At 43.9% G+C, this 72089-nt stretch overlaps 1 long non-coding RNA gene across 2 annotated transcripts; it reads right to left on the reverse strand.

The window, feature by feature from the left end:
- Positions 1 to 8282: 8282 nt before the first annotated feature.
- LOC114704473 lies at positions 8283 to 50510 on the reverse strand. Of its 2 annotated transcripts, XR_005091346.1 has the most exons (4): positions 50327 to 50510; positions 47110 to 47228; positions 8875 to 8967; positions 8283 to 8603 (listed from the first exon to the last, which is right to left on the reverse strand). It is a non-coding gene; the product is annotated as an uncharacterized LOC114704473 (long non-coding RNA). The 2 variants fall into 2 exon arrangements; XR_003736271.2 differs by lacking the exon at positions 47110 to 47228 and having other exon boundaries at positions 50327 to 50503.
- Positions 50511 to 72089: the final 21579 nt, after the last annotated feature.

The raw sequence follows: 72089 nt of genomic DNA on the forward strand, positions 1-72089 counted from the left end.
CCTCTACCTACATACCCACACACACACACACAGACCCTCTACCTACATACCCACACACACACACACACAGACCCTCTACCTACATACCCACACACACACAGACCCTCTACCTACATACCCACACACACACAGACCCTCTACCTACATACCCACACACACAGACCCTCTACCTACATACCCACACACACAGACCCTCTATCTACATACCCACACACAGACCCTCTACCTACATACCCACACTCACACAGACCCTCTACCTACATACCCACACACACAGACCCTCTACCTACATACCCACACACACAGACCCTCTATCTACATACCCACACACAGACCCTCTACCTACATACCCACACTCACACAGACCCTCTACCTACATACCCACACACAGAGACCCTCTATCTACATACTCACACTCACAGACCCTCTACTTAAACCTAAAACTTCCTGCAACACAATCTCTGGGTCTATACAGATAGAGAGTAAGTACATTGATGGTTACTTAGAGCTAAGAAAAAAATGAAAGAACAGGAGGTAATAAAAATGCTCTAAAACCAATTGTGATGATTGAACACATCTGTGAATATGTTGGAAACCATTGACTTCCATACATCAAATCAGTGAGTTACATATTTGAATTATGAAATGATTTGCATACATATAATAATATATGTATCAGGATTAAGTATGAATATTCACTTTTGAGGTCCTTGAACATCAACAGGTATGAAAGGGTATGAAAACAGATCTGAAGCCATAACTTGGAAGCTCACATTGGTAATAAGGAACTAATGAGTTTGGCCATTGAGTATCAGGATCCCCACCTGAAGCAGAATAAGCCCGAGTCCAGGTAACTGAGTGCTTTACCCAAGCTTCTGCAGAGTAGGTTTGATTAGGGAGAAGGCTCCACGCAGGTGAAGGTGGAAGGGAAGGGAGCCTTAGTTGGGTAGAGACAAACTGCAGGATCCTGTGCTAGCCTCTCCAGCATCAAGACGTCATTAACATGCCGCTCCGGCAGAACAGTCGCCCTAGTCCTTACCACACACCTCCTGCCTGATTCCTATCCAAAATTCTAATTAATAGCAATCTATATTTCCACACAGCTCTGGCGGTTTGAATATGCAAGTGCCTATTCAATGCTCCAGAGACCCCAAGCACCCTTTCCAAACACAAGGCTCTTTACAAGGGCTCCCGCATCTGAAATGCAGGCAGCGCCTCGGCGGCGTCACTCTCCTAACAGCGTGGCAGCTGTGCTTCCCAAAGCCAACAAAGTGGGTCCTGTGTGCAGAAGACATGCCTCAGCTACCAGTCACCATCTGCCTGGTTCGTGGGCGCAGAGCATCCACACAGAGAGACAGCTGCCCCTGACAATGCGTGGAAAAGCAGCGCTTCCTCGGGGCCGCTGGCAACAAGGGGGGGAAATGTCTGCAGAAAGAAAATGTGAAATTGCTGGAAATTTCAGATGCAGCTCCCATTGTGCCGCCTCACAGCTAAATGAGCACACTCGAGGGATGGGTTCTGTTTAGCAACTGTAACAATTAGGCGCATTTATATAGAATACGACACTAACAAGGCTAAAAGACTATTGTCCAGGACAAAGAGTCCCTCTCGCAAGCGCCACCGTAATAAATGACACCTTTTTTACAAAGCTCCCCAAACCCATCCTTTACACAAAACAACTATCACTAATTACTTTGTCATGAGTACAAATAAAAATTACTTTCCTTAAAAAATTCTAATTTGAAATAAATTTCCCTAGTCACAACGATGTACTCAATTAATTCTTTATTAAGGTTGTTATAAATTCTAAGTGACTGTCCTTAGGGAAGTTAACAGAAAAGCATTTACCACTTAGCTTAGCCATGGCAGCATTTACTCACAAAGTTTGAAGGGCTTAAAAAAAAAAAAAAGGATTATTTATACAAATCAATTTTCAAAAGACCAGGAAAAGCACGCGTGAGCATAACTATGAAGAATATGTGATGACCGGAAGCCATAGCCCCACCTGGGGCGGTCAGAGCAGAGTCTCATCGAAGTGTGCCTTCTAGCCTGGTCTGGGGTGATCCCCGGCACATGTTACATGGGGCATTGCTGATCCCAGAGAGTCAGAAAACGTTCAACTCTCCATTGTTATCAACTATAGCTTTTTGTCTTGTCTTTTTCTGAAAATAGAGTCTTCCTGTGCAGCCCACTCTAGCCCAGAACTAACAATCCTCCTGCCTCTGCTTCCCCAGTGCTGGACCACAGGTGTGTGTCAATACACCTGGCTTTTTTTTTCTATATCATATACACAAGTATATGTTTCTATATCATATACACAAGTATTTGTTTGTTTCTGTTGATTGGGGGTACAGGGATTGAGCTTCTTCCTACCAGGTGAATACTGCACCACTGATTTACATTCCCAGCCTGGACAACTAGGTTTTCACAGACAATGAGAGGTCTGAAGAAGTGGTTAGAGTCTAGGTGGTTCCCAAGCTGTGGGTCATGACCCCTGGGGGGGGTGTCAAAAGACCCTTTCATGGGGGTCAGTCACCTAACATCATCAGAAAATGCAGATATGGATGTTACGATCCATAACAGCAGCAAAATGACAGTTATGAAGTAGCAACAAAATAATTTTATGGTTGGGGGTCACCACAACATGAGGAACTGGATTAAAGGGTTGCAGCAGCATTAGGAAGGCTGAGAAGCACTGGAGACCAAGGAGAGAAGGCGTGGGCCTCTAAGTGCTCCTTTGGAGAACAGGCAGTCTCTCAGCAGAGCCAAGGTTCTCCAAACACTGGCTGCCAGGCCTGTTTCAGAGGCATCATTTTCCCCTGGGACCTACAACTGAAGCCACTCTACTTGTCGAAGAATTAAGAAATGAACCTTATTGCGTTGCCCCAGCTGGTCATGGCTTTGTGACTCTGGGGGTTCACTTCTCCCTTCTCTAGAAGGTCACCCTTGGCCATGTGGGTCTGGGTGTGCTCTCATTGCTTCGAGCCAGAGGACCAGGGACTGCTGGGTCACACATGCCGACTTCTGCAAGTGATTTTCAATACCCCAGTTGTTCCTGGGCTAAATTTAGATCACTCTCCACTGGTGAGAGGGTGAGAAGCGATGGCCCAGACAGCCACCCCCTGAAGTGGAAGCCAGCCTGGAAGGCAGGCCAAGGCCACAACCTTGGACTGTCGGGTCCTGCCAGCCACCTGGAGGGCCTCACGGAGAGATTTAGGGCCCTACACCGTGTCAAAGGAAGGAAGGGCCTTTGCCAGCAGGTGAGCAAATATTTCAGGATTCCAACACCCTGCGCGGCCACCTGGTTGTGCGCATCCAGACAAAGAGGGGTCCTAAACAGACAGGACAGTCGGCTGTCCTGTTATTTCCCTGCTTTCCTCTCTGTTCTTGTATGCGATGGAGTGTCCAGGACCCCAGGCCACTGTGGTGTGTTTTTCCACTAGAAAGATGGTTAGAGAAATGAAACAGAGCACACAGGTAACCACAGACCCTTCCTCTGAGCCACTACATCAGCCAAAACTCGAGCGATCTTGAAAACCACAATGTACACCCCAGACTCCCGAGTCTCCAGCTGGCACTGAATAAATGTACATTTTTCCATCCTAATTCTTTTCAGACCACTGACTAGAATTACAGCACAGAAAGATTGCTGTCAGGTTCAGTATACATTTTTAATAGACATCTTTAAACATTTAGACAAAATATTATTTTTAAATGCCAATTCTTTAACTAGTAAATGTAATTATCTAACTTTAAAGGGGGGGAAAAAACCTGACAATCAAAATATTCTGTTACTGCTTTACTGAAGCACCTAAAATATATTTTCAGCAAATGAAATGATTCTTTATTTTATGCTTTTAAAAATGCATTAGGGTAATTGCTGTGCAACAAGAGCCCCTTTCTCTGCTCCAAGCGTGGCTGCCACATCCCTCACGTGTCCATCAATTGTGCACATTGTCATGATAGCCTGATGATCACCAGGGGTGAGTCCCCCTAACAGCGTGTGTGTGTGTAAGAGTATTCAGTTGAGCGATCTGTAAAATAATTATATTTCAATGGAGATATTATGCTGTGAAAAAAAAAGTCCATTATATGTCAAGTGCTAAATGAAGCAGTTATACAGCCACGACACATTTTATTGGTGCTTTTAATCAGAGCAAATAACTTTTTTGCAATCTGACCACTCCATTGTCTTCTGGTGGTTCCCATTTGCTTCTTTAATAGCAACACAGACATGTATAGATATAGATATAAAATACACACACATACTTTTCAACCAGCAGCCGATGGAGAAAACACCAGAACTGTTTGCACATTCTGGGTTTACCATGTCCATATGGCTGGATTCTTTCCCCAAAGCCCTCAGGCAAAAACATATGGAGGAGTCTCCTCACAAAGGTTGTCCAAAAGTCCACGTCTTCCAAAGAGAAACCAGCAGACCTTCGACCCCATCTGTTGGTGGCAGGAAAGCTGAGGAACTTTTGCTCTGGCGTGTTTCATTGTTCCTCTGTAAAGTTGAAAGTTCAAGCGAAGGCGGCTCTTTGTGAGCTCGGCATTAAAGGCCAACACGGTCTCTTTCAACACGCGGGTCATCAGCACCGCCACAGCAGGACACCTCAGCTACCTGTCAGGACTGAGTTTCTAAAGGTCCATTTGTATTTCCAGGAAATTTCGAGTCTATAAAGAAGTCATTCTTTTAAACCTCAAAAATGTAATAGAAAGCCATGAACTTGTGCGAGCCAGACCACAAACATTTGACCTGTAGTATTGATGGAGTCCTCGGGAGAATTGTAGTCTAGGCTTCCTGGAGGCTAGCAACAGGTCAGGCCCTGGTCTGGGTCCTCTCTAGGCATATGCTCCCACATTACAATGATCCTGTGAAATAAATCCTGTGATCATCCCAATCTACACAGGGAGAAACCAAGACTAGTGTGACAAAGGTGGTGACCCAACTCATTTCCCTGGCTCTCTCCGTGGAGGGGCAGCTGATGCTGATTCACGGTGGCAAAACTGAAGTCTCCTTCCTCCGAAGCCCTTTCAAGTCTTTACCCACAACTCAATGGTCACCATTTGAGAGTGTTAGTCAAGGTCATCGAATAAGGGAGCCAGGGCCCTAGGGTCTCCCAGCATCCTCTCCTCTAAGACTCAACAAGACCTAGTCTACGGAGGTAGCTCTGCCTGGTTTGCCTTCCCCTTCTACTTTTAATCTTATTTGCAGAAAAGACCTATTTGAAATCCCATCCAAACCTCACGGTAGGATTTCCCTTTCTAATGTCTGCCTGTTTTCCAAGCAGGAAGTGTGACTAATCACAACATTGTGATTGGAAGAGCCCGTGGAGGGCTCTCCGTGCCTGCCTCTGATTACACTCCATGCTTCTTCAGACTTGAGGATGCTTCATCCCCACCTCACCCCCAAACCCAGCACCACAGGCCACAGTGAGGAAAGAGGGGGTGTTCCAGCTCTGGCCAACCCAGCATAAAGACACTGACAATTTCGTCTCTACCGTCCACTCCCACTCTGCTCACTTACTTGTCACTGTTAAAACTGCACCATCCAGAAGGGACTAAATGCTGGCTAACTGCTTGAATTTAGTAGATCTGGGGAGAGAGTGTGAATGCACAGCTTGTCCAGAACAAAGAGCGTCCTACCATGCCAAGCACTATGGGAAAACCTGCTTGGGAGTTGCAGACAGATATGAGGATATGGATTTGAATGCAAGAGTGTGAGAGTCAGTGTGAGTGTGTGTGTGTGTGCGTGCGCGCGCGCGCGTGTGTGCGTATGTATGCCTACATGGGCATCATACATGAGCATGTGTGTATTAAGTATGGGGGTTCGGAGCTCCAGGAATGTAAGCAGCAATCTGAACTTGCCATTCTCAGGAAGAACTACAGAAGATAGCAGGGTGTGGACCTGCAGACACTCTCTTTCGCTGGAGAAATCATGAAAGTTAGATTAAAAATTTTCTTCTTGCCGGGCGGTGGTGGCGCACGCCTTTAATCCCAGCACTCGGGAGGCAGAGCCAGGCGGATTTCTGTGAGTTCGAGGCTAGCCTGGGCTACCAAGTGAGCTCCAGGAAAGGCACAAAGCTACGCAGAGAAACCCTGTCTCGAAAAACCAAAAAAAAAAAAAAAAAAATTTTCTTCTTGAGATCATAAGAGTTGAGTCTCTTTATAGCTGTGATATTGGGTAGTGACCATGTGCCAGACTGTGTACACATTTCACATGGATCCCAACACACATCCTATGCAATGTATGTTGCTATCACTGTTTTAAAATAGGGAAATCAGAGCTCAAGGACACTGGACTATTAATTACATCAATGTCATATAGCTAATAAAGGATCAATCTGTAAGCCAAATTGATCTAAATTTAGTGCTGCTTCATTTTATTCCTAATATAAGGGAACCCCTGAATCCAGATAATCACACTCCACAGAGCATGGGCTAGAGAGTCCCAGGTGTTGGTGAGTAAAGTCTCACCCAGGGATCTTACTATAATGCTGAGTCCTTTGGGGGCTGGAGGTGAAGCCCAGGGACTGAGTCGGTGCTCAGCCAGGCATCTCCAAAAGCAAGAAAGCCGCAGTAGGGTGTCCTTCGCCTCCTAGAGACATGGCTTCCTCTCAGCTGCACGGAGCTTAGGAGCCTCTGTCTACACCTGGGATTCTACCTGCTTCAGGAACAGAGACACAGAGACCTTGGCCTTCCACGGGGCCCAGGATCTCACATACAGCTAACTTTGAGGTTCCTGTCCTTTTGTGAAACTTCGACATCATCCTGCCTCACACCACGGGGACACTGGCGAGGGCTACTGGTGTGACAATCAAGACTCACATGTAGCAAAGCTTGCAGAGGTCATGTTTTAATGCTAAGAACTTTGTGCAATTCTAAATCTGCACGGGGATATATTACATTTTGTAGAATCTCTACATGAATCAAAACTAAAAAGCAACCTCAATAATTTCAATGTCTGAGAGAGCAGGTATGATACCTAGAACACCCAGGCATTCTATATGTATGGAGAATGGAGAGTGGAATGCAAAAGGAAACCGACCTCATGATTTGGGGCATTTGTACTAACAAAGGAATTTGAAATCTTTAAAGCAGGATTTCTTAGTCACCACTCTGTTGACATTTTAGATCTGATATTTGTTGGCTGCAGAAGGGTCTCCTATGCATCACGGGATTTTTTTTTTTTTTTTTTTTTTTTTTTTTTGAGACAGGATCTTGCTATGTGGTCCAGGCTGGCCTCGAACTCCAAGCAATCCTCCTGCCTCAGCTGCCTGTATACTGGTTCTAGGTGTGTGCCACCATGCCCAGCATATATCAAGAGGCTTTCTAGCAGCGTTCCCAGTTGGATAGCTTTTCACTGCTACAACAAAACACCCGAGAACACAAGGCAGTGGAAGAAGCTCTGTGTGGGCTCACAGCTTGTGAGGTTCTCATCCGCGATCATGTGACCCTGCTGCTGTAAGCCTGTGGTGAGGCAGGGCAGGGCAGCAGGGCCGACTGTGAGAGGAGCAAAGTTGCTGACTGCAAGGTGGCCTGGAAGCAGGGCGAACAAGGGAACTACAGGCAAAGGGGCGTCCTTCAAAGGCACACTCCCTGTGACGCCCCGGGGCTGCTCCAACCAGCCCGGTCTCCCAATCCCATCACCTCCCAACCATGACGACTCCAACAGTAGAATAATCCACGGATAAAGTCGTCACAGACCCCACTAGCTGGCCACCAAGCCTTTAACACATGAGCCTTGTGGGGGACATGGCATGTCCAAACATGACTCCTGATCTCTACCTGCCAGATGCCAGAGTCTCCCTCCCTGTTCAGTCATGACGACCACAGACATCTCCAGGTGCTGACAGAGATTCCTTCCTGGCGAAACAGCCCTTGGCTCTGAAGGAACCAAAGTATCTTGAGGATTTTTTAACACATTTAAAAGTTTTATGTTGTTTTTGAATACTTTTTCCATGAGCACCCTTCCTTCCTTCCCCCCAAAGAATATTTCTTTTCTCTCTCTCACTCTTTCTTTAGTGTGTATGTGTGTGTGTGTGTGTGTGTGTGTGTGTGTGTGTGTGTGTGTGTGTGTGTAAGGGGTAGGGGTTGGGGGACGAGCGGTAATGTGCACATGAGTGCAGATGCCTTCAGAGGCCAGAAGAGGGAGCTGGAGTCATCAATGCTTGTGAGCTACTGCTGGGGACTGAGGTCGGGTTCTCTGGAAGACCAACAAGTGATCTTACCTGCCGAGCTGTCTCTCCAGCCACAGAATCACATATATATAATATAAATAATATAATATATATATTTATTTATATATATACACATGCCTCAGAAGTTCTGGAAACTTTGTGCCATTTTCAGGACACTTTAACAGGCATAATGATTTTAAGTCTTAGAACATCAGAAAACCAATGACTATAAGTCACCACTGCGTCTAAGCCTAGTCATCACTGTGACAAGTCTGAGACACGGTCATTTAAGGACTTCTTTTGGGTCATGATTTTAAAGGTTTCCGTCTCTTGGCCTCAGAGCTCCGGGCCTGCCGCAATGCAGAAACATCCTAGTGACGGGCAGGGTGGAACAAAGCTGCATCCCTTGTGACAGAGATTCTAGAAAGGGAAAAAAGTACACATAACAAGTGAGACTAAGCAAAATGTAAAATTCCTTCTAGATGCGAGGAGACACGGACAAATACTGTCAGAGTTCACCAGAACAGTCATCCACCATTTAGAAGTCCATACTTCACCCAGTATTCAATCAAATATGGGGCTGACACAAATTTTTTAAGTATACAAGTCATCTGAAAATAGTTGTTTCCCATGTACCCTTCCTTAGGTGCCTGTTTACGGAAGATATTCTCAACAGACTAAGGTAACCAACCTCAAGAGGTAGTGAATTCCACAAAGAAGAATCCTCACACCCAGAGAGCACCCGGTCCATCCTGGATGGAAGATGGAGGCCAGCGACAGGAGTCTGTGCAAAGAAACAGGAAGGAGCGTTTGGGAACTGGACAGATTATTTATTGACACCGATTGACAGCTCTGTTAGCGGAGTCGGAGAACTAGTGATGGTATGTCCTTAGAATTAAACAAGTAAAAAATAAGGATGATTATTTAATTAAAAACAAGTAGGCCAAGTGTCCTATGCGTTCTGTGACTGTGATAAACACCACAACCAAAGACAACTAGCCGACGAAAGGATTTGTTTCAGCTTACTGTTGTGATCCATCGTGAAAGGAAGTCAGGGCAGGAACCTGAAGGCAGGAACTGAAACAGAGGGCCCGGAGGGAGGCTTGCTCAGCACGCTTTCTTATACTATCCACACTACCTGTCCAAGGCCCCAGTGGGTGGGGGCCTCTCACACCAATCATTAATAATAAAAAAAAAATGCCATGCAGACTTGCATGTGGGCCAATCTGATGGAGGCAGTTCCTCAGTAGACAGCCCCTCTTCTCCCATGACGTTAGCTTGTGCCAAATTGACAAAAACTCCCTGAGAAAAATTAGTTATGGGACATTAGTATATATTATTTTAAAATGTTTGGTGTGTGAGTGTGTCTATGTGCACGTGTGTATGTGTGCAAGTATGGGGTATCTGTGCACACTGTATGCACGTACTGTGCACACTCACAAAAGACGTCAAGAGTCCTGCTCTTTAATCCCCCGTGAGATAGGGTCTTCCAATGAACCTGGAGCTAGGCTCACAGCCAGCAAGTCCCAGCAAAGCTCCTGCTCCCGCCCACGGGACAGAGGTGGCAGGCACACAAAGCCACGCCTAGCTTTTCAGGTGAGTGTTAGGGATTTAAGCTCAGGTCCTCATTCTGATGCAGCAAGCACTCTTAACCCACTGAGCCACCTCTCTGGCTCCTGTTACATCTTCTTGATTAGACAAACAATAACTTATATGCAGTTCTGACAATGTAAACACTAATCGTTAATTGAATTAAAGTAATAATGCTGGTATATTCTATGGTTTGGAAGTGTTAACCTCCAAAAGTCATGTTGAAACTTAATCTCCAGTATGAAGTGTATTAATCATTTTGCAATCACTAAGTTAATCCCTAAGCAATGACTTAGTCATGAAGCTGCATTTTCATGAGTGGATTGGGCTTACAGGAGCCCTAGAAAAAGCTAGCTTAGGCCTTTCCTTTGTTCTCCTCTTTAACAAGATTAGGACACCTACATGGTGTCTGCCATCTTTGAGGAAGACACCTCATCAAACACTGCACACACCAGCACTTTGATCTTAGACTACAAGCCTCCCAAACTGTGAGAAATGCTTTTCTTTTTGAGACAGGGGCTCATGTAGCCCAGGCTAGAACTCACTACGTAGCTGAGGATGACCTTCAACACCTACTCTTCCTGCCTGTTTCCCAGGTGCTAAGATTGAACGTGTGCCACCCTACCCATCTGAGAAAGATGTTTCTGTTGTTACAACAGCTAGAATAGACAACATCAGTTTAAGGGGTGTGGACAGAGGAGGAAGGAGAGAAAGAAAGTTAAACTGTTACCTAGTATATACAAAAGTTCATAGGTAAGACAAAAACATGAAGTAACAGTATAGACACAATTATTTGGAAAATAAAAGAACAAATAATAAAAGAAACAAGAGAGACTTGGAAGTGGCTGGCTCTGGAGAAATGGAGCAGAAACAGGAGGAAGCAGGGGATTGCCTGTATTTACTGTGTGCCCCCCCCTTTTATTTTTAGCCATGTGCACACATGTATTAGCCTCATCAAAGTTAATTTATGACTATAATATATAATTGGAACTGTATATACTTTAGCTCATAACCCATGACAGGGGGAGGCCAAAGCGCCAGGAAGTCACATCGCATCCACAGTCGAGGACAGAGGGTCATAACAGCATGAATGCTCACTTACCCAGCTCACTCTCTCCTCTCTTCTACAGTCCAGAGAACTGGGCCATCCACTGTGGGCTGGGTCCCACAGTGATTACTGAAACCAAGACCATCCCTCACAGACATTCCCACAGGCAATCCCTCATTGAGAGTCTCCATAGACCGTCAAGAGACCTTGGCGCCCCCAACCACCTTTTAACATCTGGAGGATCTTGGGCGGGTTGACTCGTATCAGAAAGGAAACCTGACATCTTCAAAGGGAGGAGAGACTGTCGCCAGGATTAAAAACACAGATGTATTAGTGCAGGGTCTCACACCAAGGATGGCTTTGGTAAATGCATTTTTAAAAATCATTTACGTTTCTCTAATTAGTATTTAAAAAAAAAGAGGTCTTCTGACAATTTCTAGCAGAGGAGACTGGGTCACCACAGGTACTTGCCACCTAGGACCCACATGGTTGATGAAGGAGAGAACTGACTCCCACAAGTTGTCCTCTGACCTCTATGTATATGTGCTGTGGTGGCCGGAGCATACACACTACACACATGCACACATGCACACAACACACACTTTGGACTTCTACAAAAAAAAAAAAATACAACAGGAAATACAACAGGATCCCTCAAACCTGAAGCTGGCCAGCGTTAGACTAGACAACTGAATAATTTCTGTTTGTTCTGAATGTGTTCTCCTGTCTGCAGCCTCCGCTAACAAAAGTCTGCCGCAGTCGGTTCTCAATTAGCTTTGTTCGAGCACAGGAGCCGTGACACAGACAGAAACAAACCCCAGACAGCACAATGATTTACTGCTGCTCAGGGCCCCCTCGGCCCCCGGTGCCTCCCCTTCCCCAAGGTCTCCAATCAGTATCTGCAGCCCCTGGCTTGAGGTGTCAGGAGGGGACAGTGGGTCACACAGATAATCTACTCAAGGGTAATGGGTTTGACTACAATTCAGCATTGATTAATTATAGTGTCCAATTTTAATTCAATGCTATTCACTAACTAATTAGATAAGGTTTTTCCATGTTCTAATTTTGGCACAGAAAATTCCAAGCATAGGTACTTTAAAATTAGTAGTGCTGTTGAAAATTAATAATCATGTGTCCCCATCCTCACAATGAGAGTTGAGTGTGGGTCAGGAAACCTAGGTCCTTTCCAGTCCTATGACAGGGACTGTGTGCCACCAGGTCATCCACTTGACCTCTCAGAATGGTCCCTGGGTTTGTAGAGGTCTGAGGTTGCTTCGGGGCCTCATTTTGGTGTGATGCCTGTTAGTTCTCAGTCCTGCGATCATGTATTAATGGTGGTGGGTCTCAGACAGGAATGATTTTTGCCCCCCACCCCCACCCCTGGGGACATTTGTCCAAGTCTGGAGCTATTTTTATTGTTATGCCTAGGAAATATGGGTAGGAGTGATACTTGATATTGGTCAGGCATGTTGCTAGGCATCCGGTAGTATCAAGGAGAGCCTCCACCCACAGCAAAGAATTACTGGGTCCAAATGAGAACACTAAAACATAAGAGAGTATTTTGATAGAGGTCTGCAGGTTAGGAAGTACCCTATTTGCAGAGACAAATCATAATTTCAGTTAATAGGATAACAATATTAAAGCTGAACTTACAATTGAATCATCAAAGATTCTACAAATACAGAATTTCCAAGGTACCCCACCACCAGGTGGACTCACAGTTACCAAAACTGGGCAGCCAGCCCTCTATCTGCAAGGAGGCTATCCAGTAGTTAAAAGCACAGAGGACGGAATTAGGGAAGGTATTCTTCTGGCCTAAGTTGTTGCCCTGCACACTCCTGATCCCATCACCCATCAGGAAACAGATTCGCTGCCACCATGTTTCATTCTGCTCCCAAAGAACCTTTGGGAGTCAGAAGACTCTACATCCCTTGCGGAGTGGAGACTCTAGGAAATAAGATAGGCAAAGCGTACACCTGCAGGAAGAACACTGTGTGGGGTCCTTCCAGGCTTGACGCCACAGACTTTGCACAGGAAACTCTAAAGAGCCAACCAACACCCTGAGGAAGAAACGGTTAGCCTTGAAGCCTCCGCTCAGGGAGCCAGGCCCAGGTCCTCTCTGCCCCTTTTCTCTCCACCTCCTGATGCTCTAGCCCTCAAGGAGCCTGAAAGGAAGTGGAGAATGAGAAAGAAGAGGATGCCATATCCCTTCTCCGTAGTAGATGACCTATGATGAACAGGCTGTGGCCAGGGCAGAAAAAGGAGTCTTGATTTTCAGTATATATTGAAATGATAATTATATGTTACACTGGGATTTTATTTCTAAGTCAAGACTCTGTGTTTTGGCTTAAGTTACTGGTGGGACTTTCTCCTCTTTTAAGTGACTAGACATTCCTGACATCTGTCAGAGCTTTTATCCAACAAAAACTCCACCACTGAATATATTCTAAAGAGCAATGGAAGTCAAAAACAGGTTTCATTCCACTTCTGTCTTACTAAACACACTTGTCCAGGGTGCTCTTCCCATATACAAACCTACATTTTCATCCCCCTAGGAATGTAATCAAGATTCCTTATGAGCAATTGTCTAAAGAAAAGAAAAGTGAGATACTAAAAGAAATAGAAAACTTTCTGAGTTCACAAGACAATTTTTTTCTACACCTATGAATGTTTAATCAGCTTTATTGAACTTTGTACTGTGAGAGGGGGAAAGCTCACCTGTCTGTCATTACATACAAAGCTCTCCAAAATTATATACACAGATGTGAGTTCACCCAGCACTTACAGACCTGGCTTTATGATCTCAAAATGAGATCAAAAACTGAGTTAAAAACATTGTCACAGATTTGAGAGAATGCCTTTTCAGCCACTGACATATATTAAGCATTTCAACTCTACAACTTGTTAATTATAAGATCTTGATTGCAATTCAAAACCATAGGACCCAGACTCTTCTCTTGCATTTGCATGGGCCTGAAGTAACTGCTCCTATGTGTCGTCAAATGAACAATAAAGAGTTTCTAAATGGTTAGAAAATCATGCACAGATGGAAAAATGATATTGCATTGATTTCATTAACCATCACATATAATATGTCCCTTAGAGAGTTATGGAAATTAAATACTATTATTTCATCTTTTAAAATGCTTCTCACAAGAAAGCCAGATGTTGTGTGGCTCAAGCCTATAATCCCAGCTCTCAAGGAGCTGGGGCAAGAGGATCAATATAAGTTGGAGGCCAGCCTGGGCTACATAATGAATTCCAGGACAACCTGAGCTATTGAGTGAGCCCTTGTCCAAAAAAAATGTCCTTTGAAAATGGGGCTAATACTGAGCATAGGCTGTAACTCCACCACTCAGGAACCTGAGGCAAAATGATGACATGTTTAAGACCAGCCTGGGTTATATGGGGAGACCCTGCCTCAAAAAGAAAGGAAGGAAGGAAGGGAGGGAGGGAGGGAGGGAGGGAGGGAGGGAGGGAGGAGGGAGGAGAGAGAGAGAGAGAGAGAGAGAGAGAGAGAGAGAGAGAGAGAAAGAAAGAAAGAAAGAAAGAAAGAAAGAAAGAAAGAAAGAAAGAAAGAAAGAAAGAAAGAACAGAATAAAAAAAATGACCTTAGAATATTCTGTGGGGCTTAAGATCCTGCATCAAAAGTGTGGACTGTGAAGGAGCAGCTTCAGCATGCCCAGAGCTCAGGAGAAACTCAAAGACTCTGGCTTAGACCTAGAAGGTGAATCTACATTGTAGTATGACCCCCAACCCCCACCCCCTGCCCCGCAGGCCATGTCCATCAGCACAGATTAGAGAAGCAGGCCATTGGAAGGGTCTGCAGTGATATGGAGTACCACGCTGCAAGTAGTGGAACAACCCAGGGAAGATGGATTCCCAGTCCACCAGTGTGACAGCTCAGCTGGCAAAACCACTTACCATAAAAGCCTGAAAACTTGAGTTCAAATTCTATAGTGTGCATTAAAAAAACTGATTCGGTGGCTCATCTTCAACCCCAGCAATCCTACAGCAAGACGAAAGGCAAAATCTGGAGAACCTTCCCAAAGTTCTTGGCCCAGCTAGCCTGGAGAACAGCAGCAGGCCAGCACTAGCTAGAGTGAGATTCTTATCTCTAAGAAAAAGCATCTCTAAGCAGGTTTCGCTGTAGTGCTCTCTCAAAAGTGGCCTTAATTACCTAAACACATCTTGAAAAATGGAGGAATACTGGGTATGGTGACCCACGCCTTTAATCCCAGCACTCAGGAGGCAGAAGCAGGCAGATCTCTGTGAGTTCAGGGCCAGCCTGGTCTACAGAGCAAGTTCTAGGATAGCCAGGCAACACAAAGAAACCCTGTCTCAAAAAACAAAACAACAAAGAAAAAAAAAAAAGAGGGGAGGGGAGGAAAAGTCCATTTGGATGGATGCTCTTTTAAAAGACATATTTGTCTGTGAAACAAATATTAGGCTGGAGACGCAGTTCAGCTGGTAAGTGCTAGTCTGCCATGCATGTGTCACGCCCTGGGTTCCATTCCCAGCACTACCAAAAGGAAGAAGAATGTGACTGTCTCCGTAGCTCGGTGACAGTCAGCATTTTGGTGCTGATGTAAGCCGTGTGCCGGTCGGCGACTGTTCTCTACACAAATCTGTTGACATCCCTGGATATGTACACCATTCACCACATGAAGAGCTTAGCACCCCAACACTCCATCAACACTGCTGTCATCTGACTGAAGAACACAGATCTGACGGGATTAAAACGAGAGTCGTGCTGGAGAGCCAATCAACAGGAAGCCTGCCAATAATAAACAAGAACGTGTCTGCTGCACGCCACGGTTTAAGGGCGCTATCAGCCCTACGCTGTGGTCCGTATTTGTTCACCGAGGTTCCCAGGAATTGGTTTACATCTGGGCTAGAAGAAAAACAAAGTAAAGCAAAAAGTTTGTGAATATCCTGTGCCAGCTCCCCAAGGAGACCACAGCATTTCCATGCTCCACTGAAGAGACATCTTCCAAGGTCAAGGTGAGCTTTACTATATAGATTGTGTTTATATACAAGATACAAGCACTTTTTAAACTGTCTGAAAATACTGGTAATCTGAAAACTATGACTTGCTTAAAATCATACACTCTGTGATGTCTTTTCAATAGTCCCTGTGATCTTCTAATATGGGGAAGTGGTTTTTACCAAGCTAACCACCAGCCTTGAAATACCTAATGATGCCCTGAGACTAGAGGGAATCATTCCAAATTGCTCTAAATTGAACTTCCCATGGTAAGAACAAAGGGCGGTACTTAACTCAAGGCCAGCAGCCATGGACCTTGGGGGGTCCAATTTTCCACTCAGGATTCCAGTCTTGGGAACTTCAAGATTTGAAACTACACGATCGCAATCTGGCATGCAGAACGAACTTGCCTGTTTGCCCAGAGAAAGAGTTGATGGGTTCGCAATTTCTCAGAAATCCCCTTTCTTTGCTACAAGCTGGAGGCCTCCAGGCTCTATCAGCCAAAGTAGGGAAATGGCATCATTGTCCAGACTCAGCCCTGGATTTCAACTTGTTCTCCTTGTCCTCAAAATGCACATCAGCACTCCATGCCAGACCTAGTACAGTCGATCATGAATTGACTCCCCCGCCCCCAGAGCCCCACTACCCCAGGAAGAATCACATTTTATTGGGTGTTTTTTGGTTGCAAGAAACAGAACTTCATTTGAGTTAGTTTAAGTAAAAAACAAGATGCATTCTAACAATTCTTGGGTATTTTAGGGAATTTGAGTAGTTTGGTTTTTTTTTTGTTGTTGTTGTTGTTGTTGTTGTTGTTGTTGTTTTAATCAAGCTTTACCAGGGGCAAGAACCAAGAGCTGGAATATTGCAAAGGATTCGAAGTCACATCATTGCCTCAACATCTCTTTTCTTCTGTTTCTTCGTCCTCGTGGTGGAAATGGCCATCACATGAACATCCTTCACCTCTGAGGTCTCCAACCAAGATCCTTTGACCTGGCCTGGGTGTGCCTGCTGACTGGTTTGACTTGGGTAAGGTGCCCACCACTTCCAGCGTTTACACTCAGAGCTTACTACCTCTTTTCATAAAAAGAACCCAATTTAAAAAGTGACAAGGAGAGCCAAAGGGTGGTGGTGATAATCTGACCTTTTTGGTCTTTTCTAAAATAAAGGAGGACTAGAAGCAAGCTGCTGGTCCCGATAAACAGCCTAAGAGCCCACCTGCCTTTCCAATGTGCGAAGAGGGTCACTGCCACTCCTGGGTGTGATGGGGCAGGGTGGGTACCCAGGCTCCACGTCTGTATTCTCCTCCACGCCTCTCTGTCATTCTTACAGATGCCACCTCACACACTGAGCATGTCAGCACGGTGAATCCAGGCTTCCTGAGCAAGGGATCGGAAGTCAATCTCCGTCTGGACTCTTCCTTGGAGGCATCCTACAGTTCGCAGATGGAATAGCCTGAGGGTGCATCTCGAGCTACACTGGAATTAAACCTACACATTTGTGATATTGAAGGAAAGCTGAGCTGGCTGCTTCCATACAAACCAATGACCCGTGTTTCTGTGGCTGTGTTTGTAACTCTGTTTGGTCCTCAGCTCCACGTATGTCACTGCTGTGAGGTCTATTGCCCATGCGCAGCTCAGGGCTGTGGCAGGGTACTCTCCCTTCCTTTCATTGAGGACACTTGCTTCTCTCTCAGCAAATGAGGACAGCAGTCAGAAATCCCACTGAATCCTCACTTCTACAGCGGGAGCTGGAACGCTTTGTGCTTTCTAGGATAACAGTATTCAAGTTTAAAGCCTCGGATCATCTCTGAGAACAAAGAAGCTATCAAAGATGCCTAGTGTCTTAACAAAAGGACCCAGGAGCTAACTTGAAGAGGCTCTCACGGGTCAGTGCAGTCTACAGCTTGAATATAAGTAAGCACAATGACAATCATAGCAAGACACTGATATCTTCTTACTTAATGATTTTTAAAAATATTTTTGAGATTTATTTGGTTTTATTTTATGTGTGTGGGTGATTTGCCTGCATGTATGTCTGTGAATCATGTGCGTGCCTGGTGCTGGTAGAGGCCAGAAGAAGGTGTCTGATCCCCTGGAACTGGAGTTAACAGATGGTTTGAGCTTCCATGTGGGTGCTGGGAATCAAATCTGGGTCCTCTGGAAGAACAGTTAGTGCTCTTAACTGCTGAGCCATCTCTCTGGCCCTGTGGATTTTTTTTTAATATTAAGTTTTAAAAATCACCTTAGCTTATTTGTTACACTTGAAGGGTGCTGGGGAGCTAATCAGCACTTTGAAAACTGATAAAAGAATTGGGTATTTATGCCTCTTTTTTCCATACAAACTATACCACTGGGTAATTAAAAAGTACACAGGACAACGTCTCCTATTTAAAAAAAGACTTAAATAATAAAGAGCAAATGGGAGACTAAGAAAATCATTGCTTTCAATGTCTAGTAGATAAATGAATTGAGACAATATGATCATTGGTGGCTTCTGACCCACAGAACTGTCACCCCATGGGCGTCCTAATGGAGGAACCAGTCACTATCTATACAGTAAGAAAACAAGGATTTGATCAAACGTGCTCCAACTGCCCATTTACAGGAGAAAAACAACCCAGAAGAACATGTTCACTGACATCTTGATGATGCCATTGGTAAAATCGGGACTTCGGGCTGCCCCCTGGGATGAGCAACTGTGTTTCTTCCATAGTAACAACCAAAGTTGCCAGGCAGAAAAGATGTGGACCAGCCTTCAGGCCAAACTTCTTACACTTGCTGCCTGCCCACCATCAAAACTGAAATAAGAGAAGTAAAAACCCATGGCAGTGGGCTCCTGGGAGCAGGGTTCCACCCGCCCACCCCCACACCCTAACCCCCACCCCCAACCCACCCACCCCCACGCAGAACCTGTCTGTGTAACGTCTGAGGAGCAGAGCCAATTATCCCGGCCAGGATAATGACTTCACTTCTTGGCTGCTACTCACGCCTCCCGAACTAGGAATGCTGAGTCAGCAGTGGTGACACAGAGTTCAACGGGACCCTTTCAGTGTGCCCTGAAACAAGTGTCTCCCTCTTGGAATCATGGAATTCCACCTGGCAGAGCCCCAAAGCAGAAGTACAGAAAGTCCAAATTCCAGAAGGAAATTACTGCAAGTGGTCAGAAGTGAGACCATCTGCTTCTCCCCTTCCTATCCACAGGGATGGATTCCTGTTCCTGGTGCAAAGAATCACATAAAATGACCATCCTCGTGGGTAAGTGACCTCTTCTCACAAAGTGTCACATCTGGGCTGGCACTTTGACTCTGCCTTTTAAAAGCCATTCTGAAAGTTATCTCAGGAGAGAGTACAGTATGGGATATAACCAGTAGACTTCATGCCCTGTGCCCAGACCACATGTGTTCTCCTATACAGTGGGACTGCCACCCTGACATTATAAGCCCTCAGATGGAACTGCTGGGTGAGACCTCACAGACAGAAAACACAGGGCCAGAGTTTGGATCTTAAATATCTCATTGAAGGCTTGGTTCCAGCTTGGCACTACCCCATAGAGTTCAGGCCCAGCATGAGGACATTGGGCCATTGGGGTGGGGTGCCCACAAAAGGATTATGAGAGCTCAGACTCTTCCTCTTTTGCATCCCAGCTACAAGGTAGGCAGCTTTACTTTGCCACATGGTCCATGATGTAGCACTTTGCAGACTTGAGAACAAGAAGGGCCAATCTATCATGGACTGAAACCTCCAAAGCTGTGAGCTGAAAGGAAACCCTTTCCATCAGTTGTTTACCTCAGCTATTTCACAGTAACAGAAGCTAAAACACCAGCCTTCAACTTTGTACATATCCCCACTAGAATGAATGGCAGTCAGCTTGCTTGATTAGGCCTCTCTGGAGATGATGCCATGTCTGTACTTAGCCTTGTTCTCAGTAGCTGGCAGGTGGGACATTCATGGTGGCAGCAGCTAGAACAATCTTGGTAAGCAGGAGAGACATTGGACTTTTAAACATGATTATGAGTCTACTATGATTTATGACTTTATGACCATGAATTTATGACTTTTGGAACTGCTGAAGTTAGAACACATGAATTTCGCATTATGAAATTCCAGAAGCCTTTGGAGGCCAGAGGCAGAATATTATAGTTAGAATCTGAAATATTGCCTATGGGTTCATGTTTTAAGTTCTCCTCCATCTGGTGGTTCTATTTGGGAAGGCTATGAAACCCCAAGAAGACGGGGCATGGCTAATTGAAGTTGGTCACTAGTGGTGGCCTTGGGGGGTTATATTAACCCCGGCTCTGGTCCAGCACTCTCTGCTTCCTGCCTGCAACATTTGAGAAGTCTCTACTGTATCCTCTGACCGCCAAGAAGAAGCCACTCCTCCACCATGCATTGTCCTCAATAGACACTCCCCCATCATGCATTGTCCTCTTAAGAGAACCTCAGCTCCACCATGCATTGTCCTCTGCAATAGGGGGAGACACCTCGGAACCCCATCATGCATTGTCCTCTGCAATAAGATGAGACACCTCAGAACTCCACCATGCATTGTCCTCTGCAATAGGGGAGACACCTCAGAACTCTTCCTCCCTCATGTTTTTTTTTCTGTCAAGTATTCTGTCACTACAGCAAAAAAATACAACACTTAAGTTGCCAAAGGGTTTATTTCCCACCATTTACAACACATGTGTGATTCCAAGGCCTCCAGGGTACTAGTCAATCATTAACTGGTGGGTACAATTTTCAGATGGAGTTGATGGAGTGGAGCCGTGCAGTGTCCTGTAGGATGCCTGGATGGCGCAGATCTCTTTAAACCATACTGTGATGTAGGCTGGAAGAATGAGGATGAACCTAAGCAAAAGTGTATGTGTGATCTGTGTATTCTGGGGTCCCTTCCATGTGAACACAAACTGTCTCTGCCTGTCCTTGTTAACTGAGATTGAAAAGAACGTATGTATCTAGGTATGAATGCATACATCTGTAGTCCAACACTCAAAAGACAGAGGTTCAAAAGTTTGAAGTCACTCTCAGCTACATAGTGAGTTTAGGCCAACCTAGGCTACATGAGGTCTGATTTCCCCCCACTCCCCCCCAAAAAAATCAAAAAAGACAGGAAAGCATTCAGCAAATCAATGGCCACATACCACATACCTAAAGCCATGTTACTCTGTTTGGTCAAAGATTGATTACATTACATTTAATAACAGAAGCTTTGAAGAACACTTCTCGGTGGAATTTGCAGTAGCTTCTTGTCATTCTTCAGCAATGCTGGCTTTTCTAGGGCCTGACTGATGGAGTAAATATCCAACAAGGACCACCTCATCTCTAGCTTTCTGATCTTTAAGGGTGACACTAATTTTCAACATGCTTCATAAAATACGTTGTTTTTAACTTACTTGATTGATGAGGTAGAGTCAGGAAAGAGAAGGTAGTTTTAGAAAATTCCACTGGGTCTCTCCTATCATCATAAAACCTCTTATCTTTACTGGAAGACCCATGGTGTGAGCCGCACCAGCTACTAAATATCTGTTACATCATCAAGGACTGGACAATGACAGGGAACAGCCCCCAAAGACCAGTCCACAAATCATTTTCCAAACCTTGGCCATGCTCTGTGTTGACTCCACATGTATTTCTCTAGTTGGGAAAGAAAACAGTGGGCACTTCCTCCGGGCCCTGGATTAGGCACAAGCCACACCCAAACACCTGTTTTCACAGAGAGATCCTTTATTAAGCATGGATTTAAAGTTAAAGTGGCTGCTTCCTGACTCAGGCAGAAAACAGCAGCAAATGACCTTGCAGGTGTAAATTTTAAGAGAAGAAAGGGAGGTCTGTGACAGAATGGGCTAGGATGCTATGATAAAAGAGATAGAGGATGAGGGAGAAGGGGAAGGGAACCAGGGAAAGGGGGCAGGGGCATTTGTCCTGGAGAGACAATGGACTGCCTCTGGATGGAGAGGAGACAGATGTGGCACTTAAGGCAAATGGCAGTTTACAAAGGTAAAAGGGGAAACCCCATGTTAGGATGTGGTGCTTAATTTTAACTGAGCGTGTTAATTAGATGAGCCAAAGGGGGCTTCTGATTGCTGGACCTTAGTAGCCTGTCTCAGGAGGAGGAAGTGGTCAAATAAGGGAAGGTAGCTTTAGGAATGTAATTTAACAGTTTGGGGGTTTTGTTTGTTTTGTTTTGTTTTTCGAGACAGGGTTTCTCTGTGTAGCTTTGCTCCTTTCCTGGAACTCACTCTGTAGCCCAGGCTGGCCTCAAACTCACAGAGATCCGCCTGCCTCTGCCTCCTGAGTGCTGGGGTTAAAGGCGTGCGCCACCGCCGCCCAGCTCATCTAACAGTTTTTTAGCAAGGCAGAGGGAATGGGGAAGAAGAGCAAGACCTGCGAGAGCCACATGCTCGAGTGGGCTAGTGTCGCTTCAATAATTGCTTCCACAACTATTCAAGCTTTTGGAGACCATCAGCTCAGATGTCTCCAGCTTTGTTTCTAGCAGGTCCTAAACAGGCTCCTGACCTTGACATAGACAGTCCTGGCAGGGTTGGGAGATTTCTCTTTAGAATTTGGTAACTCTGAGGATTCTATCTTGGGTGTATATTCTCAGCTTTCTCTGTTCTCATATTTAAGAGTTCAGAGTTCTAAGCTGGTGCAGGCTAGCCCTTCTGTCCATTCAGTAATTGTACATGTCTGTCCTACACATGTGGGTGTGACCTTGGTAAGGTGACTTTTGTGGTAGGCTGAGTAGATGTGTCTCCCCAAACTCACTACAATCCTAACCCTTAACGTGATGTTATTAAGAGGTCAGAGGTGATTAAGACATGAAGGCAGAGTTCTCAGGACTTGGCTTAGGTCCTAACAGGAGGGGTCACAGAGCTATGTCACCTCTTCCCACATGAGGACACAGTGGGAAGACCACTGTCTATGAGTCAGGAAGCACTATTGACAGGACAGAATCCACCAGGGCCTTGATCTTACACCTCAGAGCCTCTAGAGCAGTGGTTCTCAACCTTCCTGACCCTTTAATACAGTTCCTCGTATTGTGGTGACCCCAACTGTAGGTGGAACATTTCTCTCCTGCTTCCCAAATACCCAGCAGCCATTTCCCAAATAATTGACTCAGAGGCTTAATATTACTTATAAATGCTCAGCTAGTAGCTCAGGCTTATTACTAACTAGCTCTTACACTTAAATTAACCAATAATTCTTATCTATGTTTAGTCACATGGCTTGGTACCTTTTCTTAGTGCCACATTCTTATCTTGCTTCCTCTGCGTCTGGCTGGTGACTCCTGACTCTGCTCTCCCTCCTCCCAGAATTCTCCTAGTCTGGGTACCCCACCTATACTTCCTGCCTGGCTACTGGCCAATCAGCATTTTATTAAACCAATTTGAGTGACAAATCTGTACAGTATACAAGAACATTATTCAACAGCACCCAACCATAAAATTATTTTCATTGCTACTTCATAACTATAATTTTGCTACTGTTATGGATTGTAATGTAAATATCTGTGTTTTCTGATGGTCTTAGGTGACCCTGTGAAAGGATCATTCCACCTCCAAAGGGGTGCAAGTCACAGTTTGAGAGCCACTGCTCTAGAACCATGAGAAGTGAATGTCTGATGTTTAAGCTACACAATGTGTGTGTGTGTGTGTATGTGTGTGTGTGTGTGTGTGTGTGTGAATTCTAAAGTCACCCTAAGGAGCTAAGACAGCTCTCTATACTTGGGACAACTTCTCAGGAGCCAATAGCCAAGGATATCTGCAGACAGCACCCTAGCCACCCAAGGGAACATATTCTCTCTACAGAAGGGGACAGACAGTCCATCACATCAGCCTCCATAGTTCTCTTTCCTTGTCTTGACCTCCCGGGGACAACGTAAACAATGAAAAGACATGCACAAGTGTTATTGTTTATGTCTTAAATATCTGTCCCTTCAGGTACCTGGATGCCTTTACAAATATACTGAAGAAGTCTGACCACAAACATGTCACGCTTTTCTACCTCTTTATACTTGAACCAAACTGGATGTGTGCATCATGAGTGCACCGGACATTTGTTAGGACTGCCTGATGCTAGGCACACTGTGAGGCCATTGCTTAGTCACTGTGTCTTTTCAGCTCCTCTGGGATCTCAGGTCATTTCAAGAATCCAACACTCTTCCAGTTAACACTAACCAGAAAGAATAGCTTCTGAGGGGGTGCCAACATTCTAACAATACGCTTATTTATTTACTTACTTTTTTTACTTTTATTGAAAATGGATTTTTTTCCCCTCACAGACTATATCCTGATGATGGTTTTCCTTCCCTCTACTACTCCCAGCTTCTCCCCACCTCCTCTCCCATCTGGTTCTACCGCCTTTCTGTCTCTCATTAGAAAACAACCAGGCTTCTATGGAATTATAGTATAATATAATAGTAAGATTTAAAAAAAAAAAACTAACACATCGAAATTGGACAAAGCAAACAGAAGGGAAAGAACCCAAGAGAAGGCACAAGATTGGAGACCCACTCATTTGCACACTCAGGAATCCCATAAAAACATTAAACTGGAAGCAATAATGTATACACAAAGAACCTATAGGATAAAAGATCAAAAGAGAAAAATATATATAAATTAATATTAAAAATAATAATATAAAATTTAAAAAGAAAAAAGAGGGGTGGGGGAGCCCTAACGCGATATTATGAGACAAAGAGCCTCCAAAGACGCTATTGAGTTTGTTTTGTGTTGGCCATTGACTGCTGGGCATGCCGCCTACCCTTAAGAGTAGTTTGTTTCCCCAGTGAGACTTTCTTGGAGGAAATTCAAGTTTTGTTTTCAAGTGGTTATCAATTGGAGATAGCTTCTGGGCTAGGGATGGGGCATGTGTCCACTTCTCTCAGCTCTAGGACCCCATCTGGTGCGGACCCGTACAGGACCTATACATGCTACTGGTCTCTGTGAGCTCAAACGTGCATCGATCCTGTTGATTTAGTGGGTCTTGTTTCCTTGGTGCCCTCCATGTCCTCTGGCTCTTAAACTCTCTTTGCTTCCTCTTCCTGGGAGTTCCTTGAGCCCTGAGCAGAGGGAGCGATCTATTGGACAGACATCCCATTTAGAGCTGAGTGTTCCAAAGTCTCTCACTCTGCATATCGCCTGGCTGTGCAGCTCTGTATTTGTTCCCATCCGCTTCAGGGGGAAGCTTCTCAGACAATGGCTGAGCTTGGCGCTGATCTGATTCCTGGCTAGAGTCCTAACAATGTGCTTTTAATAAAAAGCAACCCGAGTCCAGCAGGAGTGCCACACTCGCTCTCTGATGGAGACTTTCAAGACAGTTGCCATGAATGACAGACACATCGGTTACCCGATCTGTCCCAAGTCTGACCCCCATGACAGCAAAGCGTGCCTGCAATTTCCTGGAAAACACTTCTTCCTCCCTGTGGAGGAACAAGGCAGCTAGCAGAGCTCTTCCGGCTACTTCAGCCCTCTAAGAATGCCCCCAAATAGGAGAGGATATAGAAGGTGGGCCAGTGTCCCTTTCTGACTGACGCATCCTTGGCCCCGGTGGGCACATACGTTGTGTGGAGCATTCACTGAACTGAACTAGCCCGTGATGGGACTTAGCGGGCAATGCTATTTCCAGAAGAGACCCGTGTCCATTTACCCTAGCTTGCCATTACTTCTGAGCAATTGGTCAAGCACAAATGACTGTCGAGATGCATGCTGGCTTCAAGACCCTCCCCTCTCCCAGCCCGTTTGTCTGCTTAGGACAGCTTCTGGATGCTCACATCACTCATTCGTAGGATCTCTCACACCCCTCCTTGGCACGGAGAAGCATGCCAGCCATGTTCTAGTCAAGCTTCTCACACACTTCTCATCTTCCCTGCAGCCTGTTGTACCAAGTGACTCCCCAACACTGCCACATTTTGTCCTAATTCCTGTCCCCAAGGTTCTCAGAGATGTCAATTTCTTTCTTCCTAGCATTAAGGTGAAAATTACTTTCCCACTGCCCTTTGCTCTGAAGTTCAGAAATGGTAAAATTTTTAATCATTCTTTCATCCCAGGAACATCATTATCTGAAGCATTATCTTGTTTCACAGAATCCTTTATCATTCCAGTTATAGTGTATTTCTATAATTCATGCATAATGTTTATGACAGGAGTCATCTTGCAGATACAATGCAAAAACATATAAACATATGAGTAGAAGATTATAGGGTAATGGGTATAATCTGATAGTTTAAATGTATCGTGCAGCATTTTGCAATATTGCCACATGGTCTAATGTTTATTTTTATGAGTTCTTGACAGTATTTTAAAATGTTTCTGACACAGTACTTCAAGTTCTTTACTATGTTCATTAATTCTGTTTGGGAGTAGAGAGTTGATATTCTGTATTTGAGAAAACATTCTTTACTACATGAAACATGTGCCCAAAATCAGCCTATTTTAAAAACTATTTTGAGATGAATGATATGTTTCTATAACATGTTAATTTGAAAAAAAATTATAGTCAAACAAATGTTAGGAAATATTAGATATAATGCAACTCAACAGGTTTTTACTACAGACTTCCCAGAGCCTATAACGTACTAAAATGTATGTTGGAAGGAGTCCCTTTTCAAATGTTTTTTCCCCTCCAACACCTATTTATATTTTGTGAAATAATAATCAATGAAATATAGTTCAGGAAAGACCACCCTGGACTTAGTTGATACATATTTTATATTCTGACCTAGGGATATGCTAAAATAATTTTAAAAGGGGGGAGACAGAGATATGCATTTTAAATTTATCTGTTGGCCTTTCTTGGTTAAATTCTTGCCTGGACCACGTCTCTGGAAAGTTCTGCTCCAAAGGCCATTGTATCCGCTCCTGAGGAGGAGTGCTGTGCGGGAAAGGAGTAGGAAGCGAATATGAAAAAAAAAAAAAAAAAGCTGCTTCACCCAAGTTCCTCTGAGACTAAAAGGAATGCTGGCAGCTGTGACAGGGGCCGGGGAGATGCTCAGTCAAGTGTCTGCCACTGGGGCACGAGGACCTGAGTTTGATCGCTGTCACACGTGGAAAAGAGGCAGACATGTATGTACATGTGTTTAGGTCTGACCACTTGGGACTGAATAACCTTTCTAGGGGCTCATCTCTGTAGAAGACTGATTCTCCCTCTCTAAGAAGCCATAAATTGCCCGTAGCCCTTCATTTAGAGGCGGAGCTTTTTGAGATTAAGGACTCAGCAGGTTCTATTTATAAATGTGTGTGTGTGTGTGTGTGTGTGTGTGTGTGTGTGTGTGTGTGTGTGTGTATGTGTATGTGTGTGTGTGTAGCAATAATAAATTAAAGAATAAAAGGCTATGGACCTAAGAAGGAGTGAGGGAGCCATGAGAGAAGCTGGACAGAGGAAAAGGAGGGGGAAATGATGTAACTATATTAATCACATATGAAATTCTTAAAAGTAAATAAATGTTTTTTAAAGCAGGTACACTGGTACATGCCTATGACCCTGTCACTGGGGAGACAGAGACAGGGAGATTATTGGGGCTCACTGCCCAGTTAGTATAGCCAAACTGCCAGGATCCAGGTTCAGTGAAAAACCCTGGTTCAACATGTAGGATGGAAAGCCACAGGGGATGACATCGGAGGTTAGCCTCTGGCCTCTACACACATGCATTTACACACACATGCTCCTATACACACACTGGGTTAGTATCATAAGTAAATATTTTATTTATTTATTAAGATTTTTGAGACAAGGTCTCACTATATACCCTGGCTAGCCAGGAACTCGCTACACAGGCCAGGCTGGCCTGAAACTTGTAATCCTTCTGCCACTGCCTCCTGAGTGCTGGAATTATGGGAGTTGTACTATCACAACTCACTCATAAATACCTTTCATTTACAGAAGAAATTATGAGTATTTCCCCCTCTTGGGGCTTTGCTAATTAGTGAACATTATCAGAAAACAATTTTAAAGGCTGCTAGACAGGTTTGGAGCAATGGCGGAGTATTCTCTTAGTAAACTTGTGTGCTTTACACTTCACAAGAGCTCATGTAATTGGGCTTCCTTCTTGCTGACTTCCTTTGGTGCTTACACATGGACACACACAGCCTTGTGACCTCAGCAAAGCTGGCAGTCAGCTCCTTCTTCTGCGCCTCTTGTGAAGTTCCAGAGGCAGCTGAAGTTTGGGGGGAAAGAAGTGGATGGCCTCTCAGGCTGCTGGCAGCCACTCTGTGTGGCTTTCTTTCTGTACACAGTTAGTTCTCTTTTTGCTCATTCAGTCAACAAACAAGAACAGAGTCCAAATCAAGGAACTTAGGGGAATCCAACTTCAAGCAGGAAGGTGCATGATGGGAGAGTGGACCCATTTTCCTGAGTGAGATTGCCTGGAGGGCTGCCTGGAGGAGGCACCTGGGCTGAGTCCTGCAGGGTTGCCTGGCAGACAAAGCCAATGCAGTCACAGAACTAGATGTGTCCACAGACCCTATCAAGAAGGGCACAAAGAGGGAAGAGCTGGACATGTCGCTCAAGGAACCTGGATTACAAAAAAGTGATTCTAGAATTGCATAGACAGGCTGTTTTGATTTCATCCTTGGGTTTATAATGAGTCCAAGACCAGTCTGGGATACACGAACGCTTCTCTAAGAACAAAACAAAACAAACAAACAAAAACCACACAGTATGTTGTACATGGACGGCAAGGGCAGAGTGAGACAGGGACATCCTTCTGGGCCACTCTCTTCCACCTACACGACCGTCTTCTGCAGACCCTTACCGCTTAGACCATCATACACCCAGCACTGGCCTTTGGAACTTCTATTTTTCTTTACACACTTTACGTTACCAGGAAACTTTATCTTGGCCTGGAGAGATGGCTCTTTGGGCAAAGGAGCTTGCAGCCAAACTTGAGGACCAGGGTTCAATCCCCAGAACTCACATGGTAGGAGAGGACTGAGTCCAATAAATGTGAAAGTCCTCTGACTTCTGCATGCACACTGTATAGCATGCATATACCTGTGCAAGTACACACAAAAATACAAATGTAATTTTTTTTTAATTTTTAAAAAAGAAAACTTTTATCTCATTGCTATAAAATTTAACACATCACCTGCCATAAACAGAAAGTAAAATTTTAAAATACACATAACAATTACAGAATAATATTATTTCCCACATGTGCATGTATGGGCAGCAAAATCTGGACAAGTTACAAAAAGAAGTAAACAAATCCACAGCCACGGTGAGAGATATTGGCACCCTTCCCTGACTAGCTAATAAATCAACTCAACCCAGTCTAAAAGTAGCAATGCCTCGTGCTAAGACACAGGCAAGTCCCAACATCTCCAAGAGTCTAGCTACTCACTGTGCAGGCTGACTATAACATAAGGAAGTTTCAAATGAATAATGAGGGTCTGGGGATCTGGCTCAGTGGGTAAGAGCACCTGCTCTGTAAGCAACAGGACCTGAGTTGGAGCTCCCAGAAGCCACATAAAAGCAGGAGGCAGCCAGGCACTCCTAGAACCCCAGCATGCTAAGGGAGGTGAAGGCAGACAGAGCCCAGGAGCTTGCTGGGCTGCCAACCTAGCAAAAATAACAAACTTCTGATCACGTGAGAGAGTGTGTCTGAAAAAATGCCATGGGTAGCTCCACATCACGGCTCAGTGGTGAAGGCACGTGCCTCAAGGTTGAGCTCTTCGAAGTTTCCGGCCCATCCCTGTTCAGATACAACATGGAAGGAGAGAACCAACTCCCAAACGTTGCTCCCTTTCCCTCACAAGTGTGCTGTGGCTCGCACTCACATATATACACCAAGTCAATAAACAGAAAGGAATTCAATTGAGAGCAAGAAAGGAGGACATCTCGCATCTGGTCTCCGACTCACTTGCAGAAGCGTGCACACACGTACCACACATCTGCACACCACTCACATACACGCACCCAAAAATATGAATAATAAAATGTAACCCTTTAAATACTCAAAAATTTTTAAATTTCTAAATAATTTATGGGCTGGAAATAATATTCTGATGAAAAAACGAGAACTTAAAACTGAAAGTGACTGCTCCAAAATTTACAAGAGTGATAAAGCAGTATTTATGAAGAAGTGCATTGTTCAGTGAACGTATTAGGGACAAATGACTCTCTAGTCACTTAGCAGCTAAGCTCTGCCCCCCAGCTGCCTCCTAATCAGCTCCTTCCTCAGCAATCTTGCACCAGAGACCTCACTTCTCATCGGTCTTCTCTCAAGTCTTTGGAATCATGAGATTCTTGGCCAAGAAAGAAAATAAAACCACTTTATCCCCCAGTGGATTCAGATGAAAACTGTTAACTCCAGAAGACCCTGGAGAACAAGGAAGCTGGGCCCCGAAGGGTTCACACACAGTGGTGTGACTAAGGCTTTGTGCTGAATCGGGGTCATCCATCCCACAAGACGGAGCTGAACATTCTTAACCTCTGGAGTCTTGCTCGGGTTGAGATTGGTGTCTGATTTTCTATTAGCTCTTCCATGTGAGCTAATGGGTTTGTTCAGTAATAAAATACAGAACCTTAAAAAAAAAAAAAAAAAAAAAAACCAGTCGCACGCCTTAATAACTCACAGAGCAGCGATCTGTGAGTTCGAGCAGCTGGGTACAATGAGCCAAAAGCACAAAGCTACCAAAAACCAAAAAAAAAAAAAAAAAAAAAAAAAAAAAAAAAAAAAAAAAAAAGTCCCTAAACTTATAACCTGAGGTTAGGAGGGGGAAAAGAAGAAACAAAACAAAAACCTAATAAAGATATCAACAAAAGCTAAAAGTTAATGAGATAGAAAATGAAGAAACTACCAGAAACTCAAAGAAACAAATGTCAAATTATTCAAAGGCCAATTCAAGTGACAGATCTCCTATGGAAGAAAGAGTCGTGCCTCCTTGGGCGAGGGTGGTAATTTGGAACAGAGAAGGGAGAACGCAGCTATAGGAAGAGGTGTGAACACGAAGACTTTCTACTCACAACATTGAAAATTAAGCAAAATGAATCATTTTCTGAGGGGAAAAAAACACCATAAAATGTTAAAAAGAAGGAAAATCATTAATGGACCCAGAACAATATTATTTTAATCAATATTGTACAAACATACTCAGCCACACACAAATTCATCACCAAACATCACCAACAGTCAATTAGACGAGATAATTCTTTTGAATATGTATTGCAACAGCCAAGTATATCCAAGCCATGTAAGAATAAATCTAACAAAAGATATACAAGGGAGAGATATAAAAGCTTAACAAAGGACATAAAGAAAAGCTATGTAATATATACCCTGCTCAGGAAAAAAAGACTCAGTGCATAAAAATGATAATTCTCCCAAATCATTCTATAAATTCAATGTGCTTCTAATCAAAACCCTAAAAGAACATCTCACAGACTTGACAAGGTGATCTTCAAGTGGGCAGAGAAGAATAAAAGAGCAGAGATCAGCCAGAGGTTTTTAAATTTAATATCATTGTTATTATTAAGTGGTGGCATTTCATTTTTGTTTTGTTTCTCAGTGGGATTCTCCCTATATAACCCAGACTGACCTCAAACTCACAGGAATCCTCCTGCCTCTGCTTCCCAAGTACTGGGATTACAGGTGTGAGCTACCACACCCGGCTTGAAAGTTATAAATATTAAGGGTAGAGCCATCCTTTAAGAAAGATGGTATAAAAATAATTAATTAAAATCTTAACAACAGTCCAACATGTGAAGAACATTGATAACTGTCCAAAATAGCACCACAAACAGTGGGAAATAATCTGGGGACAAGAGGCCACACTCTGTAGCTGTAAGCCTTCTCCAGTCCTGCCTGGTCCTATGGTCCCGCAGCCACTTATAAAATAACCACTCAGAGACTTAATATTATTCACAAACCGTATGGTCTATGGCAGGCCTCTTGCTAACTAGTTCTTGTATCTTAAATTAACCCATTTCTATTGATCTATGATTTGCCACGATGGCCATGGCATTATCAATCTGCTGGCATGTTGCTCCTTGGGTGGCAGACTGGTATCTTTCCTGCCTCTGCCTTTCTTCTTCCTGTCTCTCTCTCTCTTGAATTTCCTGCCTGGCTATAACCTGAATCATCATAGGCCAGAGAAGTTTCTTTATTAACCAATTATAGCAACATATATTCACAACGTACAAAAAGACATCCCACAGCAACACTCCCTGATCATACCTCCTTCCCTAGAGGCTAGAGACACAAGTGAGACTCTGGGGCATAAACATAGCCTATTTTATAATCACAATAGGGAAAGATGCTGGATCTGAGTGTCTAAAATAAAAACACAGCACTATGGCTGCGGCTCAGTGCCCAAGTGTCTCCCATGCATTAGCAAAGGCTCAGTGGTTGAGCCCATGATCAGCATGACCAAGACCTAGCTAGGTTCAATCCCCAACACCAGAGAATAGAAAACACGTTGTTCCTCATATATAATGGACACACTATTAGCTTCCAGAGCATGTACAGAAGGTTTACAAGTCATTAATAAAACTAAGAGAGGCAGATATGGCAGTGTGTACCTGTAGTCTAGTATTTAGGAAGCTGAGGCATGCTGTGAATCCAGGGCCAGCCTGAGCTAGCTAGAGAGACCTTGTTTCAAAAATACATTTAAAAAATGGATATGAGCAGGACATGCACAAAACAGAATTTCAAAATGTGTGATAAACAAAAGAAAACATACGCAACCTCTCCTAAAGTAAAAGACACTAGAATTTGAACTGTAATGATAATAAAGTACTATTGCAATTCATCAGATTAGCAAGATTAATCTTATGTCAAGTGTGTTGGTGTAGGGGTAGAATAAAAAAAATCCTGTGGCTTTGGGGAGTACAAATACCTCCAATATGGCACCTTACCATACTGTCTCTTTAGCTGAAGGAAGCTGAAAAAAAACAACCACAGAAACAAGGCCAACTTTCTGTGCTCTCTTCTCTCACCTGAGACATGGTTATAAACCAATTCTGTGACCTACCACCCTTGAATGTAGGTCAGAAGACCTGCATGCCAGGGGGCCTTGTCCTCTTCCAGATGCTAAAAAGAACCCGAGCAAAGACCTGCTGGGTCCCCCAGTTCATTTACCACCAAATCACGCCCTCTTTGCCACAGTCACACTTCTACACAACTGCTTGTAAAAACAGCTTTTCCTGGCTTGTGGGGTCTTCCTATCCAAAAACCACTGCATGCGTAAAGCTTGAGTAAGTTTGGAGTGCTTTTCTGTTGCTGGTCTGTCTTCTGTCATCGTAGTCCCAGCCAGGACCCCTTTTCTCTCCTATTTGTCCATTTCTTTTGTTCTCCTGGAAAAAGAACAAATAAAGTGGTGTATTCAAATACCTGACTAGAACCAATATATTTATATCAATTATTTGCCAGGCATGGTGGCTGACTCTGAAATCCTAGCTGAAGGCTAGCGCAGAAGGAGAACAGTGAATTCATGGCTGACCTAATTTGCATGGCAATTTCAGGTCAGCCAGGGCTACACAGTAAGACTCTGTCTCAAAAATAAGGCTAGGCAGTGGTGTCGCACACCTTACATTCTAGCACTTGGGAGGCTACAAGACCAGGCTGCCAGCCTGGTCTACAGAGTAATTTTTAGGACAGCCAGGGCTACACAAAGAAGCCCTACCTCAATAAATAAATAAAAATAAACAAAACATAAAAAAGAAATAAAAGAAATAAAAAAGAAGGGCCGGCAACTTGGCCGAATAGACAAAGGTGCTTTCAGCCAAGTCTGACAACCTGAGTTCAACCCCAGGGTCCCACATGGTGGAAGGAGAGAGCTGGTCCCCCAAAGGTTGTCCCGTGATCACAGCACAAGTGCCATGGCATGAGCAGTCACACGGATGCACATACACACATATAAACATTCACAATAAGTAAATAACACACACACTTACCTCTACATATTTCAACATAAATGAATCCCAAACGCAGTTTGAGATGTTGAGAAATTTCACAAAAAGGAAATCACGAGAGTGTCCACTATGACAGCTCTCTAAAACCTAAAACCCACAGCACATACGCTGAATAGGAATGGTGAATACTACCTTACAGCTGGCAGTAAGACTTAAATAAGGGGGCTGGGGAGATGGCTCAGTGGTTTAGAGCACTTGTTGCTTTTGCAAAGGACTTGGGTTCGGTTCCCAGCACCCACATGGCGACTCACAGCCTTCTGTCACTCCAGTTCCAGGGGATCCAACAGATCCCCTGTTTTGCAGACAAAACACTCATACACATAAAATTAAAATAAATATGCCTTTCCAGAGATTTAAATAGGACGCCAATCTGGAAAGTCAGTGGACACAACGGTGCCGAGAGATGGGGCTCTGGAGGGGTGATTGGCTCACATCCATCATGAATACATTAATGTTGCCATCATGAGGCTAGCGTCATTATTGGGTTTGCTCTAAAAGCAAGCTCAGGCTCCCTACCTCTTCCTTCTCCTTCCTCTCTCGCCTGCCACAGATGACACTAGGCGATTATTAACGCCAGCATCTTGACCTTGGACAACCTTCCAAACTGTGGGAAATTAATTTCTTTTCTTTACAAGCTACCTAGCCTCTGGTAATCTGCTACCAGGTGGACTGGCACATACTGAATCTCTTCATAATCCAAAAAACGCTGCCTTTGTCCTTGTACGAATGCCATTCGCGCGTCACCCGTTTGCAATCTGTGTTCCCGCCCGTGTGTAGATTTCTTCCATAAGCCTTCACCGGAAAGACAACAGTTAGGTTCTGCACCAAGCCCCCTAATTCTCTCTCTACTCTCAACCTTCGAACCATTTTGCCTTTCCCTCCCATTCCGCCTTCGCTGGATGAGCAGCAGCGCCTCCACTTTTGAGTGTCATTTCATTAAGTTTCTGAAGCAGCCAGCCTACATCCCCAAATTAACTCGTGTCTGGAGGGAGTATAAATGGCTTATCAATGCATAATGTACTTTGTCAAAAAAAAAAATCCCTCCATGTAATCTATATGTTCTCCTTATTGTGCTTGGGGGCATCAATTAATGTCAGAAGTCTGACGGTCCCTGAACGCATCCCTTTGACTAGGGATGCTGGTGTGACCTTGCCTCACTTCCGGGCACCGTTTGCTGTTCGTGACTTACCCATCGTGCCCTTGATTTTGATGACATTCTTTCCTTCCCACTTCCTCACCTTACTAGGGACAGAGTCTAACAATAATGTGACTTCGGCAAGCACCCACTCAAATCTTTCTCTTTATTTTTTCCTTCTCTATCCCTCACTTCCTCTGAAAAACTTACTAAGACTTGGAAAAATAGTAAAGCAACCTTACTGTACCTTTTACTCTGCATTCTTAGAGGCATACAATGGTTAGAGTTTTAAAGAAAGAATCAGCCAGGTAAAGTTCCCCCAAATGACAACTTCAGAATTAGCAAATAAGATTTTAATTGGTATTTGCTTTGTTATTTTTTTTTTTAATAAGGACTATATAGTCCAAAGGGATTATGTTTTCAAGAGGGACACAGGAGATGTTCTTGTATGGGGGGAGAAACTGAGATAAGACAGATTTACCCAGTGTGTTAAAGGGCGGGCGACCTTTGGGGAAGTAAGCCTGATTCGGAGACAGACCGTGTGCTGGGGCCCAAATTGATGAAACCTAGGCTCATGGGGGTCCAGGGGAGACATTTCTTGGCTCTGGAGGCATCACTGGTCCAGGATGAGTGTGTGTGAGGCGGTGCCCAGTGCTCAAGTCAGCCTGTCACCTTCTCCGTGAAATGTCCTCTTAGCCCCAAGCACAAAGGCATAAGCCAAGCCCTGTGGGAAAGAAACACACACTCTGTGCAGAGCAGGATTGAACTTCCCAAGTGTACAGCCTATAGACCTCGAGATGGCCAGAAAACAAGCCAGCCTCAGATTGTCTGAAGGGACATGCCTACAAGCATGGGAGAGAATTCTCTTGCCTCCCCAGGGTCTAGGTAAGGAGAAAGTATCACTTGTTTAGAGGAATTTGACCTTAAGACTTCAGAGAAACAGAAGATGCAGGGAGGAAATGCCCTTTTAGATTTTTTACTATCAGTCCTGAAAAGGGCCAAGCCAAACCACGCTAAGGGAGCAGTAGTTTGAATTTATTTTTCTCCTGGGAATCAGCTCAGTTGCACTGTTCTTCATCATACTAAGGTCTTACCTCAGAGAAAAATATTGTGGCTCTCAAAATAGAACTTGGGGGCAAGAGAGGTTGGGGGCCTAGAAGGATTATGGTTTTAAAACTCCAAAGCCTTTTCCTTTTAAGCACAAATTCCAATTAACATTTAAAGAACACCCCAGTACAATCCTTCCAAAACCAAACCCGGAGAGACAGCCCAGTGCAGCAAGAGATATACCCGTTGGCAGTCCAAAAGGGATTAGAAGCAACCCAAGAAAAAAATCTCCGTAGTAACAAACCGCACCATCGACTTCTCCTTCAAGCCCAGCGAGACACTCCTAGCTGGAAAACAACGGTGTTGAAGGCAGAGAGACCGTCTGAGCTTCCATAAAACATTTCTTCCCACTTCTGCCTACGTCTATCAAGGCAGTGCTTGGACACACAAAACCTCGACACCAGCCCCCGCATCTCAGGTTTAAGGATGCCTGATATCATCTCAGAACATGTTTCTGCTTTGCTATTCTATGGCGCTCAGAGACCCGCGGCGCATCTACATAAATCATCAGAGAAAGGATTCCATTACCAGCCACGGCCGCATCCCATTCAGTGATTGAAAACCACAGCTATGTTTTCCAATCTGCTCTCCGAGATGAAAGTGTCATCGTGTGGAATGAGATGGCATGGATTACAGTCCTGGTACCTGTATGCTTATGAGGCCCTGTGTACAGCAAGCCCGACTCTGCCCTGATTTCTAAATTGGTTTTTGAACTCCTGCCTGTGAAGCTGAAAGGCACAATGTATTTATTCAAGGAGAGCTCTGTAGAGGGGAAGCAGGTGACCCCAGCCTCTACCATAACTTTCCCCAAACTGCCGTTCATTAAGCACGTTCCGTCTCATGAACCATGAATCATTTCAGTTTTAAGTACTTTTTTATTTCCTTTAAATTTATCTAAAACTTTATTAGATTCCTCCGGCACAGTCCTGACAGACAGCCTGCATACATTTTCAGCCTTCCCAGTGGAGAAGCATAAAACATTTAAAATCTATATTCGAGCTGACAACAGGAGCATGTTTGAATTAGAAACAGATTAGACATAATTGAAGATAAAGAGAGGGCGCAAGCAGCACTCCCACTTGGTGAAGTGGACTTTAAATTATCGGATCCATCCAGGGTACATTACCAAGAAACATTGAATTGTTATCTTTAGACAGCCTTTTCTAAGAATTTACAATTTCTCAGTTCAGTGAAGCTTAGCACCAGCTTGTTATCGGAACAAAAAACGAAAAATCACCCGGTTCAGGGCACAGAACCGACCTCACCTCAAAAAGTACATTTCCCTCTGATAACAGACACTTCCTCGGACAGCCAAACGGAAGCTTCTTGGGCAGCCATCTTGGGTGCTTCCTCTTTCCCGGTAACTCCCAAGCAGGCTCCTGACAGGCACTGTTTACCAGTAAGGTTCCCTGCCAGGCCTGCATCCATCCCATAATTAAATACCACACAGGCGCGCGCACACACACACAGACAAGACACACACGCACACAAACATATAACACATGCACACACAAATACACACGCATACAAACATACAACATGCACACAAAGACAACACACACACACACACACACACACATGCACACACGAATGCATGAGCACACCCATATCTTTTTTTGCTTTGCCAAAATCCTTCTCATTAGCAGTGTAGCTGAATTCATTACACAAAGCAAATTGACAAAAATTTCATTAATGAAAGTTAAATAAATTAAGTTTGGATACAACGACATATTGTGTTTTTTGGTTTGGGTTTATTTGTTTTTATACAAAAATATCAGACTTTGGAAAAAGGAAAAAACAGATTTTTAACACAACAGGAAAAATACTTGTGCTAAGCAAGCTACTGAAGGCTGGCAAGATGGCTCATTAGATTAAGTCTCTTGTCACCAAGGCTGCCAGCCTGAGTTGGATATCACAAGGACCTACAGGGTAGGAGAGGAGGAGCAACTCCAAATGCTGACCTCTGACCTTCACAGACACACGAGCATGCACACACACACACACACACACACACAAAAACAGAGAGAGAGAGAGACACGTGTAAATAAATGTTTTGTTTTGTTTTAAGGAAGCAAGCTACTGCAAATGAACCTACCTAGATTTCTGTCCTCTTACTAAATATATTTCTACTCATTTTCAATGTAAGTTACAAGTAATCCCATGAAACATCAAATCTCCCATTTTCTGAGGAAAAAAGAAAAGAAAGAATGAGGGTGTGGCTGGATTGTAGAGCATTTGCCTAGCACATGTCAAGCCCTGGGTTCTGTCCCAAGCTCTGCAATCAGTCCATCCATCCATCAAATAAAGGAAGACATCATTTTGAAAATGCTGAGAATCCAGGTGACCACAAAGACCTCAGAAACCTTTCATAGAAGCCAAAGTTTGGATTATAGTTTTCAGCATGTTGTTACTTCCTCTTTTTCTCTCTCCCTCCCTCCCTCTGTCCCTCCCTCTGCTGTGAGATGGTCTGTATGTCAAATTACTCTGATTGGTCAATAATAAAACACTGATTGGCCAGTGGCCAGGCAGGAAGTATAGGCAGGACTAACAGAGAGGAGAAAAGAAAGAACAGGAAGGCGAAGGAGTCACTGCCAGCCACTGCCATGACCAGCAGCATGTGAAGATGCCGGTAAGCCACCAGCCACGTGGCAAGGTATAGATTTATGGGAATGGATTAATTTAAGCTATAAGAACAGTTAGCAAAAAGCCTGTCACGGCCATACAGTTTGTAAGCAATATAAGTCTCTGTGTTTACTTGGTTGGGTCTGAGCGGCTGTGGGACTGGCGGGTGACAAAGATTTGTCCTGACTGTGGGCAAGGCAGGAAAACTCTAGCTACATCCCTCCCTCCCTCCCTCCCTCCCTCCCTCCCTCTTTCCTTCCCTTTCTCTCTCTTTCATCTTGCCAGAGTTAAAGGTAACTAACCTGAGGCATTTTGGAACCCTGCCTCTTGACAAACAGGAACCCCAGCACACAGTAGATATGTAAGTGCTGTGTTGAGGACTAACCTAATTGTTGCTGGCTTCCCCCACACCGTCTCCCATTCCCTGTTAATGTGCCCGGCTCTTTTCCTAATGAACAACTTTATGCTGTTTTCTGATTTGATTTCAGTTACTTTTGTTCTCTGAGAGAATTTTTTTTTAAACTGGAAAAAGCTTTGAAATTAGTAATAAGATTTCAATCTAGGAAGATCTTCAGGACATGTGGGTCAGGCAATAACTGTGCCATGTACCACCTCATGCACTCGTGTGCTTATACTCTGTGAGGAAAGTCCCTTTATGCTGAAATTCAGAAAGTACTTTTCAGTCATGTAGTTCTTAGAAGGCAGCCTCTTTGACTAGGAAAGAACACAGTTTGGGAGACAGATAGACTTACACTCAAATATTTTGTTTTATTATCTTATGAGCATGGTTGTTTTGCCTGCATGTATATCTGTACACTACCAGGTGCTTGCCTGGTGCCCACAGAGCCAGAAGAGGGCATCAGGTCCCCTGGAATCAGAGTTATAGACTGTTGTAAGCCACTGTATGAGTATGAGAATCAAGCCTGGGTCTTTTGAAAGAGCAGCCAGTGCTCTTAACCTCTGAACCATCTCTCCAGTTCCTATACTGAAATATTACTTACTGTTTGTTCTGCCTTTGACCAGCTGGGTGACCAAGGCAAATTACAGACTTCACAGTCTCCTGTCCTAGGAACATTTCCCCCTGCAGAGCTGTCTCAGATGTTTAAGTTATATATATATTTATTTATTTAATGTGGATGATTGCTTTGTCTGCATGTATGTATATGCACCATGTGGGCCTGGTGCCTGCAGAGGTGGGAAGAGAGTATCAGATCCCCCTGGCACTGGAATTGGGGGTGGTTCTGAGCCAAGATATGAGTGCTAGGAACCCGACCTGGGTCCTCTGCAAGAGCAGCTAGTATCCTTAAACAACGAGCTATCCTCTCTTTCCGGTCCTTGGCTCAAATGTTTAAATGAGGTCACTCCCATTAAAAAGTTCAGCACTGTGTAAGCTCAAAGCAGCTAGATCAGCTGCAAACCTTCATGAGTTGGCACCACATGGCCAAATGAATCTGTCCGAGGGACAGCTGTTGAAACCTCCAGGGAAGCGCTGCTCCTCATACACACTTGACCAGCAGGACCAGAAGAGGTCACAGTGGGGGGGTCAGAGGTCTGAGGGGATTATCAGGACAGGAATCACAGTCTTCACTCCCCTACACGTCAGACCTACACAGGACACAAAGGTTGCAGAGACCAGGAATTTTCATCTGTCCTTCCTGCACACAGAATCGCCAGGAGCCTGCCAGTGCCGGAAGCATCTGAGAATGCCACTTTTAATTCAGTGCAGCTGTGCCAGCAATTCAACCCATAAATATTCTTTGGATTCCTTATTTTCCATTTTTTAATCTCCACTCTTGCATGTATGTCTTAGAATGGTTTTTTGCTATTGTCAGTAAACTACTCAGTTAGGTCTTAGGGTTGCTATGGGCGTCTCTTCTCCTGGTCTACCACAAGGCATTCTTTACTCCACCGTCCACCCGTATCTCATACACGCCCTCTCTCGTTCCTAAGCCTCTTCCTTTCTTCCATCGTTACCCTCCTCCCCTTTGGACCTCGTGATCATAACCTTCCACAGCTTTAAGTTTCTGAACCCGTAGACTGTGACACTCTGCCACCTGTGTCCCCTCAGCTACTTCGCCCACCGCAGCTTTTCGGAAGTTGATCAAATCCTTATCCCAGCCCCCGCCCACCTTCTTCCTCCCACCCTTGATCTTACTGACTAAAATCTGAGTATGGGCCATACTGCCCTTATTTGTTTATCTTCCAAAAATTATGAAGTCAAAGGCGCCACCACTGTATAATGGTGACACTCAGTAGCTATGGTTGTTCTCACACTTCATGTTCTACTGAGTGACTAATACAGAGTCTTCATCAGTCACCCTGAGTTTCCAGACTGAAGAGTCATTTTCTGAACTACTTAACTCAACCCCACCACATCCAAGTCCCGTTTGAACATTGCAAATAATTCAACTGAAATAGTATAGCTGATTAAAAAAACAATAAGAAAACCCAAGCAATGAAATTCCAACACACTACCATAAGAAACATGTTGTGGGATAATCTTTTTGTACACTGTGAAGATGTAACATTCTGATTTGGTTTATAAAAAAGCTGAATGGTCAATAGTAGGCAGGATTTCTGGGCAGAGAGGATGCTGGGAAGAAGGCAGAGATTCCAGGAGATACAGTGTAAGCAGGATTGAGATGAGGTAATAAAGCCACAAGGCAGAAAGTAGATTAATAGAAATGGGTTAATTTAAATTATAAGAGCTAGTTAGAAACAAGCCTAAGCTATTGGCCGTGCTCTCATAATTAATAATAAGACACCATGTCATTATGGGGGAGCCATTGATTCTGACAAAGTCTGATTACAGAAACACGAAAAAACCAAAGCACTGTAACTCCCACAGAAATCACTAACCCAAACTAATGACCTTTAGTGAGAGTGTGTTAGATGAAACTAGGCAGAGAACTCAAAAGAATAATTGTAAGTATATTCAAAGAAGTGAGGAAGAAAATGAGCTCCTGAGAAAAACAGAAACAGCTGTCTGAAAGAAGGTGATAAAGAGGAATTCCACAAAGACATAGAAACACTGAAAAAAATCTGAAATGCTGGAAATAAAAAATATAGTAAATCAAATAAAAATCTCTATAGAAAATCTCACAGGTCAAACAGATCAAGAAGAAGACAGAATATCAGAGCTTGAAGACAAGACAGGAAATGGAATGGCCATTTAAGGACAAAACTAAAATTAAGTAGGAATTCCAAGATAAACATGACAGTCTGAAAAGACCAAATCTATAGGTTATAGACACAGAACAAGGAGAAGAATCTCATTCTAAAAGCATAGAAAACATTTCCAAATAAATCTTAACAGAAATGTTCCCAGAGTCAGGAAGATAAATGCCAAACAAGATACAGGAGATGTTTAGAACACCAAGACCAGAAAAGAAACTATTTTTGTCATCTAGAACAAGGAAAGTATATTAAAAGTAGCAAGAAAGAAACACCAATCCACATATAAAGGCAGGTCCATCAAAACAACTGCAGATCATTCAACTGAAATTAAAAGCCAAAAGGGCTTAGAATAATCTATTTCAAGTTCTGAAAGACAACTGTCAACTTAAACTACTAAAATGGATCTTACATTAGATACAAAGCAAATTTCAGCAAATAGAGGAAAATGAAATGATTATTTGATTGTATCTGGTCCCCATGGAATAAGAGTACCAACCACCAAGAGAAACCTTAGAATACAGACAAACTCATGGAGAAATCAGGACCTAAGTCTTAAAAATCCATAGAGTCAAATGTAAATGAAAACACAGCATACCAAAAACCTTCGGGATCTGATGAAAACTATCTAAGAGGGACGTTTATAGCTCTCTAATAGTCTACATTAAGAAATGAGAATTATCTCTAACAAATAACTTAATGATACACCTTAGGGCCCTAGAAGAAGTCAAATTCCAAGTCAGTAGCTGGGAAGAAATCATTAAGATAAGGACATAAATTATTTGAATGGGAACAACAGCAATATACATACACATATACACAAAGAATCAACAAAACAAAAAGTTGGTTCTTTGAAAGATAAGATGGACAAAACCTTAGCCAAATTAACTGAAAGAAAGACACAAATTAATAAAATTAGAGATGAAATGAAAGCCATTACAACAGATACCAAAGAAATTTAGAATATCATTAAGCCTTATCTTGAAAATACATATTGCAATAAATTAGAAATTAAAAAAAGAATGTGTTTCCATACACATACAACCCACCAAAATTGAACTGAGATGTGAGTTAAAATTTTTAAATAGATCTATAACAGGTGGTGAGATTGAATCAGTAATTTAAAATATTCTAAGTTTAAAAACATACTGATTCAGGAGGATTCACTGGTGAATTCTAACAGGATTTTGAATAAGAATTAACAGCAATGCTTCTTAAACTACCCCATAAAATAGAAACAGAAGGAATATTCTCAAACTTTTTTATGAAGTTAGTATTACCCTGATAACAAAAGCAGATAAAGATACAAAAAAAAGAAAGGAAGGAAGAAACAAAGAAAGAAAATAAGAAGCCCTTTTTCCCTAATGAATATAGACAGAAAAATTCTCAGCAAAATACTGAGATTCAAGAACACATCAAAAAGATCACTCACCATGATGAAATTGGGTTTATTCTATAGACGCAGGAATAGTTCAATATACACAAATCAATAAATATTAAAGATTTGACAATGGACTCAAGGACAGTGCTGTGAATGGTCTTTCTGTACATTGTGAAAATTTGCTGCTCCCATTGGTTAATGAAGAAGCTGTTTTGGCCTATGGTAAGGCAGGATAAGAGCCAGGCGAGAAATCCAAGAGAGATACAGGAAGAAGAGGGCAGAGTCAGAGCAGATGTCAGCCTACCACCCAAGGAGCAACATGTCAGAAGACTAGTAACACCACGGCCACGTGGCAAAACACAGATTAATAGAAATGGGTTAATTTAAGGTGAAAGAGCTAGCTAACAAGCAGCCTGAGCCATAGATCAGTTTGTAATTAATATTAAACCTCTGACTGCTATTCAAGTACCAGCAGGTGGGAAAGATTTATCCGGCTACAGGATGGAAATTATATGGTCACCTTGATATATCCAGAAAGGGCTTCTAGAACAATACTACATTCCTTCATGTTAAAAGTCCTAATGGGCAGGGTGGCGGTGTCACACCTTTAATCCCAGCACTCGGGAGGCAGAGCCAGGCGGATCTCTGTGAGTTTGAGGCCAGCCTGGTCTACAGAGTGAGATCCAGGACAGGCACCAAAACTACACAGAAAAACCCTAACTTGGAGCAAGGGGGGGGGGAGTCCTGATGGAAGCTCATAATACAAGAAATGTATATCAATATAATGGAAGATATATGTGTGATAAATATATGGCCAACATTATATTAAATGGGGGAAAACTCAAAACATTTCTACTAAAATCAAGACAAGGTTGTCCACGTTATACACCCTTATTCAATGTAGTACTGGAAGTCTTAGCAAGAATGATAAAGCAAAAGAAGTAAGCAAAAGAATACAGATAAGAAAGAAAAAATTCAAAGTATCTCTATTCGCAGATGACATGAGTCTATACAGAAGAGACCCTAAAGACTCTACCAGAAATCTCTTAGAAATAATAAACAATTTCAGCCAAGTGGCAGGTTACAAAACTAACATACAAAAGCCAATATCCTTCCTATGTACCAATGACAAATAAAGGAAACAATTAATTCCACTTACAATAGCTGGGGGCCAGGGGCTTGGAAAACATTACCAAAGATGTAAGGATATGAAAGATTTCTACAATGAAAACTTCAGAACACCCAAGCAAGATCTTAAGGAAGACACTAGAAGAGAAAATGACCTCTAATACTCACATGGATCCGAAGACTCAATACCGTGAAAATGGGCAGATTCAGTGCAGCTCCAAACAAAATTCCCGTGGCGTTCCCCACAGAATTAGAAAAAATACCGAAGGCTCAGGGAACAACGTGGAAGAAGGGCCAGAAAACCATGTAGGAGCTGGAGGTCAGGGAGAAGTGCTGTGAAGTGCTGTCGTGTGGACATGGCATGGCCATGCACTCTCGTGAATCCACAGAAGCTGTGGTTATCTGCCCATGTCCTGCACGCGATCAAGCCAGTCAACATTCCAGAGTGAATGGAAGAGGGGATGAGGCTCTAGCCCTAGCTGAAGAGCTATTGGCCATTGACGGCTGCCAGGGAAGGGAAGTCATGTTCCAGCGGATGCCCTACACCTGTGTACATACAGGCAGGACTAACTGGATTCAGTGAGTTATGTGAAAAAAGAAGACATTTCAACCTCCACGCAGGCAAAGATCACATTCTTGACTCCATCACAGAAAAGCATCTCTGAAAGTCAGTGGCAAGCGCGGTTTGAGTTTGTTTAGAAAAAGTTTTAACTTCTGCATGGGTATAAAAGGGAAAAGACAATACACAAGCCGATGTGAGTGTGTGTCTCAGGGGAGAGAGGTACAATAGCCACACACACAGTTATAGAGGCTTCTGAAGTTGCCTCTCACAAAGGAACATCCCCCAGAGATTTTATATGTTGTGGTAGCTCCTGGGGTGTTTTAGATAGGATTACAAGCTGTTATGGTAAAACAGTAAGTCGCAAGGATTGCACAAGGAAATGTAACACTGGCTCTCACATTCCCCCCTTGAGTTGTATCCTAAGTCAAAACCTTGACTCTGTGATGGGTACCTGTTTATATTGGGATCTAATAGCAATCAGCTTAATGGTACCCAGACAGGAATTATCATTTAGTTAAGGCATCAGTGATGCAAGAGCCAACAGCAATTAGCAGAAGCAGAAGGATCAAGGGACCTGCAATGTCTGACATCAGAGTTACCATCTAGGATGAGTCCCAAAATGAGAATGGGACCAGTCGTCTATTTCATCTTAGCCCACCCCACCCCCCAACTTGGCAGTGTTTCTGTGAGTATAGCCAAATTACCTCTAATGATTCCCAAGTGGTTTGTATAGAAACAACAATTTTCTCTTGAGGCTATAAAATAACCTTGTTCTGCATAGAGCAGGTTAAGTGTCCTATCATATGGTAGGACTATTTCAGCTAATGAATCTACCTATTGATAGATCTGAGTCTGTTTTGTTTTAATAGGTACTTTTTTGGTAATTTTCCTTGAGGCCAGCATGAGTCCTGGTATACCAATAGGCACTATAGGTAGCCCATGTGTCCCCTGTGCCAGGGAGTTTCCTTTTGACCTAACATTCCAGCCTTTGATAGAGGATAAGGGCTATGTACTCTCATCTGTAACTACTTCCTACTGAAATTAAGGAGCCATTGTCAGGGCCCAGGAAGGCTGGAGTGCTAGTCAAAGGCTGGGAGAGGACTCAGGGCATTCATCAGAAGTATCTGGCTTGCTGACCCAGCTGAAAAGACAGGAAGCCGTCACATCGACTGGACAGGTTTGCATCAAATTTCAGCAAAGTCCATTGCTCACGGTCATTTAGAGCAGTTTGTAGTCCATACCCAATTCCAGCCTGGGGTCTGTCGGTCAAGTGGAAATCTGTTGGGACAGCTATAGACTAGGGATAGAAGTTAAAGTTTAGGAACTTAAAAAAAAAAATCTTACATTTGGAGCTTCCCACTCAAGACTAGGTAATCGGCAGGGAAGCTTAGGTTGCTGGTTGACCTCACAGGAATACTTATCTGGAGTCCATTCGATCTGTGACAGGTGGGTTCAAGTCTTACGACTCCCTGAAGCTTGTATGTACTTTTTTTGGTTTAATTCACTTTCTTATACCTTTAAAACTTTCATTTACATACCTCAAAAAATTTTCTTAGACCCTCTGAACTTACTGAAGCTTTCATATCCTCAGACTTTACACAACTTAGAACATTTCTTTAGACCCTCAGAACATTTAAAACTTTGTATATGTATATATATGTATATATAAACTATAATATATATGTGTGTGTATATATATATACATATATATGTGTATATATATATATCTGTTTTTGTTTTTTAAAGACAGAGTTTCTCTGTGTAGCCCTGGCTATCCTGGAACTCACTATGTAGACCAGGCTGGCCTTGAATTCAGAGGTTCACTAGGCTCTGCCTCTGAGTGCTGGGATTAAAGGTGTGCGCCACCACTGCCCAGCTAAAACCCTTTTTTAATCCAATCATTTACCATAAGACACAAGTGCTTGATTACTGAGAACAGTCATTGCAATGCAAGTTTCTTTAAGTAGTGGAAAAGTAAAAAGGTACAATTGAAACCTGTTTATGCTTTAATATGAAACCTGTTAGCAAGGCAAACCTGGCAGCCTTTCTCAACAGGAGACCTAGTAGCTCTAGAAAAAAGCAAGGCCTTATTTTTACATAATGAAATGAACTAAGAGGGTAGCTGCCACCTTGGGTAAGGTATTGGGTGCCTGTTGCTACCACCAAGCTGACAAAGCTACAGTTCCCAACAACACCAACCATCAGAAATCTGAGAAAGATAAAATTAAAGCAGGAAGTGTAAACCAAACCACCTCTGTATCAATTAAAATAACAAAGACTTACCAGCTACCTGGACAATTACCCTAGTAGGGTCTCCTAGTCTTGATGGCTGCACTGAGGGCAGATGTCCCACAGAAGTATCAGTCTTTGGCTACCAGGCCCAGAAGATCCAAGAGACTTTCCTGTGGAGAAAGAACTTGAGAGACTGGCCTACCTTGTCTAGGCAAAATGGGGCAATCAACTCTCCAGCGTCCTGCTTGTTCACCATTTGGGCAGGGATCTGGTGGCAGGCAAGGCCTGGGGTGGCTTATCCCAGTGGTTAGCAGTACCACAATCCAGATGGAGTCATCCCTTCCCCCATAATCTTCTTTGGAGACCTTCAGGTCACCACTAAGCGCTGGCATTTACGTCTGTCATGGAAAACTTTCTTCGTTAAACATTTTAAATGCCATATCAACAGATCTCTGAAGGCTTTGGGGACCGTACTCTGTTAAGTACATCTGAGCTAAACAAACTTCATTTTTAGTTACTAGCTTTAGGCTTAACCTTGAAAACACATACGGGAGGCTAAATTAAGCTTGTCATTGTAAATTAATTACATTTGAACTTGGCATGGCTACAAGCCTAGTTCTGAAGATTTTGATCATTTATAAGGTGACTGAATATTAAACCGATGTTTTATTTTTTTACTTATTATTTTTATTTAATTTTTTTTTATTCCTTTTACATAGCAACCACAGATTCCCCTTCTCATCCCTCCTCCTGCCCTCCCCAGGCTCCCCACCGACATACCCCCATCCCCTACTCCAAAAGGTTAACCCATCCATATGTCTTAATTATTTTTAACAGTTTACAACAAGTTTGTAGCTTTTATAAGATTAGGATTTTATAGCTTTCTCTCTGTGAAGTTTGAGCCTTAAAAGATTTGAGTCGGAGATTTAATTGAAGATCCTTTAGCATCAAAATAAACTTCAAACCATAAATACAGTCCATAGGGAGACTGGAAACTTTGTACTTTTCTGGTCCTTTCATAGCACACTATTATAGAATATCAGTTTCTAATATGACTCAGCTTATCAAAATAGCTAGAGCCTAACAAAGTTATCGAAGAGCAGGAGGCTAGACATACATTCTGAAGTCAGGTCTCTGTCAGCCTGAACAGGCCTGAGGTAAAGAGACATTCCACAGACTCTTTTCCAGACTGCTTGTCCTTGTCTGGCTGAATCCTAAGACAGGAACAACCCAGTTTCTGAAGTTAGTGTTTGGGGCTCATAGCTGTGGCCCTAACTCTTTAGCCTTTTATTTATTTATTTTTAAGACTATATATTTTAAAATTATCCAGAGCCTTATAAACTTAAATATTTTTTTTTGAGACAGAGTTTCTCTCTCTATGTAGTCCTTGCTGTACTAGAACTCTCTCTGTAGACCAGGCTGGCCTCAAACTCGCAGAGATTCACCTGCCTCTGCCTCTTGAGTGCTTTGATTAAAGGTGTGCGCCACCACATCCAGCTTTATTTAAATTTTTAATAAAATTCTAAAATTTCCTTTTAAAAAACTTTAAGGTCTCTCAACTGTGGGTTCCTACAACATCAAAAATAAAGTACCCTTTTTAAAGTGTCCTTTTTCACTTCACCAGGGAGGAAGCAGGGTACAGCCACTGTCTGACAAGGTAGAACCCCAAGTCCAAAAGTGCAAGCTACTCCATGCTCAGCGTCTGGGATTCGCTCCCAGTGCTCTGGGCATCCCCAGGGGTTCGGGTCACCTCTCTGTCCCTGGCCTCAGCAGCACACACAGCCTATCTTCTAGGCTCCAGCTGGCTCAATTTCATCATACCTGTTATGTCTGGTGGCCATCACATGGCACCGGCATCCTCAAATCTGCTAGGGTTTGTCTCCTGGACTCTCTTTAGAAACTTCAGCCAGCCCTGCCACGCAGTGCCAAGCCTCAGCCACTCTGCGTGACTCCTTCGTGCCTTCAAAACCGATACCTTCTGGGTGACTCTCACATGACAAGGTTTGATTGTCGGCACAAGGTACATTCCTGTATCTAAACACACAGAGGTGCAGCTTCAATACCTTATTAAACAAGCATTGTTTTTAAATCCTATCTTTCATGAACTTTGTTTTTATGATTGTCTTCAGGACAAGAATTATCACACAAAAATCCATCCTAACCCAAAATATCCTGGAGACCTGTTGTTGCCTCCTTGGTTGGATTATACGATAGGGTTACCTTTCACAAAGATGGCGGTAAAGTTACATGACATCCACCCTCTCCAAACCTAACAAGGACAGCTGCCAGGTGCATGGCTGCCTCCGTCCTGACGGGGGTCAGCAACAAAGATGGCAGTAAGCCACATGTGACTTACATCCCAAGATGGCGTCACACCATATGGTTCTCCTTTAAGACTACCTATGTATAGATTTTTAACTACCACCCCTCTGTGCTACGAGTTTTAAATTAACTTTTTTGTTACATATTTTACAGATTTTTTAACCGTATCCAATAAACTTACAAATCTTGAGGTATAGAAAATTCACCCAATAGTGTTACAAATCTTGAATATGGTTTATATCTTAGCAAAAGTTGTATGCAGTTAAATGAAACCAGTAGTCTAATTTTTTTTTCTAAATCTGTTTTGTTTTGCTCTCCAATCCCTGTCACAAAGTCAGGTAGCCTGCCTAACCCGGGAGAGTTAGAGGTTAAACAACTATGTTTGGGTCTAGAGGAGGAAGAGCCATAACCCAGCTCCAGAGCAAGCTTTTCAATAAAGTAGAACAGCATAAAACAACTTTAGTGTTATACACACCCAAAAGACATTGGATTCCTGCTAAACTGAATGCAGCGACCAGAAAGCCCAGAAATAAATTCTGAGCCCTGGCCATGAAAGCGTCTTGGGGCAAGCAGCATTAGTGGTGGTGGCTGGCAGCTGGCAGAGAGAGCAGAAACAAAACCAATAAACACAAAACACAGGAAGCTTACACGCTCAAAGGAGAGCCGTCAGAAACGAAACATGAAGTGGCCACCATCATTCATACAGTCCGCTGAACCTTGACCCCTGTCTGTCACATGTTTGCAACAAAAATTATGAATACACGAGAAAACACAGCCCATCTGCCCACACAAAACAGACAAAACTTTCCAAACAACTAGAACCAGGTGGGTGGGTGACGACTCGCTTTTTGCCCCAGACAGGAGAGTATTGGGTACTGTTGAATCCCTCCAGTCCCAGATTGGGATCCCAACAGAACAGATGTCATAGAAAATTACCATGACTTACCAAGGAAGGCCTCCATAGATGCTTGCAGCTTTTCTCAGCATGGCAGTTCACTCCAATAGTTTGCAAAGCCAAAAGCACACCTTGGAACCTTGGAATGTCTCAAGGCGTGTACCTCCTGAGGTGGCCCTTCAGCCACGGGGCCCCAAAGTAAAGATCTGGCTTTACAATTTGGGTAGGTGGTCTGATCTCACTGAGGCCTCCAGAAAATGTTGATCCCGCAAGATGAGAATACCCACAAGGCTACATTCTTCCTGTCTTTGTCCAATCAGGGGCAAGCATACCTCCTGACATACTTCCTGCCTTCGTCCAATCAGGGGCAAGTATACCTCCTGACATACTTCCTGCCTTCGTCCAATCAGGGGCAAGCATACCTCCTGACATACTTCCTGCCTATGTACCTCCGGTCTATGTGTGATCAAGCACATCCTGTGCAGCTGGGGCAACCAAGCTTGTTTACGGAAGTGAAAACACTTGGCTTGTTATCTTACATGAACTACAGCCCCCAGTATTCCAGGAAGTTATCTATTTTGGGGCAAGAGGGGCTTACAGATTAGAGGCATTTTTGTTTTATGGATCTCTTAATCATAGTAACTTAAACTTAAAACATAACTTTAGCCATCACACTGCTTACTGGCTTGCATGCATGGCTTGCTCAGCCTGCTTTCTTATAGAACCCAGTATCGCCATCCAAGGGATAGTACCACCCACAACAGGCTGAGCCCTCCCACATCAATCACTAATTAAGAAAATGCCCTACAGACTTGCCTGCAGCCAGATCTTATGGAGGCATTTTCTCAATTGAGATTCTCATCTTTCAAATGACTATAGCCTGTGTTAAATTGACATAAAACTAGCCAGCACAAACACATTCTTTTTATGTAAATAAAGTTTATACTTTTGTTTGTAAGATTCCCAGAAAAAAAAAAAAATCACAGAAATTACACCTGGAAAGGAAGACATCCCCAGAGATGATATACATGGAAGCTTTAGACATGGCTTATTACTTTTTAACACTCTTATTGATAAAGAGGGAAAGCAAGGTGAAGGGGACTTCTCAACTGTGACTGCTTTCTCACCTCAGGTGAGCAACATCAGGAGCCAGAGTATTGGTCAATCAATGGCCACTAAAATCCCACCTCCATTATCTCATGAGCGCATTTCACGGACAACGGAAGGCTGCGTTGCAGAAAGTGTTTTATTATAGGTGAGCAGTTAAGAAAAACTCCGGCCGGGCGTTGGTGGCGCACGCCTTTAATCCCAGCACTTGGGAGGCAGAGCCAGGCGGATCTCTGTGAGTTCGAGGCAGCCTGGCTACAAGTGAGCTCCAGGAAAGCGCAAAGCTACACAGAGAAACCCTGTCTCGAAAAACAAAAAAAAAAAAAAAAAAAAAGAAAAACTCCCAAGGAGCTGTGACTCTAGGAGCTAAGAAAGAAGGCTTTCCTGGGTTGGGGCATGGGGTTGAGGCGAGCTGGTTGGTCAGTGGTCAAGCACCTTGCCTTCCCAGCATCTGCACTGGAGTTCCAGACGCATCTTCCAGAGGTCCGACCAGACACTGCTCCCAGGCAGCCACACTCATTAAAGCTGCTGTGTAAAGGAGAAGAAAGATTGCAACAAGAAACCAGAACGCAAACCGCTGCCTCTAGATATTTTGGTCTCTCAGGCCTCCAGCCAGGCCATAGCAGCCAACAGAACCAGGGACATTCGTGGCTTCCAGCCAAGACAGGACTAGTTGTCAAAGACAAGAAACCGAATTGCTCATTTTCAAGGTCCCAGTCCCTAAACTCCCCAACCAGTTCCTTTCTCTTGTTCCTAAATTTGAAATGTCTCCATATAAAAGACTTTACGTCTCTCAGTAGGCAGACTTCACAGTGAAATTTCTTGATTGTACTGGAACTTTTGTCTCTCGGCTGGTAAGACCTCAGTCAGACTCCAGAGCAAAGGCTCCTTCCCCTGCCCGTGACTCCTTAGGTTTCCCTAACTTTCTATTGCCAGGATGCTGGAGCTACATAAAGTCCTAGTCCTAGAAAAAAAAACAAAAATTGCTTTGTTCTCTGTAAAAAAAAAAATATATCATTTTAATGACTCTTCCCTCAGCCCAGAAAAATACATATGTTCTCGCCAAATATATTATTTAGCCCGCTAGACTTACAGATTTGTATGTTTAATCACACCCCAGTGCAAACAAGTTTTTCCATTTTGCAGGTCATCCTGTCACCTTTTCCCATTACCATGCAGATCCAAGCCTTCCTCACTCTCGCCAAATGTTAACCCATCTCAAAGTCACACTTGGAGGTGAATGCGGCAATTTCAAATGCCAAGTGAGCTTCCTCAATTTCACAGCCAACTCCACGTGACTGAAATAGGGACGGACTCTGTCTTTCTTGTGTCATATTCCCCCTTCAGATATGAAACAAAAAATTATTTCGAATTCTGAAGCAAGGAGCGTGCGTGTGCGTGCGTGCGTGTGTGTGCGTGTGTGTGTGTGTGTGTGTGTGTGTGTGTGTATGCGTGCGTGTGCGTGTGCGTGTGTGCGTGTGTGTGTGCGTGTGTGTGTGTGTGTGTGTGTGTGTGTGTGTATGTGTGTAATGAGGGTAGCAAGGAGGACAAGAGGAGAAGGGAAGGGGAAAAAGGACAAAGAGGAGGAGGGATCCCCTCTGAGAGCAATCGGAGCCCCCAGAATCCCAAGAGCTTACAGGCCAGCCAGTCTAGCATAAATCAAAGAGTTCCAGGCCACTGGGAGACTATTTCAAAAAAATGGAGTGGAGAGCAAGAGAGGAGACACACACCGTCCACTTCTAGCCTCCAAACACACAAGCATAGGTGCACACACTGCACACACACACACACACACACACACACCACAAGTTTGTGTACGTAGTGGTACACACTTATATTCCCACAACTTGGAGGAAACAGAGGCAGGAATTTGAGATCAGTGTGGCCTTCATGGGAAACCCTGTCTCAAATTATTTAATGACTTTCCTAAATTGGACTAGTTTTATAACACTTTGGATTTTGTCTGTTGACCTTATTGCTTTACTGAGACATGACATGTAATGAGCTGCACTTGGTTAGATGTGCGGTTCACGTTTCCATGCATGTGTATGCATATATAGACCTATGCATGTGTATACCTATGGAACCATTTACCACAGCCAGAGCCACAGACAACCCCGCTGCCCAAACGTTTCCCCATGCCTCTTTATTCGGCTGGATTTTAATCCAAGGAGAATGAGGGAGCAGCAAGCTCTTTTCTGCCTTCCCCGCATCAGAAAGTCAAATTGCTGAGAAATCCATTTCTGAGCCTTATTGGACTTTTATTTGGACAAGTTGAATAAATACGTGCAATTTGTTGACAATACATTCACAAATGAGGGTACAAGAAATTTGTCTTTAAATTGCATCTTCAGAGAAAATATTTCCATAGTAAACTCTATTTGTCCCAGGAAGTATTAGGCTACTTGAAAGGCTGAAATTGAAAAGTAAGCAATCACACTTTGTAAGGTCCCCAGTTTTCCTCTCTTTCAGGTAGAGAATTCTTTGAAGCTAAACAAGAGATTCCTGATATAAGGGCCGCAGCTTCTCACCCTCTGCCAGCCTGCACAGTGAAAACAAAGCCCTGGCCTCACTTTTCATTTTACCACATCTTATAACCAGCGAGTAATTAAATGTTACTTCAGAATTTCTTGATACAAATATTGATGTTCCAGATAAAACCATGTCAACAGCATTCTGAATATGTGCTATGAAGGCCTTCCCTTTTGTGGTCCCCTTCAGCTGGAATCCTGGGTCTGCAGGGCTGTTGCTGACTCCCCCTGAGCACCCCACAGTATGAGAAGAACATCTCCAGACTCAGTTTCCCCATCTAGAAAGTGGGATTCATGAAATTGGATCTCCATGAAGATAACAGGTACCACTTAGTGCCAACTGCCATTATAATGTGAGACTTGTTGTTTCTGGTCATGCCATAGGCTAGAAGTGAGAGGCAAAGCTTTTGATTTCAGTGATGCTAGAGGAAGCCTTACCATCACCACTATCCAGTGGAGCCAGCCTTCAGTGTGGGGTACCTGGATATCACCTATGACCAGTCAATAAACGGCTCTGTCGGCAGAAGAAAAGAAAGTGATACTCACCCACCAGAGTGGGATATCCCTTCAAAAACTCAGCTTTCTAGGAATGCTAATGTAGCTCAGCTGGTAGAGGACATGCTTAATAAACATGAGGCCCTCGATTCAGTTGCCAGCATCACATGAACTGGGCATGGTAACACAATCCCACAGTCCCTGCACTGGGAAATGAAGACATGAAGATCTGAAGTTCAAAGTCATCCTCAACTACATACTGAGTTCAAGGCCGTCTGAGACATGTGAGACCCTGCCTCAAAACAGTGAAAGGCCAGCTCCCTGAGGGTTTCAGAAGCCAGCTGTGGATGAAGCCACCCACCCATGGGGGGGGCCCTCTGTGATCCTACAAGCTAAAAAGCATAGTAGAACCAAATTTACAGTGCTCCCCATGGGGTCTAGGACAGATCAGCCCAACAAAATGGAAAGTTCTCTTTGAAACAGGTTTCTTGAAGTGCTTTTTTTACATTGTATAACTATACGCCTAAAAAAAGTGCCCACCTGGGGTTAGACAGTTTGTCCTAAGGAAATGATCCAAAAGACAACATACAAATCAGCATCTGGAAGAAGGTAACTGCATTTTAACTACCCTCAGGCATTCAGAGAGGGTCACCCAAAGGCCTCACTTCCAAAAATACTGACTGTAATCACCCTCACTTTTGTCTCATCCCTCACACCTAGCCATCTGAAAACCATGTTTACTATGCTATCATTTTGTTAAATTGGGACATTGTCAGGTGGAAACCCTAACACCTGATTAACATGTTAACTGCATTCATTGCATGCCTTCGATAAGGGATTTGATAACAGCATATGTCATAATTATATTGTGGAATGCAATAGCATGTTCCAGTGAGCCACACATAATTATATTAAAGCAGTATTTATGGCAATTATATCATTTGTTGAATTGTTGTAATTTCATTAAGTATAGGAGCCTGTAATGGATTAAATTCAGAAATGCTGAAGTTTTCCGGTGGCTCTCCTTGAAAAGTGTTAACGAGAGATGGAGCTCGTGATGTCCCCAGGAGTCCCAGTTAGGGACTAAACACAATAGGGAATTAGATGCAATTCTCCCTGCAAATTCTCTTGGGTTCATCCCCACCCCCATCCCTAAACTCACCCCAAACCCCACCCCCAGCCCAACTCCAACTGAGAACCTTTCCTTTTGACAAGCATCATTCACTCACCCCCATTTTCCCAGGCCTAGACCCCCCACTTCCCAAGCACTGTCTGCCATGATTTCCATTGAAGAGACACCATCTCGCTCTCTCAGAGCCCACAGGACTGAACATGAGGGTATTGTTGTTGCTTTGTTTGCTCTTGTTGTGGCAGACAGTGTCTTGCTAGATAGCGCTGGCTGGCCTGGTACTCACTCTGTAGCCCCGGCTAGCCTTAAACTCCTGGTAATCCTCTGCCTCAGGATTTAACAGGTGCTGGAATTAACAGGTGTGAATCACTGTGTCCAGCTTATAATATAGTTTGTTTTTCAGGTAGAGTCCTAGCAGGGAAAACAAAGTTATGGCCTTTGGAAAAGCAAAGGGCAGTGAAGAGTCAGTCCCAGGCCCCAATACACACCTACTGAGCCAGAATCCATCTTTGAACTCGATGCACAAGGGATTGCTTCCCTTGCATCTTACTAAGAACTTCAGGTGAATACCTGGAGTGTGCAAGTTTGGGATGCCCAGAGGCCAACTTGGTCTACAGCCTGGCTGGTTTTTCTTATGAGGAAATCAAGCCCCTAAGGTTGTGCAGCTGGGAGTTAGCAAAGTGTGCTAAATCACGGCGGCTTCTCATTCTGCTGCTGGCTGTTGTGGTCAACCAGGAGCTTCAGATGAGCACCAAACCGCCTTAAACACGTGATGGCTTTCAAGCCACGCAACAGCCCACCTGGGAGGTTGTAAAGCAGTCAACAATGCTTTTTAATTCCTCTATTTGTCTGTCTGGTTTTCAGACAAAGTCTCACTCTGATTCTGGCTAGCCTGGTAGTCAAGGCATCCTCCTGCCTCAGTCTCCTGAATGCTGGGATTATAGATCTGCATCACAAGGCCCATCAAAAGCAAGCAGTTGGTGTTGTATGATATTTTGTTTGTGTCCTGACAAATAAAGCTTGCCTGGAAACCAGGGGGTGGAGCTAGCCACTAGTTAACCATAGAGGCCAGCCAGTGGTGGCACATACCTTTAACGCCAGCACTTGGGAGGATGAAGCAGGAAGATCAGGAGTTCAAGGCCACCCTGGGCTACACGAGATTGAACCAGTCTAAAAGAGAAACAGAGCCGGGCAGAAGTAGTGCACGCCTTTAATCCCAGCACTAGGGAGGTGGATACAGGAATATAAGGTGGATGGAGACAGGATCTCTCCCCCATTCAGTCTGAGGATTCATAGAGACAGGATCCCCCCACACACATCAGGTTTGAGGTTTTTGTAGAGGTAAGAAATCTCTGGTGGCTGCTGCTCTGATCTTTCAATTTTCACCCTCAATAGCTGACTCCAGGTTTTTATTGTTAAGACTAATTAGGATCATTCTTCAAGTTGGTACACATAATAGGAAGGGGGAGGGGAACACTGGGGTATGGTGGTATTTTATTTGTACTGAAATGTGATTTTCATTGTATGTTAATAAATAAAGTTGCCCAGGGGTCAGAGCTATTAGAGTCATAGCAAGACCGTCATGGCGGTGGCGCGCGCGCCTTTAATCCCACCACTTGGTAGAAGAGCTAGGTAGATCTCTGTGTGTTCAGGGATACAGCCAGCATTGGAGACATATGCCTTTAAGACCTGGAGGGCTGGTACTTACAGGCAGTGATGAGGCAGTCATGTGGTTGGGTTTACAACCAATGAGAAGGCAGAACAGAAAGACTATTTAAAGACAGACACACAGGAAGTAGCTCTCTCTTTCGGGGAAGCTAGGAGCACTGCAGGAGGTAAGATTTTAGCTCTGAATCATTGTCTTCATGCTTTTGCTTACATGGGAGTGCCAAAATGCATAAAGACTGATAATGGTCCCGCCTACAGTAGTACGGGATTTTCAAAATTCTGCCAAGATTTTTCTATTGTTAATAAGACTGGTATTCCTTATAATCCTCAAGGGCAGGCTATAGTAGAACGCTGCCATCGTACCTTAAAAACTTATATTGCTAAAGTAAAAAGGGGGGAGTTAGGGGCTCATCTCTCCTCTCCACATTCTATTCTTTCCCTTGTTTTATATATTTTAAATTTTTTATCGGTGGATTCTGCTGGAGTATCTGCTGCAGATAAGCACTGGAGGGCTCCTGTTGCAAATCATCCTCTGGTGCGATGGAAAGATCTTTCTACTGGCACTTGGAGGGGACCCGATCCGGTGTTGGTGTGGGCCCGGGGATCTGTTTGTGTCTTTCTGCACGACAATGAAATTCCTCTGTGGGTTCCTGAATGCTGTGTGCGCCCTGTGGCTGCTGCTGAATCCCAACATGGCAGAGACCTATTGGGCCTTCGTAAAAAACTCTCCCTTCTGATGCCAATGGGGATTGAGAGCCCAATACGGCCAGCCTTGGCAAACATTATTGTAAGCCTAGGAACTGTAGCCATGTGATTGGATTCTTCAGAAGGTAATGTATGGTAACTTTTTTCAAAAATGTTGAGAATGTATCACACCTTGGAGATTAAGGATAACTCTGAAGGTCAATAAACTTCATTTGCTAACAGTAGCATGCCAGCTAAGCCTTTTTCGCATTTTGCAACCCCCTCAAGCTGGTGTAGTACCTACTTTTCAGGAATGGCTCTGTGCAACATTTATTTGCCTCCTGAAATTCATCTAGCCTTTTTGAAGATACCTCAAAATTTGTGAGCCTGAATGTAGCCATTATTGAGGCCATTAGTTCTGCTCCTTGTTTGCTGCTTTTGTTTTCTGTTTTCTTTATGTTTCTCAGTTGTTCTCTTGCAGACCTGCCAGCCTAAGTAGTGCTGGGATCAAGAAAAATGGGCCTTGGTGGTTCGTGTTCCTGGAGCGGTGTCCATGCCAGTGGACCATGGCAGCTAGACACAGATGATGCTCACACGCTCCAGAAGAGACTCTGACTTCGCTGTTGCCGTTGTTGCTGTTATAGCAGTGGTGGCCACTGCTGCTATTGTTTCTGGGATTGCTATTTCATAATTGGTTACTACAGCTAGCACAATGGAGACCCTGGCAGCAAAAGTAGCTACCACAGTTAGTTAATCTTTCTTCTTATTGGGCATGATAAATTTAATTCCACTTTTTATACATTATAATTGGCTTTGTAAGTTGCAAATTATTTAAAACTCAAGTTCCATTTGCTCGGGATACCACCTTACAGGACTCCTATTTGCGGTAAGGCTCGTTTAAATAGGGAATGGTTCAATTGCCTGTAGCCTTCTGGCTATGGGTGGATTAGGACTTCTGTTGGTCTTTTCTGTGTCACACAGATTGCAAGCCCAGTGCCACTTTGAGATCTTTGGCAGCAGTCACTCTACAGCTCACATGGTTGTGTCTGTATGATAATGAGTATTCAGAGATGGGTAATGCTTGGGGGGCTGCCATCAACCTAAGACAGAGCACTTGTGTGGCCTGGGCAGGTGTCTCTATGACGGGTAAGGTGGTCTTCTGGTTCCACGCAACCTAAGACAGAAGCTCATTTAATAAAAAGGGGGGACCTGTGGGCACCATGGGCCCTGGCCCCCGACTGGGAGTGGCTGCGGCCTTGCTTGCTGACCTCGATCAGATGTCCTCCCTATTCAGATTCCCTGCCGGTATCAACCCTTCTGAATGCTTAAGGGAAGTTCCTTGTTTGTGTATCCTGCATTTTGGGCGTTAACAACTTAGATGCAAGAATGTAGAACATTGGGTCTGGAATGTAGACCATTGGTAGCGAACTTCTGCCCTCCGGGGGTTCCTCCATTTGTGCTGTAAGCCTGTATTTAAGGTTTCTTCCCTCTTTCAATAAACGGCATTCAACATCCAAAAAAAAAAAAAAAAAAAAGATTTTAGCTCTGAGCTCTGACCTCTCAGCTTTCTCTTTTACATTGGTTCTGTGTTTCTTATTTTAATAAGTCGGTTGGATACATCTACACTGGGGTCTTAAGGTTTATTTAAACAGGGATGGGAGTGACAGGACAGGGAAGAAGATAGATGGGGGCAAGTTAGCCAAAACTAAAGCTGTGTGAGAAACTTATATGGAAACCCACTACTTCTTAAGTGTAAAAATATAATTTTTTAAAAGGTTTTGGACCAGGGTACCCCACATGGCAGACCGTGTTATTCAATGAAACACGCAGTGCCAGTGAGATACCTCAATGTAAGTTATTTGAGGCCCAAGAGTCCCTCGAAACAACACAGGCCATTACCATTTGTCTTGTTTTCCCACCTGGATGGTAAGAACTAGATGGTGAGGCCTTATTGCAGAAGACGCAATACACTTCGGTTACAGGACAGAGAGAAATCCAGCTGAAGCTGACCTGAAAACTTCCTCCCTGCTTGCTAGCCTTCATAGTGCTAAAACATGCCATGAAGACAGTAGAGAACAGAAGCCACCCACAACCAGCAACAAACCCTGCATTCTATAACTAATCTGCCAGGCAAGATGTGCCCATGGTATGATGGCATGACTATTACTGGAGTGATGATTACTTCCTGCTCCATAGGAGGGAACTCACGCCTCTTACTATAAGCTTGGGCCAAAGCCCATGGCTCTGAAGGTTATGGGCTCTCCTGGGGAGCCTACTACTGTTGTCTTACTAAATAAACACGTTGTCACGCTGCCTTCAGAATAGTTATGTTTACACCCATAGATGAGTGCTGCTCTCAGCCCTGGACAGAGATGCTTCTCTCCATAGCACAACAGTTAATGCAGAGGCTCATAACTGGTCAGGTACCAAGAATTAGTGACTAGTGAGTGCTCTAAATGGGACATCTGTATCAACTCTGCATTGTGGAAGATGGAAGGACTGGATGGAGGATGAGGAGGGGTACACTGTGTCATGTCCAAGCTCTGAAGCCAAGCAAGGAGGGTTGCGGTGCTGCAGAAAATTAAAGAACGCAGAGGCATACAGGCAGGTGAGACAAACTTTATTCACTCTGGATAAAGGTTCTCGGCCAAGGACATGCTTACACAGAATCATACAAATGCAAATTTGTCAGAAATGATTATATGACAAATTGCATCCTAGTCATATTTATTGCTAACTCGTGGTTCCTCCAGATATTCAATAGCCACCATCGTAACTGTCTTATTCTAGGAACTACATCAGCACCATGTTGCCTCCACTTTTCTATGGCCCTTTGGGTATTTATTCCCTCATTGTGAAATGCTGTCTTCTGGATGTGACATGGCCATCTGTGCTCAAGAACTCATGTAGCTATGATTCCCTATACCTGGTCAAGCCAACAAGTTCAGTCAACATTCCAACACTCCAGCTCTAACTGGATTCAGTGGGTGTGGTAGTTGGAATGTAATTGGCCCCTAAGAGCTCAGGGGGAATGGCACTATTAGAAGGTCTGGAGTGTGTATGGCCTTGTTGGAGGAAGTGTGTCACTGTGGGAGTGGACATTGAGGTCTCCTATGCTCAGTGTAGAAGATCTTCCTGTTGCCTGCAGATCAAGATGTGGAAATCTCAGCTCCTTCTCCAGCACCATGTCTGCCTGCACGCTGCCATGGTCCACAATGATGATAATGGACTAAACCTCTGAAACTGTAAGCCACCCCAATTAAATGTTTTCCTTTATAAGAGTTGTCATGGTCATTGCGTCTCTTCATAGCAATAGAAACCCTAACTAAGACAGTGAGTTACAAAAAAATAATGGAAGTGGGGTTGTTGTTGGGATGGGTATGATCAAAATAAATTATTTACATTATGAAATTGTCAAAGGATAAGTAATAGATATTATATTTCAAAAGGCTGTTCGAATACCAGGCTGTGTCACCCTGAAGATTCCTTTCTTTACTTTCAGGGTTTGATCTGCCTGCTTAGCCTCAAGGGCTTCCTAGTTTCTTTCCCCAGTAGGAGATTTCTTACCTTTGCTCATTCCCACCAGCTCTTGCTTTCCACAGAATTTTGTATATGCCCTTGAACTTCTGAGCCGTCACCTGGCTGAGGTCTAGCTGACTGTTGCAGTTCCCACTCGATTGCAGAATTCCATCTCAGGACCAGTGGACCCTCGTCCACTCATCCCTCTCCCAGAGGTACAGGGACCCTGGAGAGATGGAGCTCTGTCTGCATTTAAGGAAAATTCCACTCCATTTGTCTTCTTAGTCCATTCTGGATACTAACACAATCATTTGCCACGTGGTATAGAAACACAGGAATTTGTTTCATATAATCCTGGAGGCTGAGGAATCCATGTCCTGGGTGTTAGTAGATTTACTATCTAGGGAGCACTCACTTCCTAGCCCATAGGTAGTACCTTCTCACTGTTTCCTCACATAGTAGAGGAATAGTGTCTCCATTACAATGGCACTAATCTCATCCATGGAAGGTTCCATCAAAGGACCTAGTCACCTCCCAAAAGCATCACTAGGGAGATAAATTTTGTGGGAGACATAAACATTTCAGTCATTTCATCTGCCATGATGCTCTGGCAATTTCTCCTCACACTGAATTTCCATGCTGGAACTCCTGAAATCAATCCAAAGAATGTATGCTCTTGTTCTCCCTTACTGTCCTGGCTCCTTTGGTAAAACTACTGATGTTCAATGACTCACGGTTTCACATCTTCTGCCTTTCTCCTGACCCCAAGTCTCCATTACAGTCCCCGTCCTGCTGTACCAAATTCATTCACGTATTTTAAATGAGTAATTGAGAACTACCAACATTGGGGCCTTATAATTCTACTTGTTATGTATGCAGCATCTGCTCAAATGAATCCAAAAAAAAAGCATATTTAAGAAGAAAACAAGAATAATAACAAAAATAAACTGAGCTTTTCCCAACAATGTTTACAGTCAAGAATTAAGTTCCTGGGCCAGCAAGATGGCTCAGAAGGTAAAGGGAGCCCCCATGAATACTGTGGTGTGTGTCAAGCACACGCATGTACACACATACAGAAACACACATAAATAAATGTGTTTAAAAAAATACAGATTACATTCAGAAAAGAAAAAGAGTTCCTGAATAATCCATGAGCTTCCTCCATTCTTTGTCTACCACTGACACAGTTCTTGACATCAAACAAAGTGGGAAAATAGAGTGGGAGTTAGAGGGGCCAATGAGGTTAGCTTAATGCCTTACGTGTTCTTATAATATTCTAAGGAGATCTCCAGGTCCCCACAGTTCCCAACCATGAACTATTTTGCTTTCCCTCTGGAGTTCAAATGCTCTCTGCCATAGCTCAGATGTAAATCTTAAAACTGTGTTCTTAAATTCTGTATTCTAATTGACCTTGAGCATAACTCAAGGGTCTTCCTTGGGTTGTGATTCATGCAGTAAGGTATGCACACAGATAAACGATGGAATAGTCAAGCAGATCACTTAGAATCATGGAGACCTATAGCAGCCACTTAGCTGAGTTAAACGTTATCTGTGTGGGATGTGCATCCAGTGAAGCTTTCTGGGATGGAGGAGAGACCATGCGGCAGCAGATCGATGCATTCATCCTTGGCCCTTCCTGAGAAGTACCCACTGCTCCGAAGATAGCAGTTCTTCTCCAGAGATACCTGTTGCTTCGGACAGCAAATCTTAGCTACTTCAGCTCTGGATTCAAAAGTGTTTCCTGTTCAGAGCTAGGCTCAACCATATCTGTAATCCTAACATCTTCCCTTGAACAGGCCCAGGCCTCCACGAGGTGAGTCTTCCTCAACTATAGTGGCCCTGGAAGCGATCCTTCTGCATTCATGAGAGTTAAGAGGTCTTTGAACTTCACTTACTGATCACTTCCAAAAGAAAACAATGCATTTAAAAGGGATGGGAGCAGATAGACAGTTCAGAGCTTCAGAGCACTAGCTGCTCTTCTAGAGAACCTGGGTTCAATTTCCAGCACCCACATGGTTGCTCACAACCATCTGTAATCCCAGCCCCAGTGGATCTCATGGCTTCTTCTGGCCTCCGTGGGCACTACATGCACATGGTGCACAAATACACATGCAGGCAAAACACCCATATAAATAATAATAATAATAATAATAATAATAATAATAATATAAAAGGAATGGGAATGCAGCTATTATTAGAAAGGGATACCAGCCAAACTGGTCAACCAAATCATTTTCACTTAATTCCATTAAAAACAATTTTAATAGAGTTTTAGCTGGGACTGGTGGCACACACCTGTATTTTCAGCACTTAGAAGGCTGAGGCAGGAAGGTCATGAGTTCAAAGCTAGCCTGGCACACATAATAAGAACCTGACTCAAAAAGGGTTTTAAATGGAAAGTTTCTAGATGTCCATTTCTCATTGAATATGCATATAAATTCTATCTGACAAAGAAATGAAGAGGGCACAAAGCAAGTGGAAGAGCAGGAATTCTGTAATTCTTTCCACTCAGCCCCATTCATCTGTAAGAGACCCCCAAAATGAGATTTTGAACACTTTGTTTAACTTGGTAAGTTTTCTCTGACTTTATTTTACTGACTACCTCCACTGTGCATTCATTTCTAACTTCTGGTTTGTTTGTTTAAGTCTTGTAAGCATGTGCTGATTGGCTGCAAAGATGACTGTCTAATTATCATACTTAGTCCCTGTGAGGAAGTGCCCTCAGATTAACTCGCTCCTATCAGATGACAAGGGCTGAGAAAAATCAGAAGCCGTTTTCTTCTTCTAGACCTTTCCGCTGCAACATCACTGTCAAACCTCAGAAACACAGTGGAAATAGCCAGACCACACTTACGTGACCAGGAGTCCCTTTGATTTGTAGTTTGGAGACCAGCTCAGGAAGAGAGATATCTGCTGTCTCTTGTAGATGAATCCTCTGTCTGGAGTGAGTGTCACTGATGTCCACATGAACCGCTTTGGACACTCCAGTTCAGAAGTGCAAGCTGCAGACTCAGATGGCTGCTGCCTAGAGCAGCCTGCTGGGAACTGACCAGACCCCACCCCCACCCCCACCCTCCACCCCCACCCCAGTCAGTTCTGAGTGAGCTGAAAGCTCTCTTCCCTTCCTCTGCGGAACTTCTTCTCTCTTCATCAGTAGGTAGCCCTGCCTGGTTATCGCAATGATGTGGGAAAATACCAGCAGATAATTAGGAACGAGCCTGAGAAAACTTGGGGGAAGCTACACGTTTCAATTACATTAATGAACACGCAAATGCAATCAGAGTGAAGGGGTAAGCATTGTGTCAAGTGTGTACAGGAAGAGAATTGCATTTCCCATGCAGGAAAGCAACTCCCCAGCAACTTGCAGAATCCGAGACTAAAAATAAGCATGCAAGAAAACCATTAAAACGCTTATTATTTGAGTTACATTAGAATTCTATGGGGATGCTCTCATCAAATGATTTGTGTTATTCTAATTCCCTTTCATCAGACTCAAATTACTCTACCTATAGGTTACATGGTTAAGCAAATGTTCCTTAAATATCAAACTCTATTTTTACTACATTTTTCATTGGTTTTTTTTTAAAAAAGGTTTAACACCAGTTTGAAGTTATCTACTAAATACCTTCCCATTTTAAGGTAATCAGTTTGTTCACACAGTATTTCATAGATGATGACCCTAGAGGAAAAAAAAATCTCCCAAGGCAAGAGCTTTATATCTCAAAATATTTTCTGGTTTAACAGCTGTCTGTAGAGTTGAAAAAGATGATGCTGGAATCAGCTAAAATTCAATACTTGTTCTTGAAAGTGTGCTAACTGCGGTGGGAAAGTCTGACACCCATGGTCAGCACGCCACTCTCGTGCTTGGCTCGGAGAAATCGCCCATGGAGAAGGCCCTGCTTCGTGAATTCAATTTTACCGTCCATCCGTAAGTGGCTGTATTTCTTCAAGGAGCTCTGATCCTCGGAGCATTAATGGTGACTGATTGCACCCTGCTTGGGATTTCCTGGTGCATTTCCTCCCGCACATCCATCTGAGCCGTGTTCTTTCCTAATGGGAAAATAAAATTGAGAAAAGCAAGTGGGGCCAATGATTTCATTTAAAACCGCAAAGAAAAAATAGAGGTAGCCTACACGCCCAGCCTGTACCCTTGCTAAGTACCAGAGTTTCTAATATTCAAGAGCCTGCAACCTGTCACATGCTAACTGAGTCTCTGTAAAGAGGATGGCACACCATATACAATAGAGGTTCCAGTTAGTGAAGAGAATATATGATAAATCAATCGTTGGTAGAGAATTCTTTGGAAAGAGTAAAATCACCCCGATGGATTTGTTTCTTTGGTGTCTTTGCTGTGGATTGTTATTTGCCTGGTTTTTGTTTCTTTCTTTCTCTTGGTACTGAACTCTCTGTACATGAACCATCACTCCGTGAATTTATCTTTCACATGGACCATAGGATAACTTGAAATACCACGAATTCACTAGAACTTGGTTTTCTTGAGACTAGAGAAACGGTAGATTTTCCCCACCATGAACATTCATGAGCCACCAAAATTAGACACTAGCAGTCTAGAAAAAGTGAAGGTCCCACGAGCATCACCTCCTTCCCACTTCAGGAGCTCAAGTCGGCAGAAGAACCTGAGGCCGAATCTCCAAGGATTTGGCCGCTGTCTGCTGTGAGCACCTCAGGCCTTCCTCAGACTCTGGCAGTCGCAGTCCTGATGCTTGGGGGGCCATCACCTCATGTGATGAGGACTGTCACAGTCTTACTAACCTTGGCCTCTGTGTTACCTAGATAAACACGAGCCGATAAGTGTCTCTCAGCCCGCATAGCGGTGCTTTCCATTTTCCTGCTTGGTTCAACTTTATATCACAATTCTTAAGCAAGCTGAGAGAAAGAAAGGGATAAGAGACAAGTATGTTTGAGGGAGGGAGACATTCCATTTTGATCTGGAGATGGAAATGTTTTTCTCATTCCTCCTTTTATGTCAATTGTATCAGTCAGGGTTCTCTCAAGGAAAAGAATAAATTTATATATATATATATATATATATATATATATATATATATTAGTTTATGTTAAAATAATAACAATATTTACCTCACATCTGAGAGGCTAAGAACTTCAGTCCTCAAGGCTAGGTGCCTCATTCGTCCCAGCCTGGCTCTGAAAACCTGGAAGGTTCTTGGAGTGCCACAGGTCCTTGAGTCCATGATGGAAGTCTGGATAGTTCTGATGTCAGGTCCTTGAGTCCATGATGGAAGTCTGGGTAGTTCTGATGTCATCGAAGCAGCAGCAACAACAACAGGGTGAATCAACTCAGCAGCGGGAGGCAAGCCATGGGGGCAAAAGGCAGATTATCCTCCTCCTGCCACACCCTCTCTACCTGGGCAGCCACCAGGAGGCACTGCCCACACTGGGAGTGGGTCTGCCCACACTAATTAAAGCAATCAGTAGAGTGCAGGTGAGGCTCCCTACTCAGGTGATTTTAATCTGTGGCAAGTTGGCATTAGGACTAACCATCAGGCCTACATTAGTCACTTACTCTGTTCCTGTGTGCTGCTCTGCATGCATGGCTGTGCCCAGCTCTGTAGATATAAGAGATGTATAAAGCAGATTCGAAAGGCCCAAACAGCATGGTGGCCTGTAGGGATAAAGACAGCTATCGACTAGTTTGCTATGGGAAGAGAGTGAGAAGGAATGCAAGGCGGCTTGAAGGGGAAGTCAGACCTGGGAAGTGGTTGGGATCCGACCACGTGGCTGAAAGAGTTGTTATGATGCTGTCAGACATCCTATTTCATGAAAGGCTCCCCGCCATCAAGCCAAGACTGGCTGAATGCTCCGCACTTCGTGTTCTTCTCCTACATAGCTGTGGAGCCATGTTTAGTGGTCATTGGATAGGGGCAGTCATGAGAGATCCTAGCTACAGGCCTGGTCGTCAAGGGCTATGTCCTCCTCCCCATTCTCTCATTTCTTATACCAGCCAGCACAGTGCAAACAGTCCAGCAGAGAGCAGCAAGTAGGCCTCAGACTAGGCCTAAATGAAATGTGTTCAAGAGTGCTGAGTTAAGAGCTGGAGAGACGGATTCGCAGTTCAGAGCACTGGATATTCTTCCAGAGGACTCAGGGTTCAATTCCCTGGTGGCTCACAATGGTCCCATGGGATCCAATATCTACTTCTGGCCTCCAAAGATGCTACACAGACATGTATGCAGACAAAACACACACACACACACACACACACACACACACACACACATATTTTTTAAGTAATTTTTTTTTTTTTTTTTTTTTTTTTTGGTTTTTGCTTTTTAAAGACAAGGTTTCCCTGTGTAGCTCTGAATGTCCTGGAACTCACTATGTAGACCAGGCTGGCCTAGAACTCAGAGATCTGCTTGCCTCTGCTTCTCCAGTGCTGGGATTAAAGGCATGTACCACCATGTCCAACACACACACACACACACACACACACACACACACACACACACACACACACACACACATAGAGTAGTCTGAATGTAATTGGCCCCCATAAACTCAGAGGGAGTGGCACTAATAGGAGGTGTGGCCTTGTTGAAGGAAATGTGTCACTGTGGGGTGACACATGCAGGCTTTGAGGTCTCCTATGCTCAAGCTAATTCCAGTGTGGACACAGACTCCTGCTGCCTGTGGATCAAGATGTAGAACTCTCAGCTCCTTCTCCAGCACCATGTGTACCTACATGCCACCATGTCCCACCATGATAATTGGACTAAACATCTGAAACTATAAGCCAACCCAATTAAATGTTTTCCTTTATAAGAGTTGTCATGGTCATGGTGTCTCTTCATGGCAATAGAAACCCGAAGATCACTCACACACACACACACACACACACACACACACACACACACACACACAATTTAAAGAATGCTGAATCACTGTTCATGGAAGACTTCCACTCTTGCCATACCTACTCCCTTGTTCCTGTTACAGCTTCAAACTCTGTTAAGAGCAGGCAGTAAAACTTTACTGGGTGAACCAAGCAAGATCTAGAAGTTTGTTGGAAGTGCCTAGCATCAATGCCATGACCAGTACAGGGAGTTAACTTACATATGAAGAAGAGAGGCTCACGGAGGGAAGAAGACAGACAAGTGTAGAGGGTAGCTGTTCCAGCTTTGACCTTGAAGCACTGCCCCTAGTGAGGCAGCCTGTAACTGCCACACAAGCCTATGATCTGCCCCTGGGGCGTGGCTGAGATAGGAGACTTTAAGACCCGAGATGCGTATGTGCTGGCACTCTTGGCTTCTCATGATCCTGGATACTGGATGGCAGACCGAGTCAGAGTTCTCCAGAGAACCATGCTGGACTACACCTCACCTCTCCCAGATCTTGTAACTGACCCCTTTACTGGTTGTAAGTTACCTCGAAATAAAGCTCTTTTAACTACCAGATAAACTATGTGGAGTTGCCTTGTTAGTTTCCCACTTTACAAAAAGATCACAAAAATGGGACCAGAAAGATGGCTTAGCAGGTGCAGAAGCCCACAGCTTGATGATCTGAGAGCCATGCCCAGGACCCACAAGGTGGAAGGAGAGAACCACCTCTCACAAACTGCCCTCTGCTCTACTCACACACATACCATGGCACATGCACACACACGAACACATACACAAATAATGTAGTTGTTGTTTTGCTTTGTTTTGTTTTTTAGTTAGGGCCTCACTATGTAGCCCTAGTTGACCTAGAACTCACTATATGAACCAGACTGGCCTCAAACTCACAAAGATCTGCCTGTCTCTGCCTTCCCCGCTGCTGGGGTTGAAGGTGGGAGCCACCACGCCTGGCTAAAAAAGAAAAGAGCACACACATACAAAAGTGGGGAAACACAGTACAAAAGCAGAGTCCACGTGCCGAGCTGTTCGGAATCAGACCCTCCCAGTGAATCTCCTCCACACCCCAGCCCATGTGGGGCAGCCCCGGAAGACTGCCATACTGGGTCACTTCTGCTCACCTTCTCTCCTGGAATTTCTCCCTTTCTCCCTGTTCTGGTGGAAGCCCCACCTCACATCCCTCCCACACCCCTCTCTCCAAACCCGCCCCCTCAAATCCCGCCAAACAGCAGCCCCTCCCCTAAAGCTGCCCTCCCATTCCAGATCCCACCCCCTCAAAACCCACCAAAAGCCAACCCCTTCCTGGGGCTCCTCAAGACCACACCTCCAGGGTACTTACAGCCTGGTAGCCATATTTGCCATGTGACTCTTCCCCTTAGGACTCTTCCCTTATGATCCTTCCATAGCCTTTCCAAGGGTCACCCAGGATTGCTTTGCTCATTAAACTTGGATTTATTAATTCGGTTTGATTGGCTTATTACATCAGCACAGCGGGAACCCAGCAGCCAGGGATTTAAAACGTATCACTCCCACTCTGTGTCTTTCAACAGCTGCTAGCCCATCCAAGTCCAGTATAAGTCATCTCACTAAACTTCAATAGCACCCTCCCTAGTCCAGAGCGACGGGGCAGACATGGTAAATGACTAAGACTGGAGAAGGGTGCTCTAGATCTGAGGCTTCCCTTTTACTACCCGGAGCCTAATCAAATGACCTAGACTCTCTGGATCATTCCCTTCTCTAAGATGGGGTTAACCAATAACGATGGTAATAATGACCATCATTATTACACAAGGCCATCGTGAAGACAAGGGGAGATGATGAAGAGAAGTCCCTGATACACGGTGTGAGATGGACATTGTTTCCATCTATTCTGTACCCCTTGTTATATATGTTGACAAGAGCCCAAATCCTCCATCTTACTCAGTGAGGTCTGTGTTATGTTTGAATGAGTCAAGTTAGACTATGGGATCCTGGCACCCTTCACAGTCCTGGATTCTGTTTTCTGGATGATTTTTATGAGAGAAAAAAACGTTGAAAATTTGAGGTTGTCTTGGATGGCTACCCACCAACCTCACAGTTTCCCAGAGTTTTCTTGAGTGAGAGCAGCGGGAAATATTAGATGGAAGGATTTAGAGTGTGGAGATAAACAGGTAGAAAATACAGAATAGTCTCAAGAGGCCCTAGAACCTATTCCAATGGGCCCTGACTGTCTCTACTCTAGGGCATTTATAGAGATGCCAAGGGGTGGAGCAAAAGACCTCCTCCCCCAGCACAGCCAAGTGCAGACCATCTCAGACACCTGCACTCAGGCCCGTGGTCCTGATCATCCTCTATTCGGACCTGCTGGGTAAAGCCACGAGGAACCCGAAAACGGGCTCCCACAGCTTTTGCTCAGTTTATCATCTGCACCAGTGTACACACCGAAGGAGCTGTAGTTAAAGCTAAATCTACATGACCAAAACCAAACTAACCAAGACAACCTCAAATTCTCAACACAGACCTCACTAATACTGTAAGATGGAGGGAGGACTTGGGCTCTTGCCAACATATTCGTGTTCCAAGTACCATGAACAAGGAGAGTACTTCCTAGAAGGTGCTCAGTGACTTCTGTTTATCCGCCCTGGGTACAAACTTAGCTGTGTGACTCCGCCCAGCTGCACGGGCGGCTAAACCACCCCTTACATTTGCGTCACGTGCACCAAATCAAGACTCAAAGACTTGAAGAAGACAGTGTCTGATATAGAGAGGACAACGGCTATACAGTATTTGCCATGTTAGATACATAACTGATGATTGGTTCAAGCAGGGGTGTGCAGAATGAAATCAAGTGATAAACGCTCTGAGTAACAGCTGGGCTTGCTGTGTGTTTGCTGTGTGGTCAACCCAGCAATCCGCTCCTTATGCACGTCGGCTCACTTGCCACCACAGTGTCCCAGAGCATAATGCGAGTTCAGGTCTTAGCAAACCTATTGCTCTGATTTGGAGTTTTTTAGGCAACTGAAGGTGGTCATCAAACGTATCTCATAAGTTTTGAGTTGAAGATTTGGACTGGGTCCAGCAGAGTGAGTCTTCTGTCCACAGAGTGATGGTAGCTGGGTATCAGCGGGCTCATCTGGAGCATTTGAGGTGACCTCACTCATGAGTTCAGCCCCTCTGGGGACTGACTGGAAACCTGTGTTCTTCTGGGGCTGCGGTACTTGGTGGCTACCCATGGCCTCACTCCAGCATAGGGGTCAGAAGAGTTGACCTTCCCATACAGCATCTCAGCACTCCCAGACCGTGTCTCAAGAGAAAAGAGGTAGAAGTTGTTAGTTTCTTGAGGCTTGAGCCCCCAAATCAGCACAGCCACATTCCCTATGTAGTCTACTGATCATATCATTTCCCAAATCAGCCTACATTCAAAAGCAGGGGCACAGAGCCAGTTCTCGATGGAAAGAACATGAAAGTATTTGCAGCCATATTTAATTCTCCACAGGGGCTTTGCAGTTACTCAGTGCCCAATAAATATTTATTGAACAGATTTGATTCACTTGTATTCCATTGGAAAATAACATAATTGGAACTGATACAGATGAACAAATTTAAACATGAGGGCCTAGGGGCGAGGCCCAGGACCAGATTCTACATGAGAAAATCAAAGTGGGTGTAGTGGATCTCTGAGTCCAAGGCCAGCCTGGTCTACATAGTGAGTTCCAGGACAGCCATGGCTATGTAGAGAGACTCTGTATCAAAAAAAAAAAAAAAAAAAAAAAAAAAAATCCTCCATTTTTTTGTTTTGTTTTATTTTTTCAGACTTTTCATTTTAATTT

The sequence above is a fragment of the Peromyscus leucopus genome, chromosome 4 (genome assembly GCF_004664715.2).
Source record: "Peromyscus leucopus breed LL Stock chromosome 4, UCI_PerLeu_2.1, whole genome shotgun sequence".
Taxonomy (NCBI): Eukaryota; Metazoa; Chordata; class Mammalia; order Rodentia; family Cricetidae; genus Peromyscus; species Peromyscus leucopus.